Here is a 72,089-nt window from a genome sequence, read left to right on the forward strand (position 1 = left end):
AGCTGCCCTAAGAAAAATAAAAAAGAAAGAAAGAAAGACAAAAGAAAATGAATGTCACACACTTTGGGAAGGCGTGTTATAAGTTATTCTTCACCCCTGACGACTTGATGTAGAACAAGATGAACCTGCTGTTGTGGAATACGTGGAAACATTCTCCATTAACCCTTTATGTAATGACATTTTATGCTTTATTCTTACTGTATAATCGGGCAGAGGAGCCGCTTGGTTGTATCGATGCGGGCACGTGAAGGCGGCGTCCCCCTCCAGTACCACTTTGCAGGAGTAACTTAGATAAACATATATTACTGTCGGTTGTAAAGCTCAGGGTCTGAATAAGTGTTAGATAATTCAGGCGAACCAATAGCTTATAGAAAACGGGCAGGCGGACCCCAACCCACCCTCCTCACAGGGATTTTAGAGGTCATAAAACACAGCCCTAAATAACAACCCCACAATCCTTGAAGATAAGTCGGATTAACAGCCTCGTTTGACTTGTTTATGGGGATGGTTAACAAAGTGAATATTTCTCGCCATCGTCCCGGACACTGATGCTTCCCCCCCCTCATTACAATTCGGTTAACTTCGCTTTTATTGGCCGTAAAAATGGATAACTGTGAATTATTCCCCTATGACCTCACTCGGAATTGGGCTATCTCTTTTGATCAGTTAATCGAAAGTTGGTGTTTGGTGTCAGTAAGAAAAAAAATATCATCATCTTTATCATCATCATCATCATCTCCATCATCAGTAGCATCATCACCAGTTAATCAAAGTTACGTGTCTGTTGCAAATATAATAATAATAATAATAACAACAACAACAACAACAGCAACAACGGCAACCATCATCATCATCATCATCATCATCATCATCATCATCATCATCTCCCAGGGGTTTGTTTATCTCAGCTTTGACACCTTCACAGTTAGGATTTCTTTCAGCTCAAACACGTATTCTATTCTCGTTTCACTTTAACTTGGAGTAAAATTGCCATCTCTCCATCTTGAATCGCGAGTTTTGACAAGAAAATAACAAAAAAATAATGTGCGAGTCACGAAGAAGTGCTAGGGAAATGAGGAAGAGTTGTACTGTTGACTTTTTTTGCCATCAGCTACGTGAAATGAGCTGCAAAAGGACGAAAATCTGGGTCAAGTTAAGGTGAAAGGATTACAGTGTTAGCCTCAGTGAAGTACAGAGAAACTACGATTTACCCAGTTCCGTCTGAAGAAAACTGACAACTGACGAAATACAGTGAAAACCCCATCTCGACTTGTGCGTATTTCAGATGGTTTCGATTTCTTCGCTTTGTATTCGTTCAAATTTGGGGAAGATACTTATTTCTCTCTCTGTATCTATGTTTTCCGAAGCAGCGAACGATTAGTCGATATAGATTTTGACACGAAATTTCTGTATCGCGTAAACTCTGATCTGATAATAACCCTTAACGCCTCCTAGCTCAGGTTATGGCCAGGTGTAGTCAGACTGGAGGGTTGATTTGACTAGTGACCAAGGAGACTCATTCCTATTTGAATTTCATGGGACCTCGAGTCAGGATGAGGGAGTGGCCTAGTTCTGTCAGATGAAAAAAAGCTTAGTATATTTCTCAGCTAAGTAAAATCGTCTGGTATAACCCTAAGTGTAAACAGGGAAGCCCTTTGGATATTAACAATTTCATGAAGAGAGCTGTACAGTACTTGTGGCTTAAAAGCGCCGTATGGAAAAGTAGAAAGAGAGAGAGAGAGAGAGAGAGAGAGAGACCGATATTCTTTCATTCCCCAGATAACAACAGACGAATCTCATTATCCAAATATATATAAATTGAGTGTCAGAGATAAAATTGCATCATTAAGACCTACCCTTAATATTGTAAATAAAGGTCCTACCCCAGGATCATTAGGAGTGGCTTTATTGGGAGGTCAAAGGCTATAAAGTCTAATAATAAAGTTGGGACACTCCTTGCAAAATAAAGATTACAGGATATAGATAGTAAACACATATGGTAAACACATAAACGGTAAACATATAAGGTAAACACAAGTGGGTTTACATAAACAAAACAAACAGAGGTAGCCATGAGGATATTCAAAAATCGGACTACGGTAGAACTTGGACCAAAAATATTTCATCTCTTTCCATTATAGTCTTTTCTAGTGCTGCCAAGATCTATGCCCGTTTTACTTCAACTTGGCCTAAAATTACCCTCTCTATCTTGAATTCTGAGGTGTGGCAATAGATTAGCACTGGAATACGATGCTAGTCACGAAGCAGTGCTGTGGAAAGGGTGTAGAACTATAGTACTGTCCTGTTTTTGCCACTGAGCTACGTGAAATAAGTTACAAAAGGTCGAAAATCTGGGCCAAGTTAGAGTAAAAATAATGTAGTAAATAACCTTTTCATGAACGGGATAACTTTAGTGCTCTGTTCCATTTGACGCTGATTAAATTTTTTACTTATTTACTTATTCTTACTTAATTGTTAGTTTTTCTTTTACTTATTATTTATCACTTAAATTACTTACATTAAAGATGGCTGTTAAAGAAAGCAAAACCATCCTTTTGCCTAGTTAGACTCAAGGCAATAGTAGTACCATAATAATCCAACTCTTCCAATCACGTAAATATCCAATCACGGTCACTGCTGATGTTAAATGTCCTTAGCTTCTGTTTTCATTCACAAAAAATATCATAAATGGATAATGGGGAAGTAGGGCCACGTAGGTGAATTATGTATTGTAATGTTGTGGTTTTCTTCTGTTATTTTGGTTTTTATAGCATCATATTAGAGAATAGTCATACCATTTCGTCACAGCATCACAGGATCATCTCAGCATCATCACAGCATCAGCATCATCTCAGCATCATCACAGCATCAGCATCATCTCAACATCATCACAACATCAGCATCATCTCAGCATCATCACAGCATCAGCAGCATCTCAGCAGCATCACAGCATCATCATATCATCTTAGCATCATCACAGCATCACCATATCATCTCAGCATCATCACAGCATCACCATATCATCTCAGCATCATCACATCTCCTTCCTTCCTTTACTCGCACCTCTTCTACTATCCTTACCTTTCTCTCCTCTCTTTTATTTATTTCATTCATTTTCTTTACTCTCAACCTCTCCATTTTCTACGATACTGGCATTCCTTTTAACTTGGCCTAAAATTGCCATCTCTCCATTTTCATTGCTGAGTTGTAACAGTAGATTAACACTAGAATATGATGCTAGTCACGAAGAAGTGCGATGCAAAGGATGTAGTATCGTCGTAGTGGGTTTTTCTGCCACTGAGCTACGTGAAATAAGCTGCGAAGGGACGAAAATCTGGGCCAGGTTACGATTTTAAAAAAAATAGCTTTCGTTCTTCCCGTCTCTCTCTCTCTCTCTCTCTCTCTCTCTCTCTCTCTCTCTCTCTCTCTCTCTCTCTCTCATTCTACCCATTCTCCAACGTCTTTTCCTCCTTTCCTTTCCCACACACCCTCTAACCCCCCCATCTCCACCCTCACTCTCTCCTCCCTTACCCTTTCTTCCACCCTCACCCCTCTCCACCTCCCTCCTCCCTTTTCCAACTAGCTTCACCTCTCCTCTCCCCCCCCCCTTTTTTTTTCTCTCTCTCATTCCATTCTATCTACCTGGTTTCCCTCCCTCCACCCTCACCCTCACCCTCCCTACCCACACTCAGCGCCTCTCTCATACTTTCCTTATACCCGTACTTTCACCCTCATCCTAGCCTTCCTTAACCTACCCCTCTCTCCCTCTACCTTCTTTATCCCTCCTCCCTCACCCTCGCCCTCCCTGACCCTTCCCCCTCACCCTCCATCTCCCTCACCCTTCCCTTCTCTAACTGCCACCAGCCTCTCCAACCTCCACTTCTTCCTCTTTCCCTTCTCTCCTCCCACCTATCACTCTTCCTTTTTCCCTTCATCCATCCTTACCTCCCTGCCCTTTCCCCCCCCCCAGAGGAGCAGGTAGGCCCCATGAATGAATTACCAACACCACGGGGGGCAATACAACCCCCGTGGCTTGCCCCCGCCCCTCTTGCCTCTCACCCTTTCTCGCTCTTTGATTAATTTGTTCATTTTGTTTCATGTATCGTGGTGGAGGAGAAGGAAAGGGCAGAGCTGAGGCCTGGGTGAATGTGTGAGTGAGTGAGTGAGTCAGTGAGTGGGTGAGGAAGTGAGTGAGTGAGTGGACAGTGACTTGTGGTTGAGTGTGTCGCTGAGTTTTGAGTATGGATTGAGTGTCTGAGTGATAGGGTCTTTTCTGTGTGGTATGTGTGTGTGGGAGTGGATGTGTGGATGTGTATGTGGGTAAATGGTGGTGAGTGAGTGAGTGGCAGGGTGAATTCTGAGTGAGTGGTGAGTGAACGGTGGGTAGGTGACGTGTGGGTGAGTTTGCGTGAGCTGTGAATGTGTGTGATTAGATCTGTTTCTGTGTAATGTAAGTTAGTGATGATGAATGTGATGAGTGAGTGTGTGGATGAGTTTTGAGTGTGTAGTGAGTGTCTGAATATGAGTAGTGTCTGAGTAACATGTGATAGTGATGATGAATGTGTGGCTGAGTGAGTGTGTGGTGTCATGAGTGCGTGAGAGATAGAATTCTTCCAGACGTAATATATGTTAATGGTGATGTGGGTGAGTGGATGGGAGGATAGTGAGTGGCAGGTAAATGCATCGTGAATAAGTGGTGATTGGTGATTGAGTGTGTGGGCGAGGTTTGAGTGGGCAGTGAATATTTGAGGGAAAAGATCCGTCTGTTTTTTATCTGTGCTTAGTGATGATGATTGTATGTGTGAGTGGTCATGAATGTGAAGGTGAATGGTGAATGATTCGGGGAGTGATGTGTGTGTGTGTGTGTGTGTGTGTGTGTGTGTGTGTGTGTGTGTGTGTGTGTGTGTGTGTGTGTGTGTGTGTGTGTGTGTGTGTGTGTGTGTGTTAATGGAGAGGAGGGAAGGTAGGAGTGAGAAGGGAAGGGACAGCTTATACATACTAAAAATAGTGAGAGTGAATGGTTAACGGGCAGCTTTACGTGTGTGTGTGTGTGTGTGTGTGTGTGTGTGTGTGTGTGTGTGTGTGTGTGTGTGTGTGTGTGTGAGAGAGAGAGAGAGAGAGAGAGATAGAGAATCGAAGGAAGAAAATGACCAGAGGGAGAGAGGAAGTCCAGGAACGGAGGGAGGGGCGACAGGGGGCCAATAGTCGGAAATTTTTCTCATAGATATTCATCGTAATCTCGGCATGAGGTGGCGTGGCGCTCTCTCCAACATGCTCCTCTCACTTTACTCTCTCCTTCGCTCTCTCCTTCTCTCTCTAGCCTCCTTTCTTTACATTTCCTTTCAGTTTCCTCCTCCTACTCCTCCTTTCTCCCAGTGTCCTCCTGTCTACACTCCTTCTCTTTAATTTCATCTTGGGCTGCTCATCTCTACCATCCTCTCTTTACATATCCTCTCAGCCTCCTCCTCTCTAACATCCTCTCTTTACGTCTCCTCTTAATCTTCCTCTCTTCTTTCGTTCTCTGTCGCATCTTCTCACTTCACAGTACCTCATCTCAAACATCCTCGTTTCCTTTTGGTGCTTTCGTAGTGATAATGTTTGGTTGTATGGAAGTCGTGCATTTTTCTCTCGTCTGTCTGTAGTGGAATGTGCTTGATATTTAACTTTTTTTTTTTTTCATAATCGTTGGTTGGATAGAAGCTTTGGTGGCACATTTGAAAGATATATACAAATCGGACTTACGTAGGTAATTTTTTATCCCCTTCCTGTTATTAGCTATATTAGAACACCACGTCACGCCTCTACACCATCTGGAACACTGTGATGCATGGATGTTGTGACTCTACTCTAGGTTGAAATATACGACAGAATTTGTTGATGAAGTTAGAGAGAAGCATACGGATATAACAGAGTCACATTAGTATATCCCAGGACATAGTTTTGACAAAAGATAGGACAGAATATCATGCGTACCTCGAAGCTCAAATAAAATGAAGGATAGAATTACTGCACGTCACACAGCACATTCAGCTTATATAGTATGTGGCAAAATTACCTCATGGAACTTTTTTTTTTTTTTCCAATTAATTTACGCAAGACAGATGCAACGGTAAAGATTTGCATCATTCTGGCCGTGTATTCAGGGCCACTTCTTTTTTCTTTCATTTCGTATCCATACCACTTTTCCAAACTTTTCTTGATTTCTTTCCTCTATCCAACTTTCCAAAGTCATTTCCATGAAAATACCTGTAGAGTACATCCATGCAGCTTGGGTATTATTATTATTATTATTATTATTATTATTAGTGGTAGTAGTAGTAGTAGTAGTAGTAGCAGTAGTACTTGTCCTAGTTTCCTTCCCATCTTAATTTTATTCCTGCTTGTTTTCTTTAACCCCTTCAGTACTGTGAAGTGCTTTAGTTTTTATTCTCTCTCTCTCTCTCTCTCTCTCTCTCTCTCTCTCTCTCTCTCTCTCTCTCCAGACGATTTTACTCAACTTTGGAGGGACAGATAGAGCTAGGAGGATTAGAGACAGCTTCAGGAACCCCTCCAGTACGACAGGCCTCAGTTAAATACAATGGTCCCAAAGAAGTAGGAATAAATCGAATAAACTAACAGATTAAGTCACTCGATGGAAGGGATTAAGAAGCAACCAACATACACAAGCATATCCCGTCTCATACTAAGTTCCTGTTCCGTAACGTAGCATATTCAAACTCAAACATACCCTTCTGTAAATGTCCTCACTGCGATATACTCCGTCTTCCTTATTTAGCTGATGACCAGTTTCTGAACCATGAGTTTCAGTTTCTCTCCTTATCATTAATCCGGCAGTGTTTCTCGAGTGTACAGTGGTTAGCTTGTGTGTGTGTGTGTGTGTGTGTGTGTGTGTGTGTGTGTGTGTGTGTGTGTGTGTGTGTGTGTGTGTGTGTGTGTGTGTGTGTGTGTGTGTTTCAGATTCATCACTTTAACTCACTGACTGCGGTGAGTGTCTCTAGGACGGATAAAGTTGTTTTGTCTTTGTTGGAATTTGAGAGAAAGTTATCAGTTTTCATCCAAAGCTTATATCCACTCATGCCCCCTCTCTCACCCACCTATACCTGGCCATCCACACCCATTATCCCCCACCCACACCCTCCCACACCCTCTCTCATCATCCACCTACCCATCCACACACCCCCACCCTTCCTTCACACATCTGCACACTCACTCCTTACCTTTTCCTCACCCACACTCAATCATTCATCTCCTACCCACACCCTCTCCCATCACCCACCCACCTATTCACACCCACCCTCCACCCACATCCAACCCCCACTCACCCACACCCTCACCAACCAAGCAACCCACACCCTTCCCCCCATTCCTCCTTACCCATATCCTCCCATCCTTTCCCCATCTACACCCTTCCACACCTCTCCCACCCACACCTAGATACCCACCATATCTTACCCATCCACATCCACACTCACCTTTCTCATTCCATATCCATCCACCAGCTTACCAACAAATCCTCCCCTCTTCTCTCTCTCTCTCTCTCTCTCTCTCTCTCTCTCTCTCTCTCTCTCACCTTCCCCTTCCCTCCTCCACCCTTCCCCATCCTCTACACACACCCTCACCCAACCTACACCCATTCCTCCTCCTCTTTCACCCTCTCCCACCCTCTCTGTCACTCTCCCCTCCCCCCACCCTCTCTAACCCTCTCTCTCATCCTCCCCCACCCTCTCTAACCCTCTTTCTCCCCCTCCCCCACCCTCTTTCTCCCCCTCCCCCACCCTCTCTCATCACCCAATTCATTATCAAACACAAGGTAAAGGTCGTGGGCCAATTGTAACATTTGCCATCTCATTCTTGACCAATAAGAAGGATCGAACCCGTAGCCTGTCTGCTTAAGAGTTGCCAGATAACAACATAGCAAGAAAGCGCTACGTTCAGGAAAAGTCAATAAATCGCTAAAAATAAGAGTAAAATCCCTAAAATGTCGAAGGAATTTAGATAAAGGTGATAGTGGTGGTCAGAATTTTGCGCTACGTTAGTGTAAATTCCGCTAGATCTGATGTTAAAAGCGCTACATTGAAATCTTTGGTAATCTAGCGACTGTGGTAGAGAGCCAATCAGGAATGGCGGCCATCTTGGGACACGCCCACCGCCGCCAGCCGCCACCGCCACTCCATCTCGCCACTACCACCATCCCCACTCCTCCACCCCCACCACCATCCCCACTCCTCCACCCCCACCCCTCCATCTCCACTCATCCTCCACCCCCCATGCAAACTCTTGGAATCGTGTTTATCAAGGCTCCTAACTAACTTCCAAGATAAACAGACCTCCATAGCAGTTTACTCTTATCAGGAATCATTATCTTTTGTATTTTTCACGCTGATATTTTCTCAAGTTAGCTGTTGGGTGTTTGGTATCTATATCAGTAAAGGCAAAAAATAAATAAATATATAAATTAAAATGCACAAGTAGTCACATATACTGTAAACTTAAACGAAAATGGGTAAATAAATAAATCCCCAAACGCCTTATTCATAAATCTTATCAGATTTGAGATGTCTGTAAGATAGCTTGTTTTGTTACTACTTTCCTCTTCACTCATACACGACCCAAACACTTCATAACTACAATCGTAATGAATAGTGAAAAATACGACAATGAAAAATTATTCATGGTGTTTTGGACTACTACAGACACTTCTTTATCGTAAAATAATAATAATAATAATAAAAATAATAATAATAATAATGATCATGATAACAGTAACTAGAATTCTGAAATAGCTGAAGCCATGTTCAAGGAACCCCACTTTCGAGATGGAAATACCTCTGTTATCACTGTAGACCTAATATTAAGGGCCATTTGGCATGACTCAAAAATTTTTACGGATTTTGACCTGTGACCTTGAGATCAAGGTCAAGGTCATTCATACTATGCAGATCACGTTCACTCATAACCCACTACATTTCCACCGAGTGTGGTCAAAATCGGCCAAATGCTTTCCGATTTAGAACTTTCGGGCATGAGGCGGCTATTTTGATTTTCCTTAGTATCTCAGAAAGTACTTGCTGGATCTCAGTATCAACCCCCAGGTGCACCAGTATATGTTGACAACTACATTCTGCAAAATTTGCAAAGCAAGCGATTCAGTACTTTTTGCTGCGCAGGAGAGCAAATAATTGAAAAATAACATAGAGGGCGCTAGTGCGACGCTAGTAGAAAAAAAAAAAATGCGTCAAAAGAAGCCTGCAACCAAGATACATCACTCTTAAAAATTTCAAGTCTTTATCTTGAACGGACTTGGAATGCCAGCCTTCTAGACTTCCCCCCCCCAAAAAAAAAAAAGAAACAATATCTACAATATCAATAAGAACTCCAAAGAATGTGTGGACTTCTTAATGATAATATATATAACGAACGCCGTAAAACTGTTCAAGGACAATTTTGATAGAGAAAAGCTTCCGACAGCCATTGCCTACTACCAGCCGAGCTCTAAAGGGACCTTGAGGTCACTGATCTTCTGCATCAGGATCTACGAGTATAAGTGCATCATGTTTGGTGGCTCTAGCTTTTTTCTTTCATGTAAAATCAGGTGACCTCTCTGCCTTCCGGTGTAGTACAAAGTTTTGGACCACAGGTGATCTCAGAAAACAATGACCCGATCTGGACTATATTAAGCACTGCATTCTGGCCATGTCCCAGGTGTATGCCATAAAAATCTCAGCCCTCTAACTTAAGTGCATATGAGCTTTAGGGTCACTTTTTATCCTGATCCTATCCGGGTCCCGGTTGTCGGATCAGGAGGATATTATTGCTCAGATGAAGCGGCCAACGAGTAGGATAATATGGCAAAGAATGATTGCTGTAGCTCAAACGGTATGCGAATGGCAGTGATTTAGATCTTCCATAGAATAATAATATCACTGACAAAAGCAAGAGAACTTCCCACCGGGATGTGGGAAGTTTTAATAATCCGTGAATTCCTGCCCAACATTTGTTGCCGGAGAGTTGAGAATTTTGGCACAAAGTTGAATAATTGTACCTTGTTTGTTGCAGGTATTTTGTGTGTGTGTGTGTGTGTGTGTGTGTGTGTGTGTGTGTGTGTGTGTGTGTGTGTGTGTGTGTGTGTGTTCTTATATGCTTCACTCCTACAGTTCACTCCTTCTTCAGTTCTGCTAAATTAATATCCATGTCTTGCTTTCTTCCTCATTCCATTACCATATCAAGTTATATTCTTCTTGGCCTTCCACTTCTCTTCTTACCTGCAAACTAACTTACCTTTGCCCTTATCACCACCCTAGCAACATACTTACTTTCCGTAAAAACTAACTCATCTTTGCCCTTATCACCATCCCAGCAACTTATTATTATCTCTGTAAACTCTAACTCTCCTTTGCCCTTAACGCCATCCAAGCTACATATTTTCTGTCTGTAAAAACTAACCTAACATTTGCCCATATCACTTGCCCTTATAACCTCCATAGCAACATTATCTTTTTATGTGGCCATACCATACCAGCACACATTCTTCTTTCCTTTAATCAGTAGCTTTTTTTTTTCTTTTTTTAATCCACAAATTTCAGGATTCTTTATGCTTCTGAACCTGTCCAATCTACAACCAATTATATTCCTAAACAGTTCCATTTATTTATTTACTTATCAGTTTATTTGTGTGTGTGTGTGTGTGTGTGTGTGTGTGTGTGTGTGTGTGTGTGTGTGTGTGTGAGAGAGAGAGAGAAAAAAATAATAATAATAATAACTCATACAGTTCTAATCCGATTTGAACCAAACTAAGTGGAAGAGTTGAGAGTCAGACAAAGGGTTGACCTATTGTTTTTTAGTACAGTGCATCGAAGGTCAAGGTCATATGGCAAGGTAAATTTAATTATTTTTTTATTCTTTTTAGAAATTGGTGAGATGAATGACGGCAAGGTAAGAAAGAGGTAATTTGAATTTTAAGACGATCAGGCAAGGGTCAAAGTAATATAATTAGATTTAAATTTGACTCTATAATTCAAGTAGATTTATTTCGATTTGGAGCAGACTTGGTGGAGGGGATGAGGGTCAAAGAAAAATTAAATAGATTTAGTGGACTAAAAAGTTCACAGGGCAAAATTAAATGCTTGACTTTTAGACCAACGGCAAGGCATGGGTGCTGGATTCTGTGCCCCCCCTCCTCTCTCTCTCTCTCTCTCTCTCTCTCTATCTCTATCTCTATCTATCTATCTATCTATCTATCTTTTCTTTGCATTTCCATACGGTGTTTTCAACTTGAAGTACATCTCGCTTTCCATGAAGTTGTTATTATCCAAAGTTTTTCACGATGCTCATTTAGACTGACCATGAGCCGCGAGGTGGGAGATTAAGATGCTGACAGGGAGCATAAAGAGTTGTACGAGTAATACTGAAGCTCCCTATGGATGACGATGAGTGTAACAGATTTCATTATTATTAAGTCATATCACCAAATTATGGCGCTTGATGGTTTTATGAGTAATTATGGCGCTCCAGTCGGATTGAACCTGTGTAGATTTATATCCAAGGGGTGGTTGGGATTTACTGTTCACGTTATGCCATTCAGGGATGAGTGAGGCGGTCACTCTCATCTTAAAAGTCAGGACCAACTTGCCTATCGCCGGGCTCCTACGCTCCTCATATAGGGCAACGTGGGATTGGATGATGGATGGATGGATGGATTTATCTACTTCCAGGCAGTGGCGTTGCAAGGTTTTCAAAAATGCGGAGGGGTGGGGGGGACAAGGTAGGGACAATTTCAAATGGGAAGGGACCAGTGAGGAGGCATGGGTCTGACTGGAGGGGGGTCCTGGCCCCTCAGCTCTCTTGGATACGCCACTGCCACTACAAGAGTTTTATCCCCCTAGATCACCCCCATTATGCATTATTATCGAACATTAGCAGAGGAACTGTGTATGATTTATGCAGCACGTACGATCACAGAACATGCAGCCACGTGGAGAGCATGGAGAATGAGAGACTGGCTAGGAGAGTGCATGTGAGTAGGGTGGTGGAGGGGGTGAAGAGGGAGAATAAGGATGAGATGTATCGATGAGGTGGAGAGGCATATGAGTAAGGGGGTGTGAGTTGGTAGGAGAAGCCTGATGACAGAGAACAAAATGACATGGAGGTGATTCGTCTGTGGCCACCTCTTTTGAGATTAAGGCGTCTGGCGATAAACGGATGGACACAGACAGACACAGACAAACAGACAGCTAGGTAGGTAGATAAATAGATTGATTGACTGATTGATAGGTAGATAGATAGGTAGGTAGATAGGTAGGTAGGTAAATAGACAGGTAGGTGGGTAGACAGGTAGACAGACAGACAGACAGACAGACAGACAGACAGATAGATAGAGAGAGAGACAGAAAAATAGACAGGCAGATCGACAGAGCGATATATGGACAGTGAGATAGATTCATTGATACCAATCGGGGTGTAGACCTTTTCCTTAAACGTTCCCATCTCCCATAAATGACGAGGCTCCGCCAGAGGGGAAGAGGAGACCTAAATTTAACCTAATCAAACCGAACCTAACCTGACCTAATCTAACCTAACCTAAGCTAACTTGACCTAACCTGATCTGGACTAACCTAACCTAGCCTGACCTGACCTATAACCTAACTACAGGGTGACCTAAAATGGATGCAGCTCATAAATAGGAAGACGTAGTGACATCACTCGTGGGGAGCAATGGTTCCAGCAGGATGGGGCCACCCCACACATGTCAGACCAAACATTGATGTGGCTGTGGCAACGATTCGCGGATAGACTGATCAGTAGGTGTGACCCTGAGTGGGCCCCACAATCACCCAAACTGAATCCCCGAGATTTCTATCTGTGGGGTTTTCTGAAGGATCATGTTTATGAAAACTACCCCCAGACAATGAGAGACCTGAAAACAGAAATCACGGCCAACATCAGGGCCGTCCCAAGAGAGGAGTGTGTCCGCGTAGTTGACAATTTCGCATTCAGGAGTTCCTGCGACGTCGAGGTGGTCATTTGGAACACATTTTGAAAAGGTCATAAAAGAACAGATCATTTGAACTGCAGAACCCAAACTTTCAGGACTGTTTTGGTATCAACTCAGCTTTACATAAATGCAAAAATAAAGCAAATCTCTTATCAGCTGAGTAAATGACACACGCTTTTATAGGTTGGATTCATTTTTGGTCACCCTATATATATGAACCATTTTGTATAATAAGACGACAAAAATAAGAATGGGAAGGAGAGAAATAGAGAAGAGACAAAAATGAGATGTACACTGAGAAAAGGAGGTAGGTGAAGAGACAAGAGGGTAAGGAAAGAGTGGATGGGGATACTGGAAGAAATCTGAGTGTAAAATGGAAGAAATGTAAGATACTGTTTTGAAAGGCAGTCAAGAAAGTAAGACAAGTTGAGAAGGGAAATAGCAAAAGGGTAAAAGATAAACATAGCAGAATGTTGGTTTTGAGAGAGTGATGGAAACAGCATTTTAAGTAACCAATGAATGTAGAGAAAGAAAGATCACAAGTGTAAGTGGTTGAGGGCCTGTTCGGAGGAGAGAGGCCAACAGGGAGGAAGAAATAAGAAGAATGGAAGTAGTCGAAGCAATGAAGGAAATGAAAATGAGGAAAGCACCAGGAATTGATGGAGTGTGCGGCGAGGGAGAGATTGTAATTAATTGGATATGGAAGATGTGCAGATTGGTCTGGGAGGAAGGTAGAGTTCCAGAGGAGTGGAAGTTAAGTATATATAATAGTTCCCCCAGCACAAAGAAAATGGGGGAAGGAAAATAGTTTGGTTATCATGGGTATATATTTGTCTTCATAGTGTAATGGGAAAAATATATGGCTGGATATTTGTTGTCAGAGATAACTGAAGAATTAGTTGGAGAGAAACAAGGGGAGTTTTAGGGGGGAGAGGGGATGTGTAGATCAAGTATTCGTTCTGAGATGCTTAGTGGAAAGGTATTTAGACAGGGGAAAGAAGTTACATGCGGCCTTCACAGATCTAGAAAAGTATATTACAGAGTAGACAAACAAGAAATGTGGAAGGTACTGAAAATACATGGAGTAGATGGAAAACTGATGAATGTTGTTAAGAGTATGTATGAGGAGGCACGGGCTGCAGTGTATATGGAAAGTGAATTTAGTGAGTTCCATGATCTGAGTTTTGGTCTGATACAGGGATGTGCCATGTCTCCCTGGATGTTTTATATGTATGTGGATGGTGTTATAAAAGAAAAACAAGGTGGGGTAGTGGATGCTGGAATATTCTTACTGATAGAGGGTAGGGTTTGAAAACTGTATGTAATCTTGTTTGTTGATGATACTGTATTATTAACTGAAGATGAAGTTGAGCCTCAAGGTTTGGCGGATGAGTTAAGAAGTGTGTGGAAATCTAAACTTGAATGCAGCAGAGAGTAAAATCATGGTCACTGGGAGAAAATAATGATCACATGAGAGAATGGACAATGTGGCCGGGTGGTCGGGAAATTGAGAATGTCCTTGCCTTCAGATATCAGTGTAATGTGACCAGCGAAGATAAAAATTTAGAGGGTGAAGTGTATGATAATGTAGGGCAGGGTAGAAAGTTGCTGGTTCACTGAAGGCAGTAACAGAGAATAGAGTAGTGAGTGTGGAAGCAAAAAAGTCGCTGCAGGACAGAACTGTGATCCCCACTCCAACATAAGGAGGTGACGCTTGGACAGTATGTTGAATTATGTGGAGATACAGAGAATGAGGAAGTGAAAACACAGACTTGGTGTTCATGTGGATGAGCCAGAAAGCAGTAGGAGCAATACTTTGAGATGCTTTGTCCATCTGAAGAAAAAGAAGGACGAGAGAGTGAGTAGGAGAGTGCAAGTGTGCAAGGTGGAGGGGAAGGGGGAGACCAAGGATGTGTTGGAGGGATGAGGTGGAGAGGTACGAGTAGGCTATATGAGTGAGGGGAGAGTCTGATGGCAAAGGGCAGGGTGACATGGAGGCGATTCGTTTGTGGCCATCCCACAACCGATTATGGCGTCTGGCGATACTTAGCTGGCTAGCCAGGTGGGTAAAGAGATAGAGAAATGTTCCGTATATTCGAGCCGTAGCTGCCTCTTCGTTTTACACATGTCACTGGTACTAAATTCATTTTCTGTGTAAATATGGCTAGAGAAAACGAACAACAAGTAAAGTTTTGATGGACCAACTTAGTTGTATATCAACACACGAGTTGAACAAGATGCCAGTCCCACTGGGAGAATGCTTCATGTGTTTGTGCGATAAAAAATAGCAGTGTTTTTTTACTTGTTTAATCATAGGAGTACAATAATATAGGCAAGTTCCAGACCAGAAATATAGGCCGGTGCAAATACAGTAATATATTTATCGCATATATTTGGATAAAGTATAAATTCACTCATTTGCTACTCATGGGTCTGCTAAAAATAGGAGGACGTACCCTCACACCACCCACACTAAATGCGTGCTCGTTCATATTGTTTGTTGGAGTGAGGCAGGTCACTGCGGTAAATACTGCATCATGTTGGGGTATGTGGCACAACGTAATGTTGAGATATGTGGCACACTGTAGATAATATTGGGACATGTGGCATCACTGTAGATAATGATGTGACGTGATAATGTGGATTATACAGAGGTATACGGCAACAGAGTAGTAATTATTGATATGGGAATGTTGGAGCATGTGGCACACTGTGAATAATGTCGTGCTATGTGGCACACTGAATAATGTTGAGTTATGTGGCACACTGGATAATACTGAGTTATGTGGCATACTGCATAATTCTAATGTTGATGTAGATAATGCTGGAGTATGGGCCAACACTTGATTATGATGGGTATGTGGCAAATGGCACAGAATGTTGAGGTATATGGCAGTACAATTTACATACCTTGGAATCATAATTAAAAGTCATACCGTCGAAATTATGTACATCAGAGGGACATGCTATTGAAAAACACTTATAGCATACTTTAAGAGAACATAAATCAGTATACATGAGCTTAAAAGCAAAGGCTGCCAAGTAACATAAAGGTAACTGAAGGAAGGATTAAACCTCACTCATGTATTGCTCCCAGTCACGTGCTATATTTTAAATTTCACATAATAGTATTCATTCAGTAGTATTTTAACTGGTTTTAAGCTGATATGCTTTTAAAATCATTCATAGTGTTTATTTGGTTTCATTCACAGGCCCCTCTAATTTTATTCATAACGGTATGTGCTCTTTAAATTTCATTCATCTCGGTTTGCCCACGTGCTTTTATTTACTATTTTACGGGTGTTTGTTGTTGTTTAAGGTATTTAAATTCTTGGTGCCACATCCTCTAACGTATATAATACAGTGTGCCATATAAAGATTATCCATCATAGTTTTACATGCCCTCAAATTATCTACCATCTTTCGTCTTACCCCCTGGATTCCTATGTTAAATAAACCTTTGTCTTTTAGCCAAGTTAGGCGAAATAACTTTTAAATTTGGCGGACCCTTCCATTTTCTTTTAATGAATTTAGGGTACACTCCTCTTCCGTAATAAAATACTATCGCTATCGTTCTGGAATATTTGCACAGCATATACAACGCAGTTCTATTTTCAACGCAGCTTTGAAAACGATCCCAAGGCTGTTTTTAAATTATGATCTGGAATGAAGTCGAGAAAACGCGATCTTTTCTACAATCATAAAGGAATGCTCCAGAAGGAAATGTCATTTTTTCCCGTGTTTATCACATTATCGCTCATCTAGGTTATTTCAGGGATACACAGTAAAATGGACCAGCATGTAAGTGTAAATGTACACTGTATTAAAGAAGCAGGATACGTTAAAATGATAATCCTATATTGTCTCGAACGTCTGGAAGGCAGTGAAAGGACGCGTCAGCACATAGTTGCCAAAGTCTATTTCAGAAATCTTGCTATACTTGCCCTAAAAGTCACTAGAACGTTGCTAAACTCAATATACTTCAGAAAATTGTTAAGTACTGCTAAAATCTTGAGAATTTGGATGAATGTTTGTATCGATCGAATATCGCTAAGTTTTTGTTAATACTACACGTTCTCAGACTCCCATTATTCGTTCAGTTGAATAAGATTGACTAATGCAAGCTGAAATAGAATCGTAGAGCTGTTCTGACCACGAGAGGGTTAGTGATGGTCATCTCTCAAGCTTCTGTTATTCACTTAGCTAAGTGAATCTAGCAGAGTTGTTCCGAATGCGACAGGTTAACTTCATCTGTCTGAAGTGTCTTACTAGTTTTATTCTGTTGGGGGCTATAGCGTATCTTGATCTGATAAATATTTATTGCTGAGAAGTTACAGAGTGCTTATGCAACAAAAGAAGGTGGTGGATCTTGCCACACACCTTCAGCAAGTAAAATGATATGCAGTCAGTGGTTTTGTAGAGGAAGGGATATTGAGCGATTAAATACCTCCAGTCGGAAAATTTCTTCTCAGTTTGAAATATAGAAGAGCGTAGGTTTTGTTATTTTCTCTCAGCTATACAAAATCGTCTGGCATTAACCTGAGAATACTTGGGGGCTAAAAATCGACGTTAAATGGAGGCGAACATCTCTCCATCTAGATTCTAGAACGTTGAGCAGAAAAAGTGATTAACTCAATAACATAGTGTTAGTCACGAAGACCTTTGGGGAAGGATACAGGGCCTTAGTTTGGTCTTATTCTGACACGGAAATACTGAAGTGCTCTGTAAAAGGGCGCAAAATTTCCTACAAATTGCAATGAATGAACTAGAGAGCTAACGGGGAAATACGCTAACCTAGCAACGCTGCGTCTGCTTCTGTGGTTTAAGCGACGCCACTCCCTGTCTGAGCCGCTTCAGTCACAGTGTTGCCGGTCATCGTTTGGGTACGCTTCCTCCCTTTGTTTTCTCCCTTGGCTGACTAAATTTCAAGTGGAAGAATGGTTCGCTGGCTGCCACTCGAGTCTAACCCTGAGGTACGTTGTTTGATGCGTTGTTTCGGTGCATGACAAAGCTTATTACACATTTACTTGCTGTGTTAAGGGAGGGTTGCATGAGGTCTTTTGTTGAATGATTTAAATACCTTCATGTAAACAATGGCCTAGCAACATGTATATTCCTATTCGGGACATACATAACGTGGATATCAATAGGTTACAAGAAATGAATCAAATGCATTTATTACGTAGCGACTTTCAAGTGTTAAAGAGCGTATTACCGGTATTATTTTTTGCCGGTTCACGGCTAAATGACGTAAAACAGTAACGCTGAAAGTATCTTTGATTGGTTGAAACATTATTATGGCCAGTTTATCTCATCGTCCAGCATTTATCTGTGATTTTTTTTTCATATCTCCATCATTACATAATACACAAGTCATTGTATTGTGTTTTTACAGCTGCACTGTATTTTAAGGTACCAGGTATTTTTGGATATTTATTTAGTCTTGTGAAGACTAAAGACCATTTATTTATAGAGAATAAGAATCAGACAGTAGTAATCATCATCAGCACAAGACACTTCACTGTAGGATAAATGGCATTCCCATGTTTCACCACTGACATATTGGATATCAGCTTATTCATCCCTGACCAGGCAGTTTTGCAGGCTCTTGCACCATCTCTGAGTTGCCACTAGTGTATTAGTTTAACCTGATAGTCCATGTATTATATTTTTGAGATGTGACTGTGTAGCGGGTTTTATATTACATGACTGATATATTTTTCCTGTTTCCAGAAGTTGTGAGGTAGTGGTTAACTGGCTTTTACACTTGGTTTGGCTTAGTTTATAGAAAACATCATCTCCATCCATGTGAGCCTCAATATGGGGATTCTCTTAGGAGGAAGGATGGTGCAATTTGATATGATTTGATTCACTGACACACATCCATTTGAGCTCCTTTTAACACCCTCATGCTTGTATAGCTTACTCTGTGCTAAATAACCAGTACTAGGGGATACCAGAAATGTTCCAAATATTTATGGGTTTGGTGATGCTGCTGAATAAAATTGGCTTTAGCTAGAATATAGAATTGTTCCAACCATGAGAGAGTATAATTGTGGTGATTAGATCTTTCGCCACTGTCAGAATACTTGCGTAGCTCTTTTTGTTCCGTGGCATAATGCTTAACTTTTGAACCATTTCCACTCTTACTTAGCATGCCAGATCTTGTAAGGATTTGGTTAGACTTTTTGTTTTTAACCCATGTTTTTAAACTCGGTAAATTGTAGATACGTTGCCACAAAGTTTCATTGCTCTCTTTAAAGCTGACTTTCTAGTTTCCCCAATTCACAGTAACAGTTGTATAGAAACAGTTGATGTTCTGGTACATACCTGTTAAGTTTAGCTGGCTCTGGTATTCTTTTTTATGATCAGGAAAACATTGCTTGGCTTATATAAACTGAGTTTCTGCAAATGTAACTTTCATCTTAGAGACTTATAACAATATGAAAAATATTGTTTAGCGCGTATACTTAAGAGATAGGTTCTTGTTTTTCATTTTGTTTAGCCTTTATACAGTTCTTCATAGACTCGGATCTCTGTTTTTCTTGTTGTGTAGCATGTCCAATATACCTTTCTTCTGTCATTGTCATTTGCTTGGCTTTTATGCCTCTTATTGGCATATTCATTTTTTGTTTATTATAATACCATGTGAAAAAAAATTTAGGAGGCTATTTTTTGCCTGTTATTGTCTCTGAACTGTATCCAAATTATGTAATGGTATGGTTATTTTTAAATAGCAGTAGAGATTGAACATGCTTATGAAAACAAGAGAGATGTGTACATGAAGTAGAAGTGTTGCTAGGAATAAATGAGACTGTAGCTTGGCCTGTGTCTATTGTAACATTAACTATATGAAGTACCCAGGTATAAATTTTATGTTGATATTCAGGTATGGTTGTTAATTGTGGCATTGTGTGATGTTTAGGTGCTGTTGAGCATTATTTATTTGGTCTTGCATTGGGTAAAATATTCCCCACCAGTCCAGCTTTGGGACCCATGGCATTGTATTCCTACTGAACCCATGTTATAGCATGCTCATATATCAGTTATTTGATCAGTGATGTGATTATCAGCAACAGAACTTTGTCATGAAGTGAGAGATATATACCATAAGCACAGTGAAGTATGTTGTATGTACCGGTACAGGTTTATGTAGGCTATGGGTGCTGCAAAACCACTTGGATGCACAGTACTTGAGTGTGACCACTGCAGGCAGGCATCAAAACAAATAGGTTCTTGTTAGAGTCTGTTTGTTATGGAGAGGTGTTAACATTAGGGGGTAGGAGTGCAAAAGGTGGAATGAGAAAGACCTGGGATGAGGTCATAGTGTGTGACCTCAGGGATAAGGAGGTTGCCAGAGATCAAGCAGCATGGAGGGCCACCGTTAGTTGACCAAGGGCGATGCATGTTGGAGCCTTTATAAGTAAAATGAAGTGAACCTGTAATTTTATTCCCAATATAATATAGTTATTCAGTTTGGGGGAGACTTAAAACCAGAGAATGTTAAATATACGGTAGTCTTTGGCTACTCTCATGCTGTAAGACAAGTTGCCTAATTGTCTGGATGTAGCAAGGATGAAATAACAAATATTAGTGAAGTGAAAGGTATTAAATTTTTGGCTAACTGTATTCCTTATGTGCCTCAGAGAGCTTCTCATAACTCCTTGTGTGTTGGTGACATCATAAAAATCTGGTTTATTCAATGAGGCATTAAAAGTTTGCAGCACAAATGTCAGGCCAGCTGCTGTGACGTTTCATTTTCGTTTTCATTTTTGAAGACTCCAATATGTTTGCATGCGTTGGCCTTGGTCACCCAATGGCTGCTGTCCATGCTGCTCAATCTCTGGCAGCTTCCCTATTTAGTCCCTAAGATCACACTCAGTGACCTCCTCCCAGGTCTTTTTCGGTTTTTCTCTTGCTACCCTACCCCTAACATTAATGCTTCTCACTTTCTGCTCCCAATTATTATTCTCCATCCTCTCCACATGCCCAAACCATCTTAATCTACCCCCCCTCATCACAACACCAATACACTCCAGTCCCATCCTACTGTTCACCACTACAATCTACCCCCCCTCATCACAACACCAATACACTCCAGTCCCATCCTACTGTTCACCACTACCATTCCCTCATCATTCTTCACACATTGCTCACCTATGATATCCCTATTCTCCCACTTTATCTGATTTGCCACTTTAAATATCATATATTTCTTTTCTCCACTATTTAGGTTATCAGGTAAAAGTCTGACATCATTCTCAATTTTATTTCATGCCAGTTTGTCTCTTTTGTTCTCATTAGTACTGCTGCAAAGTATAGCCCAGATAAGCCAAGTTTCATTCCATGTGTAAAACACCAGTTCTCTGTTTCCCATACAGTATAGTACATTACTGTATATTGTTAATGTAGTAAAATGTTTCACTACCCTATCACTCATCCAGCATTTCTCATCGACAGGGATATTGGTGGGAATTTTATTTTATCCACATGCATCTAATGACATTTTTTGTTATTTAGCAGGAGATGTGTTTTAGAAGATCATTAGTGATTTTCTAACCTCACCTCTGTAGAATCTCTCCATCCATCCATCCATCCATCATCCAATCCTACATTGCCCTATGAGGAGCGTAGGAGCCCGTCAAAAGCTGAGTACAGTATAATCATTATGGAACAGCAGAAATAAAGGAAAAAGGTCAGGCAAAAGGAGTGTAACCATGGGTTTTAGTCGGAGCTGGCCGTGCATAACACTGCCACAGAGTATATAGTACAGTACCTTGTCTTCTCATAATCAGTATTCTTGATAAGTGTGGATTTATAAAATCTCTCCATTACACTGTTTCATCATGCAAATTGAAGTTCACAGGTGTTTCATTCAGGTTTCCAATGTTTTACTGCGAAAAGTCCGCCCTAGTTTAATATGAAAATTTGTACAGATTGGTGTAATTCTTAATATTCTGGCATAATACCAGACATTTTCTTGTCATAAACCTGCTGCAAAATCTGGTTGTTGCTTAAAATCTAATATTCTATCAATGTTTGTTCTTACCCACTGTACTGTATGCTTGTAGCCATCCCTTATCTTGTGACAGCATAACTTGTCTGCCTACTTTACTCATTCAGGGACGTGATTTTCTGAATGTGGCCTCTTTTTTAAGTGGGGAAGAAGAAGGAACCAAAGGCCAGGAGCCTGCAGATTATTCTCTCCAAGAAAAAACAAACACAAGATAACAGAGAGCCAAATTCAAGATCTGTTCATTTCAAGATGCCTGGACACATTGCGTTTGAAAGACTGGAGATCATTGGCAATAGGAAATACAGACAGGGGGAGACAGTTCCAGAGTGTGGAGCATCTACGGTGCTTTTTTAATATTTTGATTTTAGCTCTTCCGCTGACCTGCATCATATTTTCTCTAATCTCTCACAAGCTTTTCAGTAACATAAATTTCCTAGTAGCAGCACAATGATTTGCTCAGTGTTTTGGCTCAAGTTTGCATCATAATTTCTTTGTTTACGTGGTGTCTGCATGACAAAAACATGTGCTTATGTGATATTTTTACATGTATATGAGGGAGAAGACAGATACATACTGTACAGTACTTCACTTCTTTTGACGTTCTGTGGGATTTGCTTGTGTCTGAAGTTTTCGATAAAATGTAAAGGACATGTGCACCAATGATTGTTTTAGTTTTATAGTCTTCTGTACTACAAGTGCTACTGTAACCAAGAACCACAAGTTTGAAATTCAGTCATCTTTTGTACCATTATACTCGTATGTACTGTAACAAGACTTTATACTGTAGGGAGTGTGTATGCTGGTATTGGATATGTCATGTCATGATACTCTCTCTTTCCAGGTTATGAACAAGGTAAGGAGGGAATGGAGACATGACACTCAGTTCTGGCAATTGAGGTAAGTTCAGTTTGATGATGTAGCTAATTGGTTAGAGGATGTGTGAGTCATTGTCAGAAAGTGGGTGTAAGTTGTTGTTACTTCATTATGCTCTATCAGGTTGAGCAGACCCAAACAATATGCACATCGTGTAGAGATGCAGCATTTCCTTTTGGTAGACAGTATCTCACCAGGGTCAGACAAGGGTCTTTCCCTTGATAAGGTGTAGGGAGTGTATGTCAGGAAGAGCAAATGGTGTAGGGAAATTTAACATATTGTGATGTACTGGTATATGGTGTAGAAAGTCAGTAAAAGATTGTTGAGGGATGATGTGATTTGCAGAATACAGTACTATCCTTCTGGCTGTGATTTACGTACTTCACAATTTATTTGGGCGCATACCGGTGTCAAATTTTATTTTGCTAATATAAGTAGACTGCCAAAAATATTAAAATGTATTTTATATAAAGGTTCAAACTGAGAGTAAAGGACTTTGTATTTTATTAAAACAGATGACAGCCATTTCATTTAGCTCAGACTCTTTGCACCCATAGGGCTAAAAGTTTTTACATACTGTCAGGGAACCCAGTCTTGGTCTTGTATTCTTGTGAGTGTAGGAGGGTTTGTAGCACCTTACTGATTAATCTTTCATGTTGTACTTCACATGAGTTTTTGATAAGTTTATTTATGCACAGTAATATGTTGAGAAGTTCCTAGAGATGGTTTGGCCATGTGAAGAGAATGGAAAGTGAGATTGACTGAGAGCGTGAGTGAGTGAGGTGGGAAACCAAGGATAAGATGGAGGCCTTGGGGTGGAGAGGTAAATACGAGAGGGGGGGGGGTGAGAGAGAGAGGACAAGTTTATATTGAAGGACGGGGTGACGTGGAAGAAATTCATTTTAACCACCCCTTCTGAGATTAAGGCACAATGACTACAGGTGCCTAGATAGAGATTGCACAAGTATAATATCATAGACTCTGGTAATCAGTATGCAACATGGAGAAATATTCCAGTAAGGAAGAGATGCGAGAGCCTTTCCCAAGCCTAAGATAATACGAATTATTGGCATATTTCTTCCATCACCTCCTCAGTCAGGCTATCCTTTCTCAAATTTTGCTTTGCCCAAGTAGTATTGTTGTGTGTAAGAGATCTAGGCAATGATAGATGAGTGGGGGAGTTAAGTAAAATAAAGGTCGTGGGTGTCTCAGTTCAGGTAAGTATTTGGTTTAAGGGAGGCTTTGATATGGAACATATTTGCGTTCATAGATTTCAAGAGATTGATGCCCTGATAGATGAGAATAAATGTGCAAAAAAACTTAATGGCTCTATCAAGGAATGTACCTGTAAGTGGTTGGGTTAAATTACTGTCGTAGAGGCCCAAGGAAGGTAAGTGATTTAATGGAGGCTTTGGTTTGGAACAAAATTGAGTACAAATGTCCTAGGAGAACCGCATAAAGGAGTGTTTAATACAATACCTTACCAACGTTATTATAGGAATGGCAGAAATTAAATACCGTGAGAGGAAAAGTGGAAAGATCAGTGGAACTCAGGTCTCTTAAATAGCAGATGTTGGTTATATATACTTTATAGTGCCAGTGCATGAGTGTTAATGGTAGTTGTTTGTTTTCCCTGTTTGGTGATCCTAGTCACTAGTTTATCATATGAATTTTGATATAAGGTGACATTGTTGACATGGTTCCACATTTTTTAATAGACACCATGACTATAGTTATTATTGTAGTGCAGGAGACGAATGTACGGTGTATTATTAAAACCATAGTACTGTATACTGCACAAAGTACACCCAGTATTATTATTATTGGAATTATTTGCCTTTATATTTGTATGAGGGAGGGGGGAGTGAGTTGGGGGAGGGTAGTCAAATGGTGGGGGACAGCGACTTGGAGGCGTTTTGTCTGCGGCCACCCCTTGCGGGATTAGGGCGATGGGTTATAGATACTGTATAGATCCCATCCTCTCTCTCTCTCTCTCTCTCTCTCTCTCACACACACACACACACACACACCACTCAGTGACTTCGTGCTAGTCTGTTGATGGCCTCAGTTCTCACAAACCTACATAAATAGTGGAATATAAATTGTCTGTGCCCTGGAAAACTTCATACACATACCGTGACCTCTTTGGTTTGTGGATCTCAAAGTTATCATATATATATATCGTATTTGCCATTTAGCTTGCCATTCTTTAGTTGTGGAGAACTTTGGAATGGAAAGATTGTGTTGTATAATGTACCGTATTTACAGGTACTCTTCCCGTTCTTTTATTTGTGGAAAAAAATTGGAATTGAAAACTAAATGGTATAGATATGCTGTATTTTCCGTTATCCCACCGTTCAGTAGTTATGGGAAGCACTGAAATATTTAGAAGACTATAATTATATGCATTTTTCTAACACGTTTTATGTCAGTTTTGAAATACTTTGCCACGATATATTATTAACACGAATGGTGAATTGCGAAGTAGATGTTAACACACGGGCCGCTCTGAACTCGCTTTTAGCTCAAGAAAATCGTCTGGCGTTAGCTGGAATAAAATACGAGAGTTGTGCTGACCGTGATAGGGTTGATGGTATCATTATAATCCGCTCAGACTCTTCATTCAGCTCAACAAAATCGTCTGGCCTTAACTGGAATTAATTACTTCAGTCCCTACCGTGAGAGATGATGGGGCCACTATTTACACTCAGGCTCCATTGACTCACTTTGAATAAAATCATTGTGCGTTAGCTCGACCAAAATTAGTTTCCCGACCACGAGAGAGATAATAAAGCCGAAACTATTAAATTCCTGATTCTTAGTTATCCCTTGTTAGTGTTTGGATTCGTGCTTTCAGTTTTTGACAAAATCCTTTTGAGCATAGATGTTAATACTGTAGTGATGTTGCAGTGAAAGGTAAATCTCGTATTCCTGTAGTTCTTCCACCTTAACTTGGCCCAGATTTTAGCCTTTTTACTATTCTTTCACATAGGTCAGTTCCAGAATAAAATGCTGCAGCTGTTTTACAAGTCCTTTCTGTAGCACCTCGTGACTAACATCGTATGCGTTTTTCTCGTATTATCACAGCTGAATATATCCTTTCCATAGTACATCTTCGTGACTAGCACCATACGTTTTTAACCTGTGAGAACTGAGTATTCAAGATGATGGCAGTTTTAGGCCAAGTTGAAATGAAAGGAGTATAGCTGGCAGTACATCTACGTGTCCAGTGAAGTCTTACAAGGTTTCAAGACTAACGTTTTGTGTTTTTCTTTTCAAGGGTTTCTGGGCGTGTATGTTACTTCTGTTACTTTGTTCCCCAGTCATAAGAGGATGTGGACATAGATTATTTCGTGTGTAACCATTCATTACGATGTTGTTCTTTTCATTTTATTCATGTTGTCCTTAGATCCTTAGATGATTGCAGTGTAGGAGGTACTTGACTGGAGAGGTTAGATGTAGGCTGATGAGGAGAGATTTCCTAACTGGAGAGGTTAGATGTCGAGACCAATTAGGAGAGACTTAAAACCGGAGAGGGTAGATGTACTGTAGAGACTGACTGGGAGATACCTGGAACTGGTGAGGTTGGATATAGCGTTCATTACTTCCTTCAGTACGAAGTCTTTCTTAAACTGAGTAAAGTCGTCTGGAGATAGCAATAAGCAAGAAGGATTTCTGGTTTCAAATGTTGCTTCCGTGACCGTGGATGTAGCAGGAAATGGACACATGATTACAGCAGAATATCCAGCTAAATCAGGGAAAATTAACTGTTGAAATCTTGTAAATTACGGAATGTGACTAGCATGATACCAGGAAAATCAGGATCAGGGTTGGTCTGTAAAGTTTCAAGACATGGTGCACGCTTACATACATACATACGTTGTCCTTGAACCTAAAAGTTGGTGGCATTATCAGACGTGGCTCAGGGTGTGTGCCAAAGTCATCACGTATTCTTCCCACTCTACCTCGACCTCTTCCAAATGTCAGTGTTACGTGGCTGGGCAGAGTAGTCAGCCAGGGTCTACCTTTAGTCGGATCTTGCGTACAGCCTCATGTTATGCTTGTTTTTTATACCTGTGAGAACTGTGTGGGCTAGATTTGTTTTTAAGATGGTTCTGAGGGGTCATAGCAGTCCTGAGACGAGTATGTTAGATTCATGTTTCAAGGTTCATACCCCTGATTCATATAAGTCCATCAGCATACAACCATGCACATTTTTACGAATCACTAAATCGTAATTTTTACCTTGGATGTGATATATATATTTCTCCCAGGCGCCATATGCTTCCATAAAAGTATATGTATGCATGCATACATTCACATGTACACCAGTATGTGGAGGGGAGGGGGAGAATGAAGAGTGGTTCTCTAAAAATACTGTAATTTATCGTAGGTTATCGCGATCAGCCGACGGTTGCCACTACCAGCTGCTTATTGATTTTAATATGAAAAACTGCTCTCTGGAACTATTGCATGGTATCCCGACACCATTTCCGGCTTTGGTGGCACATACCAGTCACGGACTGTGGCCTCCCCCGCTGGTCAAATATTTAGAGGAATCGAAGCCTGGCTGCCGGCTGGCGCGACCAATGATGATAAATTACACGCCACTCCATTCACTCTGTCACCTTCTACAATAGAGGCAGAAGAATGCGATAATTCCTGGTATGTGAGTGCATAGTTTGATATTTATCCTGTTTTCCTGATACGAGAAACTTTTCAAAATCGATGATAGTTATGTTTCCTGGACCAGTGATGTTAATGTATACGCCACACCTCTGACTGCGACCTTCTTTTGTACAGGTAGGAGAATGCTAGAACTCCATAGTGTGACGCATTGTTTGAATTCCATCTTCCTGTATTAATGATTGCGAGAAGCTGATAAAATCGATGATAAGCTTTCGTGACCAGTGATAATCCGCACCTCAGATTCTAGTGCCGTCTATAGCAGAGGTAGAAGAATGCGACAACTCGATAATTCAGTACATAGTTTGAATTCCATCCTGTCATCGTCATTGCGGGAGGCTTGTACAATCGATAATAAAGTTCAGCTTCCGTAAAAACATTAAATATTTATACCCAATTTGGAGCACAGTCGATCTTTTTCTTGTGTTTACCGTACCTTATTTCAATTTCCAAGCCTTTCATTTCACTGAATAATATAGCCTAAAATGCGGCAAATATCAGCCACCTTGGTAAGGATTTGTATCATTAGCCTAACTGGGATTCTATGTTTTCAATGGTTTTGAAGTAATTATTTTTTTTATTATATTGTTTCAGGGTTTTAGTGCTCTCTCTCTCTCTCTCTCTCTCTCTCTCTCTCTCTCTCTCTCTCTCTCTCTCTCTCTCTGTGTGTGTGTGTGTGTGTGCGTAGGAGGCTAATTATATCCACCATCTGAACAGGTATGTATTGCGGTGTGAGGATGAGTTGTAAGTACCAGGTATGCATATTCCAGGTGAGTCACAGGTATACGTAGGTGGAGTGTGAGGGATATTTGAGTGGCGCCGGCTTGTCCCCGTCTCCACCGCAATATTGATTAGTTTACCTGAAGCACGAGTAGTATTCTGTATTGGACTGGTCTCTAAATCACTTCGCCTCTGTGGTGTGGGTGAGCCAGATGCGCATCGATGTTGTGTGCGTCAATCACCAAGCTCTTTCTACTCTAACTTGGCCTTAAATTGCCATCTCTCCATCTTGAATGATGAGAGTTAACAGTAGATTAGCGAAGAAGGTAGTCACGAAGAAGTGCAATGGGAAGGTTTGAATGACGAGATGCGCCAGTATATTAGCCATAGAAGATGGTAGTCACGAAGAAGTGTTGTGGGAAGGATATAGAGCCGTAGTATTGAGGTTTGTGAAATAAGGTGCTGATAGACGAAACTCTGAACCAAGTTAAGGTAAAAAGTCTATAGCGACCAGAACTGTATGTACCCCAGGGCTTGCTTACTTGGTGTGAGTGGTTGAGGAGGGTGGTTGCGAAGCCCTGTAAGTGTTTTTAGCGTGCGTGGTGTCCAGTTTAGGTAGTGCACGCTGCTTGTCCCAGGACACAACGTTGTATTTGGCTGAGACACGCAGAGAGGTCTTGGCTGTACACAGTTTACCGTTGTGTGTGTGTGTGTGTGAGGGAGAGAGAGTATTATTGCGTAAGATTGGATGATGGATAGATGGTGATTTAAAATATAATACGTGTGTAGAGCGGCGTTTGGTGGGTCTTTTATTCTGACCGCTACCTGAAGAGTTTTATTAAGCATAGGGACACACCTGGCCAACAAAGGATCAGAAACTCTCTCGACCCTTTGTAATGGAAGGCCTGTTTTAATTATTGTTCGTTTTTAAGTTTGCTACGGCAGGACGATATTCGACAAAAGGACACTCCAGGCCGTGAGGGTTCAATCGAATTACCCTCTCTTTTAATACAGGTACCGTAATAAACAGATAAGAGGTTTGGACGCAGTGCAGGTATTAGTGTCACATGACGGACATTACGCTGGTGCCATTTGATCTCGTGTCAGGATCCCAGGCTGATCGTTATGCAAGACCAGCTCAGTTAATTAGACTGTATCTGATGCATGACACGCACCGGAATTTCCTGAGGGACATGGGCGTTAGCAGTCACGTTCAGATAGTTGCATCATAGAGGTTATATTCTGCACTGAGGTAGTGTATAAAATGTAGAATATAAAATAGCCATATATATCATGGATTATAAAATAGGCATATATAGCGTAGAATAGAAAATGGGTACCGGTATATATAGCACAGAATGTCACATAGAATACAAAATATAGCTTAGAAAATAAAATACATCATGGTTGAAGGAATTGAAAAGTATAAAAAGGCATAATGTCCTGCAGAGAATATCCATGTATTCGTGTAAGGTTTTGTAGACAGAGGGGAAAGTATTGTTGAAAGTATCTCTGTTCCCATGTTATCTAAGTGCTTATCAGTGTGCTCTTCACTGGAGTGGTGCCTAACCCCTTCACTACGAGATGTTCACTGGTAACTGAACAAATCCATGTGGCGGTAGCAGGATTGTGGTAGTAGCAGTTGTTGTTGTTGTTATCCTAGCCTCAGTTAAATGTGAACCCAGTGGACTGCAGGCCGAAGTTATCTTTCTCATGCAGTCCACCAACTTCCATTTGGGTTACGGGGATAGGGAGGAAACTGAGGGATGTTTGTATGACCAGGCACTGGAGTCACTCGGTCATGTCGGTGCCACCACTTGAAGGCGTTCCTCTCCAGCACCAGAAATGAGGTACTCGTCTTCGTATGCAAGAGTTCAACAAATTCACTACAATTACATCTTTAGCTATGTCCAGACGTCTTGAAGAAGCTTAGGAAAGACTTATCGAACCGGAAAGGTTAAATGTAGCCTTCTTCGACCCTCTTCCCACCAGATTTTCTCCTCGTCTAAATAAAATCGTCTGTAAATGCCAAGAAGAATATGAACAAGACATCCACGGTCTTTTTTTTTTTTTTTTTCCTGCACCTTCAGCCTTATGACTCACCCTCAGCTAAGAAAACTGCTGACGTTATGTGAGCTAGAGTAATCGATTTGTTCCGTCCACGATTTTTTTTTTTTTTATACCACTTTTAACACTGAAAATCTTGCCACTAACTCTCAGGTGCATGAAGCAGTCTGGTGTGAGATAAAATTCTAAAATCCCTTCATTGTCTGGCCGTGAGAGAGACATGTAGTTCTGTCTGGGTCAGGACATCAGGGTCATGTCGGACCTTGACCCTCGTGCCATAGTTCTTCCTCCTTTTAGCACCCACGCAATGCTTCCTGCGAGAAAAAGAAAAAATACCTGTGACTGGATGCTCTTTTTGGTGCCGCCTACGTGTGCTGTTGGCTTTTATTTAACATTTGTTCCTGGAGTGTAGGTTTTGTGATCCTTATGAATTCTCGTAACAGTTATATTCTTCGCATAGCCTTTATCACATAAAAGCTATGTATAGCAGTGTTAATGAGTAATATCAAGATAGATGAAATTGTAATCCTTTTTTTTTTTTTGTATGTTTTCGGTGTTGTTGAAAGGAAAAATAAAACAGATTCCAAGATGTCGTGCAGTCAGCAAGATTAAGGTTGTTTGTAGGTTTATCTTGCGTCTGATGAGGAAGTGGATACCAATGCTTCCCAAACATACAGTGATTTTTTCGTGTCTAGGATCAAATTTGCTGTACCGTATGACTTGTAATCACTGTCATTTGCAACACTTATTATTACGGCACTGCGACCAAAGCGAGACCTTGTAGAGTGGCAGTTTTGTGTGTGTGTGTGTGTGTGTGTGCGCGTGCGCGTGCGTGCGTGCACCCCAGACTTCTTGAAGTATGTAGGTTTGTCTGTACGTGACTTATTTTTACGTTTGTGGTTTTGTTGCCATTATTCACATTTTACGTACCGGTGTGTGGTTTTGTGTCAGTGTGATTTTGTTGGACGTGTGTGGTTGTCTGCGTGGTACCGTACCGATTTTTTTGCAGTTGTGTTTTTGTGTTGGTATGACAGAGGTACGTAGTGGTATGTGGTTTTGTCGCCTTGTGTTTGACTGCCTTTTAACTTGGTTCGATCTAGTTGTCCTCTGTTTTTGTGGTTTTGGTGTGACTGGGCTTTTACGTAGCGGTGTGTGGTTTTGTGTTCGTGTATTGGATTTCCTGTTTTTTTTTATTACATTGTGGTATTTGGGTGTGTGTGGGTGGGTGTTTTTTTTTTTTTCTCCGTGTGTACGTGACTGGCTTTTTACATGATACCTCTGACTGTGGAACGTGTGTGTGTGTGTGTGTGTGTGTGTGTGTGTGTGTGTGTGTGTGTGTGTGTGTGTACCACCTATTTACTTGAATCTGTAAAGTTGTTTGATGCTGCGATATGTGTCTAGACGCCTGTGGTCAGTGACTCATGGCCGTAGAATCTTCGAGGCAAGCAGACATTGATCTCCCACCTGCTGCCTCCGCCCCACGCCTCCATCTTACTTCCGTCGCCAGGAGTTAGCTTAAGACTTATAGATCTCCTTTTATCCCCGTCTTTACACGGTCGTCGTTGGTGGTAGATTATAAAGTTGATAGAGTTTTTTAGTATCTCCTCCGTCTGCAGCTTCTCAACACCTCCGCCACCCACCTCCTCATTCACGTTTCCGTCGTTCGGGGTTAAGACTTAAGGCTAATGTATTTCGTAATTGTAAAACTTCCTCCTAGGTGTTTATATTGTAGATTATAGAAGGTGATTGAGAATTTTATCATGTTTCGAACCTCTACAACCCTTCTGTTTTACTCAATCCCGTTTCCCACCACATTCACGTTTCCGACGCCTGGGTTAAGACTTTAGGCTATTCTGTTTTGTAATCTTAAACATTGTCTTCGTAGATGTTAGGTGATAGGAGCTGGTTAACTTTTCTACGGCGCTTCTGTTCACACAGTTTTCCAACTCTGCGTTTCCGTTGCCCCGGGTAATGACTTAGTACTGATCTATTTCGCAATCTTAAACTGTCTTCAAACTGTTTTCGTAGGTGGTAGATTGCAGAAGTTATTTTTAAGTATTCCACTTACAACTGCTCCTTTATTCTTTTCGTAACACTGTCGTTGTGGGTGTTAGGTTGTAGAAGATCATTCGTTCTCTACTCTTATTGCTTCCCACCTCCATGGTACACTTCCGTCTTCCGGTTTAAGACATGGGTAAGGTCCTGTTCTTAACATTGTCGTTGAGAATGGTAGATTGTCGAAGCAAATTAAGTTCTCTTCATGCATAGCTTCTTTTGCAATTATAGACGTCTGTGGTTTCTTTCTCGTTGGTTTTACGTATACTTATGCCTGGTCTGTGGTTTGTTTTACGCGGGCTTCAAGTGTTGGCCAGTCAGAAGGTGACAGCTGCGTAGACGTCACGACAAAAGGACACCGTGGGGGATCTGAGTAACCAATTAACTCCCTGAATTCGGTCTTTTTCACTGTTTCTTTTTTTATTTGTATTTTATTTTTATGTTTACGTATACGATTTTTTTTTTCGACTTCCATGCTTATAGAACTTGGGAATGACTGCGCATGGAAGCTACATCCCCCCCCCCCTTTTTTTTTTTACTATTTTAAGCAAGAAAGCGTATTTCTTACTGAAGTTCATGAAAGCAATATTTAACCTTCAGTTCGAAAATCCAGGAACCCTTCTCATTTCAATACGATTTTATTCTACTTTGGAAAGGCCTGTCGGGTTGAAGGGGTTAACGAAGCCACTGCTACTACTACTACTACTACTACTAATCATCATCATCATCATCATCATCATCATCATCATAATAGTCCGGTCTTTTGTTTCACTAGCGCTTGGCACATTTACGCTTTCACAAATACAAGACTTTTCACCCACATACAATATAGACTCCAAGCATAAAGTATAGCAAGGGTTCCCAGTGTAAACAGATTAAGCCTCAGTAACCTAATCTGCCGTCTCGTACTTATCTGATCTATTATAATGCATCATATCTCTTGCAAGTTTTAAGGACTAGGGAATACATGAATCTATTTATGTACCGGTATTTATTTATTTATTTGCCCTGAGATTGTCAAAATTTAAGTCTGGGTTACTTGAAATGAGGCCGTTAAACTTAATAATCTCTCTGTCATTAGTAAATTGAGAATACTGCTTTATTTTTATTTTCTACAGGGTCATGAAACCAGTCCTTAATAAATATATAAAACTGCTCGTGCGTGACTAGATTTGGTCGTTGCGTGTCACCTAAAATGATTTTTACATAACTTTGTCCTATAATATCTACCACAGAGTCTGTCAAATTGGATTACACACACACACACACACACACACACACACACACACACACACACACACACACACACACACACACACACACACACACACTTCCCCGCAGTGTGTGTGTGTGTGTGTGTGTGTGTGTGTGTGTGTGTGAACAGTCATCGAAGCGAGCCTTCCTCTGATTTGACACGCACGTCCCGGTAGGCTTATGTGGCCTGACATTATCGGAGTGAATCTGTATATTTATATAAATAAAAGAAGTGATAACTGGATAAATAAAGAGGTAATTTGTGCCTTTAAACAACAGGTAGCCGCTGTAAGTCGCTTGTTCCATCCTACCTGCCTTACCTCCTTCCATTGGAGGGGGTCCTTTATTCCTTTACCATCTCCAGACGATTTTATTCAGCTGTCACTTTGAAGACCCCTGGCTTCATCGATGCTTATTTTATTAGATGGGTAGGGTTTTGTAGTTTAGCCGAGATGCACAGTCAACGAAACAACCCTCCTCCCAGTTCCGATTGAAGAAAATGTACACGTGACGAAATACAGTGAAAACCTAATCTATACTAAAACGTGTTCCAAAGGGTTCGATATTTCCGTTATGTATGCGCCAGACTTTGGGAAGGTACTTGCTGTCTGTCTGTATAATCTGTATCTCTTCATTTTGTCATGTGCAGGCAGGTGGTGCAATACATACCACACACAGATACGTACCCTGCTTGCTTACACGCCCACCCCGTACATACCTCACATACATTAGCCTTGCAAGTTCGCTTCCAGTTACGACACGTGTATCCGCAGCAGTGTCGGGCTACACGGAGGTGAAATATTGGTACTGGAGCCTATGTTTAATAGTTAATAGTATCTGTAGATCCAGGGACGTAATCACAAGTAGACCTAGATTTATATTTTTTCCAGTATATAACACTGTCTCCCATAGGCTATGCTACACGCAATAAGGCAGGGGGTCGAGAACATACCTGTGTTTCTCAGGACAGGAATTAGTAGGAGAAAATGGGGTTCGGATATTCATTTCTTTGTCAGTCATCACGATACAGCAAACAGCAAGTAATAGGCGATGAGGTTAACACACAACTAGCCAGTACGTAGAGGACCAATTCAGCCCCCATTTTATCCCCGTTAGTTCCTTTATTGACTGGACACACTGGGAATGCCTGGGTAGAGATATTTGGGTACCAGGAAGTTTCATTTGTCCTGCGGCGGTATAAGATTAAATGCATGAATGGATAGATTTTGTAGAGAGTTATGTTGGAAATCTGAGAAGCAGAGAAAATGGCCTGATTTTTTTATTCATTCTTTTTTTATTTAATTTATGGTTTTTCAGGACTTTCCGGCGTTTTGTCTCGAGATTTTTTCATACGGTGTGGACCTTCGTTCTCTGCCTAATAATAGATACCATATGTCTTGAGTGCCCATACTGAAATAGGTTAAAACTTAGACACAAGGTCATGTAATTCTACGTGTAATAATAGCTTCGTTTCAGCAATTTGTACTTGTCATGTTTTTTACGGGTATAGTATCCAGACCCGTATAATTACAGTAATGGTACTTCAGTGTACCTTACAGATACTAATGTGCAAAAGTCAGTGGAATGATTGCATGGGGGTGGGGCTATAGTAGCATTACTGTAGTAGTAATAGTTGTAGTAGTAGTAGCTGTAGGTGTAGTGTTGGTGGTGGTGGTGGTGGCGGCGGCGGTGGCAACCGCCGGGGACCACCCCTTCAGTGTGGGGACGGGCTGGGGCGGTGGCAGGGCTGACTCATCCAGTTGTTGCCACCTCTACATCCTTGCATTTCCAGTTCTCGCCAGTTATACACTATCGGATATGGGACACCTGCTACTAAATGACGTCCTTAAGAGACGTATCTGGTTGGAAGCAGTTTTAGTAAGCAGTTGTAAGGAAAAGTCCGTTCTTATCTTTTTTAAACATCTATTTTTTTTTTTTTTTTCCTTAGATGGTACTCGTCGATTTTGTCTGTATAGTGGGAAGACATCCTTCGTAAAATTTCCTTCTTATACGTATTTCCTTAGCTAGTGTAGCAGAAGTTCAGTGGATTCCGAATATATCTGAATAATGTAAGGAACCCAGTCGATAATTCTATTTTTGTGCATTCCCTTTCCCCAACCATCCAGTCTAGTAATAGTAAGGATATATTTTGTAGTTGAAATGAAAAGCCTAATACACCACAGGTACCTTTTTGTGTTCACAGATTGGTATACTGTATAGCTTGTGTGCGAGATAGTGACCAGGGTAATCATATTTTAGGCCTACACCCATATATACAGCGGTACCCCCTCACGGTATTGACCATTACTACGAATACCAGCGCTAACCTCACACTCCACCTTCAACCTAAGCCTTCACGTCCTCACTACCGTATTAAACGTCCCTACAGTGTCTTTACACATTTTCACCTCCTTCCCACATCCTCACCCTTTCCACACGCTCGCCTGGTCGTTCCTCCACATTTACCCCCCCCAACCCACACATTCATACCACACCCTCACCCCCACACCACCCTTCCACACCCTAATCCCCCCACCACCCTTCCACACCCTAACCCCCCCACCACCCTTCCACACCCTAACCCCCCCACCTCCCTTCCACACCCTCATCCCCACACCGCCCTTCCACATCCTCACCCCCACATCACCCTGCCACACCCTCACCGCCCACCACCACCTTTCCACACCCTTACCCCCGCACCACCCTTCCACACCCTCACCCCCACACCACCCTTCCACACCCTCACCCCCACCACCCTTCCACACCCTCACCCCCACCACCCTTCCACACCCTCACCCCCCTTCCACACCCTCACCCCCTCACCACCCTTCCACACTCTAACCCCCCCACCACCCTTCCACACCCTCACCCCCGCACCACCCTTCCACACCCTCACCCCCGCACCACCCTTCCACACCCTCACCCCCGCACCACCCTTCCACACCCTCACCCCCTCACCACCCTTCCACACCCTCATCCCCACACCACCCATCTGCACCCTAACCCCCCCAGTGCTTCTCCACACCTTCACTCTCACACCCACACCATCATCCTCACCCTCGCCCCGACATTTTTCATCCACACCCTTCCCCCTCCACACAGCCCCACATCTCTCTTTCATACCCTTATTGATTCTCCACACTCATGTTCCTCGTTGTACACACCCTCACTGTGACACCTCACAAACCACTGTCCACAGTATGTCATTGTGGGAGATGTGGTGGTCATGTGGTTAAGGAAGTGGTCTCTTGCCCAAATGAATGCTAGTTCTGTCAGAGCCTTGGCAGGGAACAGCTTGAGGATTTGAATTTATTAAAATAGACTTTGCTGATTTTCCACAAAAATGGCCAACATTTCATAAAAACACCCAATCAGTATCATATCAGCCGTAAATAAGACAACCCTATCACGTATTTAAAATGGATGGTGGGTATTAGTGCCAAAGTGGTGACATGTGAAGGTGTGCAGAACAAGAAGGAAGGGCTTTGCCCCAGGGAGTGGACTGAGATCTTTGCCTCGTGTATAAAGTAGTCTGATCATAGCAAGACTGATAATAAAATTACATGCATGAGAATTTCCATAATGTTAGTCTCAGAGTTCCCACAGATACAGTAGACACATTCCTTTCCCTTGGTGTACACCTACTCTGCACCGTAAACAGTACTTCATCATCATCATCATCAGCCGTTGAGTGTCCACTTCAGGACTGGCCTATCCCTGCCGAAGCAGGGACAATACAGCTAATGCATCTCTACCCAGTGGCATAGGCTGTCTGGTAGAGACTATGTAGGGTGAGAAGTGCTTGTGAGTGTGATTGTAATGTTGGAGTGGCTTTGGATGTGTGTGTAGTCTGTGAACCAAGTGTAATTGGCCTGCCTTAAGCCGACTGAGTGCAAGCCTACTGTAGTCGTATGCAACACTGGTTCAACTACAGCACCCCTTATGCCCACCAAAGCAGTAAGTGGCTCGGTGAACGTTTCCCAAAGTTTTTACAAGTCTGGCGGGAGGCGAACCCGCATCCACCAGCGTGTGAGACGCACACTCTACCACTGTACCACAAAACAGTTATTAAGAATATAGTTCACTGTAGTTACTTTATTTTACTGTAAATTTTTGCTGTGTATGCTAATAAGATGATCAAATAAATGTATGGCACAGTATATTGTTTCACGTGTGTAGGTATAGCATAGTATGTATGGGAAAGATTTTCCTTTGTTTGCATTATGATTTTATTTGTATATGAAATTAACTGAAGTTCTCGATGTACTGGTGAATTTTATTTGTACATTGCTAATGTTCAGCAGTGTGAGGATTAATTGGTAATATACTGGGAAATTAGTTGTACAGTTTTGTTTGTGTTAATATTTGTTGATCTCATCATACAGTGGAATTTTAGACAGTGCAAAATTTTAGCAGTGTATGTGTGGTTGGTGACCTGTATATTGGTAAGCAAACTGTACATTTTAGTTGTAGATTGTTAAAATTCAGCAGTGTAGGAATGATTGTTTGGATACCATGGTTCTTTTACTTTAACACGGCCTAGATTTTCGTCCATGTGCAGTGACTTTCACATAATTCAGTGGCAGAGAGAAGAACACAGCTCTGCATCCTTTCCATATCACATCTTCATGACTGGTATCACATTCTATTGTTAATCTCATATTACACTTCATCATTCAAAATAAAGATGGCGGATTTAGGTCATGCTAGAGTGAAAAGGGTATAGTAAACTAACTGTACGTTTTCCTGTGTTATATTAGTTTTGTTGGTGTTTTCAGTTCCTGGGTGGACTTGGAGTGCCAGGATCTTGGACCATTCATGATGTTTATGGCCTGGAGCATGAGATGCTGGCTATGGTACCCCGGCCAGTTGGTGCTGTCATCCTCCTCTACCCCTTTACTGACAAGGTGCTTATTGTATAGTTTTATTTTGTTCTACTTCTTTACTGATGAGGTGCATTGTAGTATGTCTTACTCCTTTATTGGCAAGGCCCATGAAGTTTGTCCTGTTTTCTTGTACCTCTTTGCTGACAAAGTGCATATTAAGTTCATTCAGTACTTTGTTCTACCAGTTACTGATAAAGTGCTTGTTGTATTAGTCACTGTACATTATTTTGTTCTACTGTATTCCTTTACTGACAAGGTGCATCTGTTGTTCACTTAACTGTTTTTTATTTTTTGTTTTATTTAGTAGCATGTTTCCCATATATCAGTGGCAGAGTAAGACAACATTACTACTGCTCTACTGCAATACATACTTTCCATTGCACTTCTTTGTGACTAGTGCCATATTCCAATGTTAATCTTTTTATTGACCAGCTGTTTATCATATTGTTAACCATAATTTATCCACCTTATTTCAGCAGATTATCATCCTTTTGCAGGTTATAAATACTGTGGCTCAGCATCCTTACCGTAGCATTTCTTCATGACAGGTACTATATCCTAGTGTTAATTTTTGTTACAGCTGAGCGTTCTAGGAGAGAGAGTGCTTCTAGACCAAGTTAAGGTGGACAGTGTCTAGTAATTTTCTTTGGGAAGAGAATAATTTTGCACAAGTGTTCCATTTTAAACTGTACAGTGTATTGTGCCATATGCTTTTACAGTGTACTATGAAATGGAGCTATGAGTACTGTATGTCCATGGTTAGCACTTTGGGGTTAACATGCTGGACCTTGGTTTAACCCAATTATGGTGGACTGTGAGTACTGGTCAAATGTATACCTGTGCATGTTTCAGCATTAAACACCTGGATACAGATTTGAATAACGGAGAGTGAGACGTGACATTGAAGCAGCAGCCACGGAATAATTTGTGTGGTAACCTTGTTTTTGGTGAATGGGTGGGAAAGTATGGGAGAGGGGGTAGGAGAGGGTGTGTAGGTGCGGAAATGGTCTGGTTATTAGACATCCTTCCCTAGTGTTGGTCAGCTTTATCCCTTATGGAGGTACCAAAATATATAAGATATTAGTACAGTATATATTAAAGCATTGTGCTTCCAAACTTTACAGAGCGAAGATTTTAAGAAGAAACAAGAGGCAGACCTAGAGGTGGAAGGTCATGGAGTTCCTGATGGGGTGTACTTCATGAAGCAAATTGTAGGCAATGCATGTGGCACTGTGGCTCTCATTCATGCCATTGCAAATAACAGAGACAAGTAGGTACTCATGCCGTTAATCTTTTTGATCTCATAATGTATTTTTGTATATTCTTGCTACCTCCAGACAATATTTCAATTTTGAAGAAACCACTTTAATTGGCTGGGTCAGTCTTCATTCATCTCTCCACAACCTAATTTCTTTCCCTGCACTAAATATAATTGTATGATATCAAAAATAAAATGAAAAGTTATTGAAGAGGTTACCATAATTTGTATCTAGGAAAATGTTATGTTTAAAATAATGCATCAGTCATGCATTTTTTCATTTATTCTTTCTATATTCAGACAGTTTTATTATCTTGTGAAAGAACTCCTCTAATTGCAGGGGTCAGATATAGCTTTCACTAGACCCTTCACTATTACTGTTCTACATTTATCAAAATTTATTGTGTGTAAACAGTTCAGTATATTGAGATGTGGTAGCATTCCTTGGTATGGCATTTTTCTTTTGTCGCTCATTAATGATTCTAGGATGATAGTTGCTTCACTCCTGTAAACTTTAACAACTTCAGCAAAGCAACATCACATTACACACAGTCACCCACCCACACCACAGAACACTATAGGCATTACTTGAAGGACACCGAAGCTCAGGCTTCTAGTACTTTTGTATTTGTTTCCATATGAACGAGTAACTTAATGAAGTGTGTTAGTGTGACTCATAGTACTGTATCTCAGTGTGTTAAACTGTTTACATGAAATAAATTCAGCCCAACAGAAGTTTGTGAACACCATATATGGTATTCTTGATAAGCCTTTTTTGTCAAGCATGTAGAGTGTTTTAGGTTAAGATAATGCATGTTGTTGTTGGTAAAATATATTTTTCCCATGGTCAGGAGATCACTAGGCCTGAAGCACTGAAATGAAGAAGGCACAGCAACTGGAATCATGTGCCACAAACAGGCTTAGTGTTTATGGGGAAACAACAGATCAAACTTTCTGTCCAACCATGTTATGTTCATTGAAAACCAATTGGATGACGATTGATCGTATGTAAAACATAAAAATCATGGTGATTGTATAAAAAAATTGGTGACCATTTATCAAAAAATTATGCTTTATAGGGTGCCAAAATTGGTGACCATTCATCAAAAAATTATGCTTCATAGGGTGCCATAACAGTCACGTAAATGAAAAAATGGTAATAGTATATTGAAAAAAAAAAGGATTCTAAAATGTTTGAAGACTAAGTGAACAATTGCATATTGATTGATAGTTAAAATAAGGATGACAGTCCTGAGTCAAAGTAAGAAGTACTTTAACAGCACTTGTTGTAAATTGTTTTAAATATTATCCATAAAGTTCAGCAAAGTCTAGCATTGATGAGCTCTGTATAAGAAGCAGAACATTGGTTTTCCACTTGGGTAGGAGTAGGAAAACAAGTTAAGCTATACAGTTATGGTGCATGAGTAGGAAAACCATTTATGCTGTTCAGTTGATATAATTATTTTTCAGAATTGATTTGGGTGATGGAGCCTTGAAAGAGTTCTTAGAAAAGACTAGTTCCTTGAGCCCTGAAGAGCGAGGACAGGCTTTGGAAAGTGATGAGGGTATTTCGAAAGCCCATGAAGAATCTGCACAGGAGGGCCAAACGGAGGTATAGTAGAAACATATTAAGGCCTTTTTAGAAGCACTCATTTTTTGGACATTACTTTGCTGTAAAGTTAGCTGTAACATCTTGGAAGTCATGTGGCTTGCGAAGCTTCCAGTTGGCTTAAATTTTTAGTGGTCAGTGCTTTGTGCATTGTTTTGAGACTAAAATGTACAGTAAGAATTTCAAGCAGATTGATCGAACAGTGATCCAGCTTTTGCAAGCATCCACATAGGCATTTTGTTTATCAGTGTATTTCCCTGCTTTTTAAAAACACATATGCATTTGCATCTCTCAGTGAATTAATATCTTGGGTTGCCTACTAAGCTCTACTGCTTCCTCTGATGTTGGATGCCAGTTTCCTCCCCTTACATAAAAAAAAAAAAAAAAAAAAAAAATCTAATGCACCCCTTATGACAAGGGTTGCCTTTACAATACAGTGCTGTTCCCAGAACTCAGATCCTTACTTCTTGGTAATAACAGTTTTCCTGAACAGTTCTAAGTAAATACCCCTCCCCCCAAAAAAAATAAATAAAATTGTCTACTTTCCAGTCACTACAGTGTTTACAAAGCACTACGGTAATGTAGTCACCCAAGCTGTCCTCACGTGACCCATGTCTTTGATATCATCATAATCAAATAATTCAGGAGAACTATGCTTTGTTGTATTTAAACTATGATTGATGGGTGGTAACATGATTGATGGATAATTAGCAATGGCATGGGTGTCGTAGGTGGGGGCACTGACTATCGTTTCACTCAGTGTAGATCTGCTCACAGGTGATTGCCCTTTCCTCTCTTCCTCCCTTCTATCCTTCCTTCCTCTTCTATCTTTCCTTCACTCTTTCCTCTTCCTTCTGTCTATGGATGGCTCTACACTGGGTAACAGTCCAAATGGTTTCAAGCTATAACAATGGGTAGTAACCATATGTCTAAATTATGGCACCTGGTGATTTTGTGGGTAATTAATGTGCTTCAGTCGGATTGAGCCTATGTCGGTTTTTATCCAAGGTGTGGTTGGGGTAAAGCTTTTGTAGTGACACTCAGGGATAAGTGAGGCTGGTCACTCTCATCTTAAATGTCAGGACCAGCTTGCCTAGCCCTGGGTTCCTATGCTCTTCATGGGGCAACAGGGTATTAGAGGATGATTAGTGGTAGGTGGGGGCACTTACCATCCACTCACTCGATGTAGTGCTGCTGTCGGGTGTCTGCCCTTTCCTCTCCTCCATCCTTCTTTCCTTCCATCCTCTTCAGTATTTTTCCTTCATTCTTTCCTTGTCCTTCAGCCTATGGGTGACTTTACACTCCCTATTGTGTCTTTCTTTCCTTCATTCTTTCCTCTTCCTTCTGCCTGTGGGTGACTCTACACTGAGTGACAAGCCAAATGGTTTCCTGAACACCAGGAAACCAGTTACTATGCTGGGTGGTAACCATATAACCAAATTTTGGCGCCTGGTAGTTTAGTGGGTAATTATTGCACTCCAATCAGATTGAGCTGGTGAAGGTTTATATCCAAGGGGTGGTTGGGGTTGATTGCTCATGTAATGCCACTCAGGGATGAGTGAAGCTGGTCGCTCTCATCTTAAATGTCGGGACCAACTGCCTAGCCCTGGGCTCCAATGCTTCTCATGGGGCAATGTAGGATTGGATGATGGATGGATGATAGTGATGCAGTGATTACTAAATTGAGTGGCCAAGCACAGGTTTATGTATGTATATGTAAATGTTTAAAAAATTACTGTGTAAGTAGAAGCTCAAATTGTCAGTTAAACCTTTTGACCCTGGTCTTTTGGAGAATTTTACTGTAGACTACCCTGCTACTTTTGCTGTTGGTGTCTTGTGTTGTTATTTAAGTTCACCATAAATCTTCATTTCCTCAGTTGGGTTTATATCTCTAATGCAGTTATTTGTGATTTAAACATAAAATCAGGCTAAATAGATTTGATCATTCTAGTAGAACTTGGAAACTGACAGGTACTGATATTTTAATTTTCTTTTTCAGGCTCCAGATCGTGAAGCTCATGTGAATGAACATTTTGTAGCATTTGCGCATGTAGATGGTAACCTTTATGAATTTGGTAAGTTTTCAAAGTATTTAGAATTAATAAAAATGGGAAATAAAGGTCAGGATGATGATGAACAGCAATAGAAGCAGAAGCTTAAGATGCAGTTTACATGTGTTGTTGACCATGCTAGGCTGAAACTCAGTGCTCAAATCTGCCATTGATGCAAGTGGTTGGTAGGGTTCTGGTACTTCAAAAAATTGCAAAAAATATGTGTTATCATATGAGTGATGGGTGGCAAGTCTGGGACACTGATTAAAGAGAAGTGCAATATTAGATTAGTGTGATTGGCAACAATAAAAGCACAATCATATGAATGTAAGGGACAATGAAGCACATTTTCTGTGCTGATTTGAGCTTAAAGGTAGAGAAGCATGTTGTGCTTGGAGTTCCTGTCATCTTTGTAGTTATTCTGTTGTTCATATTCTCACATCTGTCATGTTTCTAGTTGTATAATGCTGTATATTTGTTCACAGATGGTCGTAGGAAGTTCCCAATCAATCATGGCTCCACTTCTGCAGAGTCACTGTTAGAGGTGAGTTATAAATTTTCGTATGTAATCTTGTATCTGAAAGAGCCAAGCATCTTTAACAGATTTTTATAGCTAACAGTAGATAAAGAAGTAAGTAAACTTGCTAATGGAAGCACTTTGGGGTGATGTACAGTCAGGGACAAAGTTCACTTATTATTCCACAGCATCAGCTTCACCCCTAGAGCCCATCAGTTGCTTTCCTTATAGATGTCTCATATCAGAAAGAATCATTTATAACCAGAGAAACATACCAAATCTCTCTCAGCTGAGGAATATTAGCCAGTGGAGGAAAACGAGAAGTACACGAGGTGATTTAAAAGATGAAGTTTTGTCCTTGGCTGGTAGTCCCAGTTATTTGAATAAGGAACAGGAGGAAGACAAGGGTCACTTACACAGAAAATTGTGTTTGGAGATGGGGTCATTGTCACCTCCAGTTTTCTTGCTTAACCCCTTGAATTGGGGTGTTATCCTGACTGGTCTACTCTTGCTGCTGCTAAACGATTTTATTCACCTTAAGAAAGGCATCTCATACCAGAGGGTTTTATAATAGTGTCCAGGTCCTCTTGTTCGTAAAGCTAATCCTAAGTGTAATAAAAGTATCAGGATACGGCAGAAATAAAGACAAAATCATGTCCCTGGTCTGAGAGGTGTAATGTGCATGTTGGATGTCTTACTCCTCCAGGGAACCCCCTGTTAGGGAATGACTGTGACATCATGATCTCCAGACTACTTGTTTCTTAGACATTACTTACCTTGTTGTGTTTTGCCTCTTTCTTTTCTTTTTCTTACATACCAGTCCACTTTGCTCAAACTACATGAAACTCTCATTTTCAGATATCTTTTTTGCCTGGTAACTTAGGTGCAGTCATTTTATATATTTTTTATCATTGCAGCTTTTCTGTATCCACACACCAATGCCATATTTTGCCCCTTTCTTCCATATCCATTTTTAAAGTTTGTATTACTGTACTTAAGCCACTTATTCTGCTTATACCTGCTGTTTGAAGAGTAGTAATTTCTGCATCCTGTCCTAGAAAATCTAGTAATTCACTGCACAAGTTGCATATCCATTTGTGAATGTTAAAAACAGTTCTCTTTCTGGGTTCTCATTACCTCCAAGCTAATTACTGTACCAGCTTCACCAAGTGCTATTCCTTGAAGTGATCTTAAGCCCCACATCCCATTTTGCACTGCATACATGACAATGATTACATATTAGGAAGGGATCCACCAGGTATTAGAATTCAAGAGATGGTACTTTAAAGATATTCTTTAAAGATAAAGGCTGGGATTATGATAAGGATGAGGATGAAAATCATTTTACTTTTTAGAGCATTATAAGGCTTAATTTTTATAGCATATCTAATGTAATACTTGTACTTTCAGGATGCTGCCAAAGTGTGCCGTGGGTTCATGGACCGCGACCCTGAAGAATCACGTTTTGCAGTTGTTGCCCTTGCTGGCTCAGAGTAGAGTACCACCTCACACAGTGCAACCTTGGGAGCAATGTTCTTATTAGTTGTGTTTGGTGTTGAGTATGGCTACAGTTTGTCTTTACTTTGGGTGAATGGATATATTAAGTTACTTTATGGATATTTTAAGTTACTTTTGTTCATAACCAAAGGCCTACTCCTACCTTCCTAGTCGTATTTAATTTTTGGAGACCAAGCTTTAATTCTACAGAGATGTTAAAGGTATGCTTTGAAAATGGCACATCATGAACTTTTTTTGTTTTCCTCACATAAACAGGCAAAAAAACAATGACTGCTTTGTGGTGGGTATTGCTGTATATTCCTGGAAATTTTCCTAGTGTATACTTTTGTCTTGAATGTGATAGCCATATTTCTGATGCATAATTTGGTAAAGAAATAAATTTTATGTATGTGTGCCTTGATTGTTGTGCTTTTGTTGGTGAACATAACTGTAGGTTAAGATAAACAGTATGAATTTAGTCTGTGAATGGTTAAAAGAATCTCACTCTGCAATTGAGGTCGGAGATTCATTTATTGCAGGAGACTGTAGGTTTATTTGTTGCTGCTGCTGCTGTTGATGAAGTAGCTGTGTGAGTTTAAGTACTGTACTTATAACCATTAGTAATTCATTTATTTATGTCTGATATGGAATGCTGAGCCATGTACTATTCTTTGTCTGCCCCATGTGAATGTGGGAAATTTGGTTTCAGCAGTGCAGTGATTCAGAATGTTCATTTGGAGTTCAGTATCTTTTTACAACTTTAATTGCGATTCCATTTTGTTAATTATCCAAGAGCTTGTAGTGACATTAAAGTATTTATATATACCAAAATTTAATACCGTAACTGAACTTGGAGTCCTTATACTTGAGATAAAGAAATGTATAGCTGTGAATTATGAATGTTATTATCTCCTTAAAATCAGACATTATCAACCTTCCAGTGCCTGAATCCGGTGTATACATTACCTAAGGTTATCAGTTAACTTCAAAATGCTTTGTTTGGTTTAAATATGGAATAAGTTTTGTAACAGTTTAATAGTTTTTTTCAACAGCTCCTAGGTTAGCTCTGTATTTACCATACTGTATTTTCAAGTTGGGAAGCTGTAATTGCCAGGTGTCTAATTATTCCTGAAATTCCTTCACATTTCACATTCTTGCATTCTCAACCTGAATCACTATGTGTTAAGTGGTGTTTAGCAGCATGCAACTAGTGATGCCTTGTGATAAGCATATAGTTTTAAGTGTCCACATATTCCTTAGATGTGGGACTTGGGCATTCTTGCTAAACTAGCACAGTTTGGCACATTTGGTGTGACATATCAGATTTTCTTGAACATAGCTTATCTAAAGCTTAACTGTTCACGCAGTGTTTGTTGACCATTGTGCTACTATAATTCTTTGTAGGCCAGTGTGAAGTTGACCTTAAAAAATCATTGTCAGCTTGGTTCTTCTCCACTGATATCCTGGTACATGGACAGAAATTAAAGTTGATGGAGGTGCAGGATCAGGACATAATTATACTTTAGAATTTCATTTTAGGAATGTGAAAATTGCCTAAAATCAAATGTTGTGGAATTGGCAGTTTTTCTGTAATTGGAATTGTTAATTTTGATATCAGTATGTTAGCTTGTGCTAGCATTGAGTGTTGGTAATTTTGGCTTTTCAGAAGATATTTTAAATCTGTTGGTAATTCACTGAACCTTTAAGAAACACAGACCTAATACTTAAAGAAGTTATCAAGTTGCAATGGCAAGTGATGTACTTTGCTTCAAAATTTCAAATAAATTTCAGATTTAATTGTGGGTTTTGACATACATCCTGCAGTGTGTATGCATTTTCACATAAATCAAGGCACTCCCACCCAGTAAATAGATATATCCATCCATCCATCCATCCATCCATCATCCAATCCTGTAACGCCCCATGAGGAGCGTAGGAGCCTGGGGCTGGGCAAGTTGGTCCTGACATTTAAGATGAGAGTGACCAGCCTCACTCATCCCTGAGTGGCATTATGTGAACAATAAACCCTAATCACTCCTTGGATATAAACCTACACAGGCTCAAGCTGACTGGAGCACCTTAATTACCCACTAAACCACGAGGTGCCATAATCAGGTTACTGTATATGGTTGCCACACAGCATAGTAAATGGTTTCCTGGCGTATAGGAAACCATTTGGCTTGTCACTCGGTGTAAAATCACCCATAGGCAGAAGGAAGAGGAAAGACAGAAGAGGGAGTGTGAAGACACCAGTAGGCAGAAGGAAGAGGAAAGGAAACGAAAAAGGCACAGGCGCCCAAAACAGCACTATATCGAGTGAGTGGATGGTAAGCACTTTTAATGGTATATATTTATACTTAAAGGCTATATATTTATTATATATTTATATACCATTAAATGTGTGGTGTATCAGATAGAGCCAGGATTCCAGGGGCTTGAATGGTGAGTGAATGGAAGTGTGGCCTATTGGATTGGGCAAATTTGGGCTCACTGGACGTTGCTACTCCTCATTCTGCCCTAGGGTGGGAAAGGAGGTCAGGACGATGATGATGATGGAAAGTGTGTTACTTCTGCAAGGGGACACTTTTGACCACTCTCGTTGTCTTGACCAGGAAGTAGTGGAAAGATTAGCTTCAAGGGAGGTGGCTTCTGTTTTCATAAATGCAGAAAAGTAAGCAGGGGCACACCCAGGGGGGTGCCCACTGGGCCCAGGCCTCCCCCTTAGCTCTCTGGGTCCTTTAAAAATTTATATATATTTATTTAGATAACAGCAATACATGAAAAATTGGCAAGTACAAACAAAGAGTAACACATGAGCCAGCAACTCCCTGACTCTAAACCTGCATGTGACCTCCCCATAATTATTGGATTACCTGACCTCACCTCACTACAGGCCCCCCCCTTAGAAAATTCCTGGGTGCCCCCCTGAAAGTAAGTGCTTTATGTGATGTCCTTGGCGCAGCAGGGGTTAGTTATCCTGTATCTTTCCTAAGTGAGACTTTCAGGTTTCTGATGGGCCTTTTCAAGATAAAGGCAACTGAAGGGGTTTTGCTAAATCCTGGGCTATATCCAGCATGCACACGTCAAGGTACTGGAGAAGCATGCCTTCTGCACTGGCACAGTAACCAGGTGGCTCAGATGTCAGGTTTAACAAACACCTCAAAGTTTCCTCCTCATCCCCTAAAAGAGGATGGTGAACTCCAGAAGGGCAGCTTCAGCCTGCAGTTCACTAGTTTCACATTCTGGTGAGCCTCGTGCTGCAAAAGCACCACCATCAGTCACACCTTTGTAATTATCTGATGGTTGGTGTAAGGGAGAGGGAAAGATGAGCTTGGGAGTATGGATAGGGGTCAAGGGCTGAGCAGGTTAGGATGAGTGAAGCTATGCCAAGGGCAAAGAGAGGAAAGCTGAAATTAATAATAGGTGTGGGTGATGAGGCTAATGGAACCAGGTCTCCAGGGTTCTATTTTTTGTCCAGTCAGTCAGCTGAAGTTGATGAAAGAAGGTAGGGGGTTGGCAGAAGGTTATTCAAATGCAAAAAGCAGGAACCAGAAACAAAAAGTCGCAAAATTTGCCTTGAATAAAGTCTAATGAGAGAGCCAGAATTGATATTAAAAAGATGTTGTATTGAACTGGTTTATGACATGCAGGACGAGTGAATAGATCACTATAAAGAACATTGCAGAAGGGTTATTGATGAATGGAACTAGACACTCATAAGAAAAGAGACAAAACTGACAGAGGAAATAACAGGCCCGTCATTCTTATTTGCCATAGGCAGAGTAAAAGAAAGCTCAGGCTGTATATTCCATTTTCATATTGCTTACTCAGAAAAATAAAAGACATGCATGATCAAATCAATTGAACCTTCTCATATGACCTAATTCTGTAAGACCTAGACTCCAGATGTAGCTTATGTCCACTTACACCATACAAAATGAAAGTGTTATACAGAACAAAACTGATTCCATTTGTCAATAAATAATCCTATTATGAGAGTTTGAAGGAAATGTTTATTAACACTGGACTAATTCTGAGCCAAAGTTTCTCCTCAGATGTTTAAGAAAAATAATCATCAGTATACAGGGAATTGTACAATCGAAACAAAGAAATAAACTGCTCAGATATGTGTAAGCACAGTTGTACTGAAATGAATTACTGATCGTTACTTGAAATAAGTTACCTGAGGGTATTGATTCATTGTTTTCAGGCCTTTTAAATCAAGATACAGTAAGCTTATTTCAGGAAGTCTTACATAGTTTTGTTGCATATGGAATAGACATATGCAAGTAGATAATTGTTACTTTTTGACTTGCGTCAAACCAGCAAGTCAATCTCCGGTGCACATTCAGCAGAAAAAGTCATGTAAAATGTGAGGATTATGGTCAGTTTTTAGCTTCCACATATAGCAACAATGACGGTAAATTACGGTATCAGATTAATCTCACAAATATTTTTGAGTGAGATTATCGATGAATGAATGACTAAGGAAATCGATATTTGCTTCGAATTTTTATGCGAGATATTTAAGTTACCCTTCTTTTTAAAGGTCCGAAGTAACGTTTTCTCTCACAGTTAAAGAACTCCCATTCACTTTACCTGCATAGTAAGCGACGGAGTTTTAATAGTGGTTGTGACGTGCGAGTAAACATCTGCGAGGGATATCATGTATTAAAAGGTATGTGGAGTGATCGTTCATGCATGTTTGAAGGCAGACTTATGACATAAAGTGCATACCACCACATATGTATTGTAATTGCGCCGAGGAAGAGGTTAGTTAGTCCAGCACATAGTGGCAAAGGACTTGCATCCTATGCTCAGTGGGTCAGTCGCCGGGGTTAGGTCCGTCAAGGAGACTTGGGGACTCAGGTGCGATACCACCTGCAATTGCACACTGATTTCCACACAGGCTGAATGGTGTTCGATAATTGTGTTGATTTAATTGTATGCTGTTCGATATGTTGATTTAATTAATTGCGTATCAAACACGGGTAAATATGCATTTGTGGTCAAGGTTATTCTGATCTTAACTAAGCCAACCTGACTGATCGAAGCCACTTTTAATGGGTTTTGGGGACTGAAACTGTTAACATTCCCACACGTGTAGTCTGTTTATCTCCACCTTGATGTGTGAATGAATAATGGAGAAATTTAAAGGGCCAGTCTTTATGGTATACCCATTTTACTCTAACTTGGCCAAAAATTGCCATTTTTCCATCTTGAATATTGAGTTGTGGCCAGGTATTAACATCAGAATATGGTGTAAGTCATGAAGAAGTGTTATGGACAGGAGGTAGAACAGTAGTAGCTATTGACTTGTTTTACCACATGAAGCTGGAAACAAGCTAACAGGACAAAATTCTGGGCCAAGTTAAGTTAAAAGAGTTATAGTTTTCTGTAATGTATTAAACTTTCACCAGATTATTTATTGTGGTCTCATGTGATATGTATTGGTGTGCCATGTGCCATTTTTTTTTTTTTTTTTACATTATTTTAGAAATGGAATCCCGTCCGATCAACGAAGTTAAGCAACGTTGGGTCTGGTTAGTACTTGGATGGGTGACCGCCTGGGAACACCAGATGCTGTTGGCATCCCTACGTGTCAAGTGGGGTTGGTGGAGGTTTAGTGCCCCTACCTGTAAAACAATTAACTCTAAGCCCTTGGCCACCCTGTCTGGGATACATGGCGTCTGGCAATGAATGAATGAATTTAGGCTAGGTGCATTCTGTTGGTTAGTTTATAGGTTCATACAAAGTTACTAAAAAAAAATATATATATATATATTTTGATAGTAGCTTACTGTGTGACTTATTTAGTTTTAATAATGTGGACAAGATCGTAGAGTGCGACCTCAGGGATGAGGGACTGAACAGGGAGGCTGCCAGAAAGCAGCTTGGAGAGCCGCCATTAGGTGACCATGGCTGATGCAAGCATGTTAGAAACTTTACAAACAATACTATCGCAGTTGTCTGATTTTTTAAAGTTAGTGTGGCCTAAAATTAACTTACCCTCATCCAGCCTAACTTAACCCAGTTTGCATGGGTCAACCTTCCTGCCATAACTAATGCCTTTAACAGTCTAACAGTGGCCTTGTAAAGCGACACTGATGTGTCAAAAACAGTCATGAGAGGATGTTACTGGTATTATCAGTAGGCACAAATATTATAAGGGAATTAGAATTGAATTGCAAGAGATATGGGTAGAGGAAAAAGTCGTTTCCTTATTAGACAAAAACATTTCATAATATAAAATGACAGTATCCCTGTTTGTGTGAAACTTCATTTTAACTGTACTTTTCGGTTTTAAAAATAATGATATTGTTAGTTAAAAAAAAAAAAAAAATCCTTTTTACCACCAAATCTTACAAGTACAGTACATATCCACAATTTGTTAAGCTAAGGGTTGGGTGAACAGAGGTGAACAAAACTTAACTCAGTCAAACAGCCTCAGATTCTTGTTCATCCTTAGACCCTCCAGCACCACAGGCAGCTAATACTTGCATAAATGATTGGAACTATGTGAAATCATGTCAAGGCTTATTCCAAATGCCAACTGTATGTCACAATCCCACCACAGCAGATGGCACTGCAGTACATGAAGGCTTCATGATAAGAATGTGTCATTCAGTGAGAAACTTGTGCCTTTTACTAGACTATACAAGATATGTACTGGATTTTGTCATAGAATGATAAGTCATTGAGCAATAACATGCAATTATGGTGATTGATTTTTTGATACGTTACCCCTCTCGCTGAACAAACTTGTTATCATGAGAGTTTCGCAGAAAAAATAAAAAAGGTAAACTGTACGGTACATACTGTACTGTAATATGCATTGAGAACCTCAACTGTCCACCCATTATGGTTGCCAAAAGGCCCTCTCTCATTCTCATTGCTGTAATGTCAGCATCGCTCACCTTGCTTGTCATATTGTGAGCTGTGTACATAGTGTGTTGTTCTGCATCTTTGTGCAATATATATACATATATATATATATATCTGTGTACGTTGGTGTATAGTGGCAGTATTTGTTTTATGAACTTTATGTAGGCTGCTTTTGTATTCGGGTTAGGTACAGATATCCCCCCAAAGGGTCTACTTTAGGATGTCTGATAAAAGGTTTTTTGCAATGCATCCCCATCATTAAGTGAGGGAGACCTATACAATATTGTCAACAGTTTACATATGGTAATCAAGTAAATATGACAATGTTCAAGCACCTTGCAAATTTCCGGTAATAGATTTAATTCAAGCTGCATGTGACAAGGTAGCTAGCTCTAACTGCAAGTACCAGTAGTAATTAAATGTTGCTTTGAGTTGGGAAAGCTTATTGCTGGTATTGATATCACTTTAAATGTTAGTTTAGAGTTTTTCAAAGTTTTCATGAGGTGGAATGTTCTCTTCAAGTAGTTTTATTGATTTATTGAAATGCTATAAAAAGGTACGGTAAATGTTTACTTGACCTACACCTATGGAATTTCTTGAAATGACTCCAGTAAAGCTGACATTTGTATGGCCATCACTGAATCTACACTCAGACCTAATATGCTCAGTCATGAAGTAGCTACCATAAACCATTCCCTGGCAGCAAGTTCTTTGTAGTGTCTGGTTACTTTTTGAAGGACATTCCACTTGTGTTTTCATACAGATAGTAAAATTTGATTTAGTTTCATTTCTTTTATAACCTAAACACGCTTGCATGCGTTGGCCTTGGTCACTTAATGGCAGCTCTTCACGCAGCTCGATCTCTGACAGCCTCCCTGTTCAGTCCCTTATCCCTGAGGTCACATTCTATTACCTCGTCTTAGGTCTTTTTCAGTCTGCCTTTAACAGCTCGATCCCCGACGTCCACACATCTCACTTTCCACACCCATTTGTCATCCTCCACCCTCTCCACATGCCCAACCCATCTGTCTACCCCTCCTTATCACAACACCAATACACTCAAGTTCCATCCTTCCTCTCAAATCTTCAATCGTAAACCTAGACTCCCCAAGCCTTACATTCAAGAATATACTACACTACCTTCTAATCATTGTTGTTTCTGTACACTTGAGCCTACGAATATCTTTTTCCTTTTCTGTCCAGGTCTCACTACAGTGCAGCATTACTCTTCTAACACATGCCACATACAAAGATCTCTTAGCACATAGGGAGAGCCCTTTCAATGTCAGGAGAGGTGACAGTTCCCTGAATTTCCTCTAACCACTCCTTACCTTAACCACAGAGCTACCCAGCCCCACCTCCAGCACATAACACGTCCCCCAAATAACAAAACTCTTTTACACATTCAAGAGACTCACCAACAAGATCAGTCCTTTAATGCCTGGCAATCTGTATATGCTCTCCCCAACACACCAAACACACAAAATGAGCACCATCTCTGGCACTTTAATTAGCAATGGTCCTGCATTCCCATACTCTGAATCCTAGTCTGTTTCCAGTCCATTGAAAGACTTCTCTTGTTCTGATCACTTTGATGGAATTAGGCCATTTATGCCAAAACAGCAACTTAGCTATCATACGACTGGATAATGATGCTAGCTCAGTGACATTGTTATTGATTGTAAACTAAAAAGACAGAATAAACAGCTGTAGCCCTTCTGAATGCCTTATCTGCTTAGATTGTTTGCTTCTTCACACTTTATCCATTGTCAGTTCTTTGTGTCACCCAAGCACATCACTTCTTTTTCTCACAGCTGCACTGTACAAAGATTGTGGGATGAACAGTAATAATTACAGATTTATTTTTGGTATCCTCCATCTGTGTAACATAGGAGAGTTTAAAGGTTTTTGCTGCACACAAATTATTTCATGGGATGACACCAAGCATTACATACAAGTGTCATTTGTGCATCCATTTTGTATTTTTGGGCAGTGACATTTATGGCATAGTCAGGATTCAGAGATAAATGAATGATCCCTTGTAACAGCCATGGCTGCCCACGTGGTCTGCCTAAATGAATGCCCCTCACTCTTGTTAACGCTCTCACAGCAATAATCACTCAGTCTTTTTTCTTTTAATATTTTCTTTGTGAATTTTGCTTATTTTACATGGACGTCATTGTTTACAGTATACAGTACACCATGACATCATTACGACACTGTACCTGTAAGACACTTAAAATCTGTCTGTCTATCTATCGATAGCCAGACGCCCAAATCCCGCAAAGGGTGGCCGCAGACAAAACACCTCCAAGTTGCTCTGTCACCCACCATTTGACTACCCTCCCGTCAAGCACTCCCCCCTCCCTCATATACCTCTCAACTCCATCCCTCCACCTCATCCTCAGTCTTCCCCTCCCTCTCCCTCCCTCCACCTCACTTAAAATAATTATCTTAAATAAATCGCTGTTGTACTGTACTGTACTGTGCCAGAAAAGGAAATGTTCTTTCTTTTGTTTGGAAGAAGAAATTGGATCTCAAGTAAATCTTTGGGGAGATACTGTAGGAGGAATATTCCAAGGAATGTAGGTAGTGTGTGAAAAGCACTACTCATGTATAAAAGCGACACCAAACCTTTGGAAAGATTGTATGTCAGATTTAGACATTGAACTGCCACCAATGTACCATAAATTTCTTTAGGGGATAGCTGTTTAAAGTTTGGGTAACCTTGGTGAAGATTTATGGAGTGGAATTTTACAAATAACTTGAGGGGCAAAGTTATAGGTCTGACCCACTGTACATTTAGCTTCTCTCTGACAAGACAGGAGGGTTGGAAGGTCTGAATAAGCAATTCTTCACATGTATGAATACATGCTGGAGGTTTTGGTGACATGAATACTTAAGATATTCAGACTTGTATATGAATTCAGGGATATTGCAACATACCTGTAGATGAGTATATACTTAATAGCTAGCTAAGTGACATACCGGTAAAGTAATAAGTGGTTTTAATGGTGCTTTTGTGCCTAAATCCATTTGTAATTTTAGCCATTCAGGTAGAAGAGTAGGTGCTGTATGTTGTAACTTAAGTTTGTCTTTTCTGCTCATTTTTATTTAATACTGTACAGCACTTGAAGTTATTTTGCCTGAATGAACTTGCATTCTGTTAGTTCTGTACTTACATGTCGGTGCATTGTTTAGGTACCGGTATATCTTTGAAGCCTTGCAATTGTATTGCAGTAGCCTATCTGTCATATCGGTGGTGCTGGAGAGGAACACCTCCATGTGGTGGCACCCATGTAACTGGGTGGTGGAGCTGTGCAGTTATACAAATGTCCCATAACTCCTTCCCTGTCCCTCTGCAAGTAGGATGATGGGCTTTAGGAGAGAGACAACTTCAGCCATCAGTCCACTGAGTTTACATGGAGATGAACCTGGGATTGCAGCAGGTACTACTACTACAGTACTACTACTGTATTGGTACTGCACTACCACCGTACTTTTTCATGGTCCTGGAAAGTTGCTCATGTTCCGATTGGATGGTTGATGAGCTAGTAATAAAACATTTCCTAAGTAGGTACAGTACCTGTACTAGTTTATGAGTTCTACTAGCATACTTTATGATGGTGTAACCCATATTGATATTGTGTGTCGGTTACTTTTGTGCTTTTATTATTTCCATTGCAAGATGCCAAGCATTTGTGAGAGTTTATGTCTTGTTTTTATGGTTTTACTAGATGAACTTTACTTACATGGAGTGCACTGGGAAAGGCAGAGGGGCACATCATCCACCACAAATTTAATAGTACAGTACCGTACTGTGCTAAAAGTCATAGTTGGGAGTGAAGTGGTAAATGAGTGAAGGTAGATGAGGGTGCTAACCATTCACTTGCTTGATGTGGTGCTGCCAAAGTGACTGTGCACTGCGTGACAAGCCAAATAGTTTCTTGCAGCACAAAAGCCCTGCACTGCCCTGGGTGGTAATTATATAATCAGATGAATGCCTGGTTGTCTAGTAGGGTGGAGCACTCCAACTTGATGTTTCATGGTTTAAATCCAAGGGGTGGCAGGGGTTTGTAGTTCAAATAATGCCATTCATGGGTTAGCACACAGTCACCCTTGACTTAGATGTCAACACTAAGTAGCCTAGACCTAGTCCCCTATGTTTGTTATAGGACAGTAAAGGACTGAATGATGAAATATATAGGTAGACGTACTTTTACTGATAGTTTCTTTATCTTACATTCCCTCTATTAAATGTGCATTGTAAGTTTACCTGAAGGTATAGTACAGTATTTTGAAAAGGAATTCAATAATTATGGTGTTTGCGGTGGGTGTAAAGACCGAGTGGGTTGCAAGTTATGTTGGAGGTTGAATTGAGTGACTGTTAGTGGAGCTTAGTTTGCATGGACAGGACTTGGCAGCAGCTGTAGCCTACCTCCATAGTTATTTTGGTCTCAGGCGAACAGGGTAATATTCTCATTACTTCACAGGTCTCAAACAATTGGTATATTTCCCTTAACTATCTTGGTCTAAGTTGTAGTATTAGTTGTTGTAGCCCCAGGTTCATTAGAAATATGAACTAGGCAGACTGCAAGCTTCTTGGCTAGTCTACCATCCCCCTCAGGTAGGACAGGGAGAGAGTTGAGCGACATTTGTGGGGTTGGGCAGTAGAGCTGCCTGGCTTTATTAATGCCACCATATGAAGGCATCCTACTCCATCACCTTGGTCTGAGATGAAGGGGATAATGCTCTTTTCATGAGTCTGGTCTACAGTCTTAGGTTGCTGTTATATTTCTTAAGGTATCTGGGTCTGAGGTGAAGGGCAGCTGATATAACTGCATGAAAAGTGATTATACAGCACAGCAGTGCTACACCCGAACTTTGACTTTGGCTTTTGTTTGATCTACACCAAAATTGACTCACTTCCACCTCTTGCCGCACACACTGTATGTACTAGTTTTGATCTAAATCCAGTCAGGCATTAATGAGATATTTTGTTAACTGATACCTACACAGCAATGGCCTCAGCACTGCATTTATTGTAATTTGTGTACTTATGTTTGATCTCAGCTGGAGAGGGAAAAGTTTCGTATCATTGTCAGTCATAGGCACTTGTGTGTGTGTGTGTGCACGCGCATGCACATTTTCAACCATGAATTCCTTATTAGTCGTCCTCGTCAGTGCCTTAATCATGTGTAGCCGAAGTTGTCGGTATTCCCAGGAAGTCTGGGATCTGATTATTTTTATCCCTTATATTCATCCTTCCTAGTATTTTTATCATTTCCACTGACAGAGTACGGTACCAGTAACTACAGCTTCGGGGACTGAATGTGCGAGAATGAGTTGCAGTCAGTAGTTCCTTTACATTATCCCATCTGAGCCAAAGAACAGGGCCTGCTAAACTAATCACCACTGTACTGCAAGGAGACGAAAGTTTGGGTCAGGTTAAGGTGAAAAGAATATAGTGGAGGCTAGTTAGAGGTACTGTGACAGCTGTTGAAGGTTACTGTGACCAAGACTAGATGGTACTGTGCCAAAGCTGGTAGGGACTGTGATAGGATTGGATGGGACGGTGACAAAGATAGGTAGAGACTATGATAAAGATACGATGGGACTGTGACAAAGTTTGGTAGGGGCTGTGATGGGATTGGTAGGGATTGTGATAGGATTGGTAGGTATTGTAAGGGGATTGGTAGGGACTGTGAAAAAGATCGGTAGGAGCTGCGACAAAGATTGGTAGGGACTGTGAAATGATTGGTAGGAACTGTGACAGGATTACTAGGGACTGTGAAAAAATTGGTAGGGCACATCGGATTTCCTTCAACTTTGTATTTAATTTGTGGAGGTGACCCAGTTCCGTCAGGTGAAAACAGACTGACAATAGCAAAAACCAAGGCTGGGATAGAAAGAACTCCTTGAGATTAGTAGGAAGCATGGCAGGGGTAGTAGGGATCGTGGCAGGGGTAGTAGGGATCGTGGCAGGGTAGTAGGGATCGTGGCATGGTAGTAGGGATCGTGGCAGGGTAGTAGGGATCGTGGCAGGGTAGTAGGGATCGTGGCAGGGGTAGTAGGGGTCGTGGCAGGGGTAGTAGGGGTCGTGGCAGGGGTAGTAGGGATCGTGGCAGGGTAGTAGGGATCGTGGCAGGGTAGTAGGGGTCTTGGCAGGGTAGTAGGGTCCATGATAGGGGTAGTAGGAACCATGGCAGGGTAGTAGGAACCATGGTAAGGTAGTAGGGACCATGATGGGGGTAGAAGGGACCATGGTAGGGGTAGTAGGGACCATGATAGGGATAGTAGGGACCATGGTAGGGGTAGTAGGGACCATGACAGGGTTGTAGGGACCATGGCAGGGTAGTAGGGACCATGATAGGGGTAGTAGGGACAATGGTAGTAGTAGTAGGGACCATGGCAGGGTAGTAGGGACATGGCAGGGTAGTAGGGGTCATGGCAGGGTAGTAGGGGTCATGGCAGGGTAGTAGGGACCATGGTAGGGGTAGTAGGGACAGATGGAGGTAGTAGGGACTGTGGCAGGGATAGTAGGGATCTTGACAGGGTAGTAGGGACCATGGCAGGGTAGTAGGAGCCATAGTAGGAGTAACAAGGTTTTTGGTAGGGTATTAGGAACCATAGCAGGGCTAGTAGGGACCATGCCAGAGGTAGTAGGGACAGTGGCAGGAGTAGTAGGGGCCATGGCAGGGTAGCAGAGAACATGACAGGATAGGAGGGACCGTGGCAGGGTGGTACGGGCTATGGTGGGGTTAAAATGGACCATGGTAGGGTATTAGAGACCATGGCAGGGGTAGTAGGGACTATAGTAGGGATAGTAGAGGATAGTAGGATCATGGCAATGTAGTAAAGCTATGACAAGAATACCAAGGACCATGGCAGGGTAGTAGAGATGTGGCAGGGTTAGAATGGACCGTGGCAGGGTTAGAATAGACCATGGCAGGGGTAGTAGGATCGGTGGTAGGAGGTAAGAGAGAGAGAGTAAAGACACGCAGGCCCAGGCTAGCTATGTGAGAGGAAGGATGGCAGGGCAGACGGGAGAGAGGGGCAAACAGTGGCGCTTCTAGGCCGGTCTTGCTCACACACACACCCCGCTGCGTTCCCGGCTAGGTGTCCCCTCCACTGCCTCACACCCACACCCCCATATCACTTCGTCACTCACCTATCTCCATGGGCGTCAGTGTGGGTTAAGTGTGTATCCGGTCACCTCGTCTGTGTGCACGGTGGCGTGGTGTGTGGATGCTTTGGGAAATTGGGTCGTGAGCCCGTTCACTCACACCGTCTCACTTGCCTAAGGAGTGTTGTTGTTGACACACTCCAAACTCTCCGCATTGCCTTTGGGAGCCTTGTACCTCGCTGATGTGTTTCCCCTTGTATTCGGAAGTATATATACATGTTAAGCACAAAGGCCAAAAAGCGTTGCAGTAAGTTATGGACGATTTTTTTTTTTTTTTTTTTTTTTACGTCCACAGCGCGTTGTGGTAATATTTGCCAGTCAGTCAAAGGGAAAACTCGAACGTACCGTAGTCAGACCTGACCTAGCCTAATTTAACCCAAACTAACTTGATTCTAATCTAACCTAACAATTTACGTTAAGGTACGCTATCCTAGTCTACCAGGTAAGATTAGGTTATATTCAGTTCGGTCAGATTAGGTCAGGTTAGGTTTGAGTCCTAATTTTGATTGATAAGTATACGTACCTACATGACGGTGTCACACTTGACCATTGGGCATATGACCACTAACATACCAAATAACTTTACATATTTATTTGTGTAACAGGGCTGTGAAGACCTAGTCAGACCGTTTTCTAGCACCCACACATCAAATTTTAAGATAGCGACGTTGAGAGATATAGCGGGCAGTGTGAGGATGGTTTTGGCAGTGCACCAGCTGATAAGAACACACTCACTCACTCTCGCTTTCAGCACTGCTTTCAACTCTTGCCGAGAATAATGACGTATGACTTTGCTGAGGATATTTGCGTATGGCTCTACAGAGATTACTTGCCTTTTGCTAAATGAACCGTTGATCTTTGTATGAACTGGTGAGGGGTTAGACAGGTTCGTGTGGCATTGCAGGGAATATTGGCGTTTTGATTGGTTGAGAAAACGTGCATCTGGCTGTGCTGGGAGTATCTAGGAGTGGTATACTGAACTAGTGACCTTTGTATGAACTGGGAAGAGGTCAGCGCGACTGCATGTACAGACGTATTTCCGTGTGGCTTGCGTGTTGAGAATATTTTACGTGTGCTTCTACCTGGAATATGTTGCATGTTTGACCGTGCTGAGATTTACGTGATGAATTGGTGACTTCTGTATAAACTGGAGAAAGGGGGTGATGATAATGTCTTGCATTTAAGATATGAGTATCCAGCGAAATTGTGCCTGTGACCTTGTTAAGAATATTCCCGTTTGACTGTATGGATAATATTTACAAGTGGCTGGGCTGAGAATACGTCCTCTTGGCCACTGTGCTCTTGTCTGGATGAACTTGCGACCTTTGCATGAAGTGAGGCAACAGGTCAGTGTCTGTACTCTTTTCACTTTAACTTGGCCCCAAATTGACCCCCCTCCATATTAAATGCCGAGCTGTAACGAGATATTAACAAGTTATGACGCTAGTCACGAAGAAATGCAATGAGGAGAGGACATAGAGCCGTAACATCGTCTTCTTTACCATCACACTGTGGGAAGTAAGCTGCAAAAGGACGAAAATCAACGCCAAGTTAAGATGAAAGGACTATAGTTATGTAACGCCTGATGCTGACAGTGTGTACATACTAAGTGACATAGTGTGTACATGCTACCTGTGTACACGACTTAAATTAGTGTGATATCCTAGTGTGATCTCACCCCACCAGAAATTAGTGTGATATCCTAGTGTGATCTCACCCCACCAGAGAGACAGGTATGTTTGTGTTCCCCCCCCCCTTCCTTCATACTAGCACACTGTGAGTCATGTTCCTAGGCGGCTCTTGTACCGTAACACCTCTGACTTAGCGATTTATTTTGCATATTACACTTTAACTTTCTCTCAGATGCTGTTTATTTCGTTTTAATAACATAATTTGCATCTGTAACCTGCAAGTGGTTTACTGAGGCTTAATGCCGAGAATAAATCGCCAAGAAAGAGGTACTACGAACCTTACATGTCATTTAAGATACGGTCCTTAGCCTGTCCGTTGCTTGTTTTTCATTCTTGCAAATGTTCTTGAATCGAAAACTTTCCCGATTTTAAAAAGTTCTTGAGTTATAAACGTTCTTAAGTTCAAAACATTCCTCTGTTAAAAAACGTTCCTGTGTTATAAACGTTCTTAAATGTAGGCGGTTTACATAATTAGTTGAACCTGCTTATTATCCTACACGATCAGAAACGAAAGATGATGATGATGATAATTATTATTATTAGTATCATTTAGCACCGTGCCTCAGAACTGATCGTGTAAACTAGCATTTAGTGTAGTGCATCTCTATTTTTTTTATTTTTTTTTATTTTTAACATTCAGCACAGTAGAATGTTGTTTTTTATGAGCTTAATTATCTTAAAGTGTGTTCTATAATTATTTACCTTTTTTTTCATTCATTTTTACTTAATTCAGTGTGATGTGTTAAAAAAATGTTTGGTATTTGCCGATTAGCATAATTTTTTGACTGTACAGGATAAACACATTTTATTATATATATGTATTAAAAAAAAAAAACTATGCATGAAGTTGAATAGGTATAGTAAACACACCCACACACACACACACACACACACACACACACACACACACACACACACACACACACACACACACACACACACACACACACACAGAACATCAGCAGAATGAAGGGACCATAACACTTAACCCTTTCGCTGTGTGTATTCCTCTTCATTATTATTTTCTTGCTAATTTTAGAAGATTTTGATGGGCTGAAGCAAATCTATACTCTGTTCACTCTAAATAGGCGTAAAAATAGCATCTCTCCCTCTTGAATGTTGAGCTATGGCCTTGTGATGCTATATTCCTCTCATGCTAACTTGGCCCAAAATTGCCTTTCCATCTTGAACACCGAGTTGTAACAAGAGATTAGCACTAGAATATGATGCTAGTCACAAAGAAGTGCTATGGACAGGATGTAGAGCCATAGCATTGTCTTTTTCTGTCATTGAGCTGCTTGAAATATCCAGTACAAGGACGATATAATGGGCCAAGTTAAGGTAAAAGGAGTATAATTGAAGGCTGAACTGTAAATGGAGTTGTAGGAGGTTTATCAGTGAAGGTGGTGGTGGTGGTGTTATTAAGCTGGTGTGGTAGCAATTTGGTAGTGGTGGTGTTAAGGCGGTGTGATAGCAATTTCACGCATAGTTAATGTGAACAGAGTATAGTTACAGTGAATTAGCCATAAATGGATAGGGTTGTGGAGGGTTTTAGCAGTGGAGACAGTGCCTTGTGCCGTATTCTAGTGTTAGTTTGTAGTTACACTTAGCAGTGAAGAAGGTGTGATGACAGTTTTACGCCAAGTTAAAATGAGCAGAGTAAAGTGAATGAACAATTAATGGATGAAGGTGTGGAGGGATTTTGCAGTGAAGGAGGGTTGGAAGCTGTGGTAGAATTTTGCAGTGAAGGAGTGTTAGAAGTTGTGATAAAATTTTGCAGTGAAGGTGATGGTGGTGGTGTGAAGGAGTGTTAGGAGGTGTGATAAAATTTTGCAGTGAAGGTGGTGGTGGGAAGGTGTGTTAAGAGTTGTGGTGGGGTTTTCCGGTGGTGTTGGTGCAGTGAAGGAGTGTTAGGAGAGGGTGTGAGTGCGGTGGGACGGGAGAGAAGCCAAGTGGTAATGGAACAAGGCTATTACATGTACAGGTAGGGTAGACCCTTAACTGCCCCCTGGTTTTAAGCGCGGCTGCCCGTTTTAAGAAGTGCTGGAACTTGTAGTTTCTCTCTCTCTCTCTCTCTCTGTTTGTACTGATTTACACGTACGGACAAAAGAAAAGGAGACGGTGCTTCAGACTGGTCGCACAAGAACTGGGTCGTTTCTGGCTGACTAGTTACATTTGGGAGACTGGGGGAATTGTATCAAGCGGGGGTATGTGAAGGGAAGGTGCTACCACTGTGCCCACCCTATTGTAACTCGTCATCCAGAAAGGACGTCTGTTAAGGAAGCTACCTAACACATCTTCCCTAGCAATTTATTTTTGGGTATGGGTGGGTAATATCCTCTTGTACATTATCTATGCGAAGTGTGGCGATATTGAAAGGATTTATGTAAAACAGAAGGGAACAGTAAGGTGTATAGGATAAATCACTTAGGTAATCCTGTTAGGGAGCTTCCGAGAATATGCGTCTTAATCCTGTGTGTCTGGGTTAAACCGGTGTCTGTTCCCTTTGTCCACACCTTTACATAGGCAAAGTACTGGATTGTAGGTAACGCTGGATTTTCATGCGTAGGGGAAATCTGTATCTCATTTACCACTTCATCACCACGAGCACATTGACAAGGGGCCATTTTAAGGTGTGGGAAATCTCTGGGTAGGCTTAAGGTTACCCAGTGCCGATGTCCTTGGTGTTGTAGAGGGCTCCTTCAGTTTACCAAAAGATTACAGAGGGACTCAAAGTAGATGGGTATTGTCACAGTGAATAATAGGTATGCAAGTTAGGGGTTTATTAACATGGCCTTAGAGGTGCAAGGTGCTTCCGGTTAATAACTTGCTTGTAACTTGTACACGTTCATGGTCTGGTATTGCCGCCTGCCTTGCCTCTCAACTACCTGCTTAACCCCACGCCGAGCGGTTATTGCTGTCGCCCTGTCCTAATACATTGCCCCAATCTTTTGTCCACGAGGTACAGTCGACAGAAGAAATTCGTTCCAGCCTTCCCAAGTTTGATATGAGTCTTTGTGATCTGGTAACGCTGTCTGTGATCTGGTAACGCTGTAGCAGAGACTTGATGGATGTGCTTTAAATAACTAGGTATCGTTATTATTTACTGACCAACTTGAAATGGATTTCTGGCACACAACAGAGGGATGCTTGAAACGAAATCCTGCTGTCGATGGTAACAATCATCCCCACCGCCTCACAGTGAAGGGGTTAATGAGGGTTATTTATAATCTCTCAGGTTCAGAAAGTACCTCTTCAGTAATATCAGTCATCACGTGGTAACAAGAACGTGATAATAAAAGTTGTCAATTAACAGAGGTGCGTAATTTAAATGGGAGGGGGTTTCTTGTAAGCCAAATAAAATCGTCTGAAGACATCAAGATTGACATGAAATAGGCGGATTCAATAGCTTTTGATCCTCATTTCTGTCATAACTAACTCGTGACCTAACCTAACCTAACCTAACCTCATCTCACCTACCTTTACCTCACTTCACCTAACCTGACCTAACCAAACCTACCCTACCCTACCCTACCCTAACCTAACCTAACCTAACCTAACCCAACCCAACCCAACCCAACCGTACCCAACCCGATTAAGTTAACCTAACAACCCAGTCTGACCTAACTTACCTTCTGGCCCTAATCTAATTCTGTAAGGACCGGATTAATCTATGCATTCTCATGTATTTACGGCTACTTATGATTCTTATTATTATATACGGCGAACTTCAATCATACGGCGTCAGAGAATTGTGCTTATCATGGCGAGAGGCGATACGTATTTCCTTCCAACCTCTCACTTATCTTTCCAACACCTGCACTACTCGCGGTGTCTCTAGGGCCCGTTCACTCCCTAACACCTTTTCCCTACCAGTTTATTTTTCTGCATGTGCCATTGTGATTTTTTTTTCTTATCGCGGATGGTATATGTGTCGATGATGAATAAATATAAGAGAGTAGCGAGGGGTAACATGCAAAATAAATCGCAAAGGAAGAGGTGTTAGTATGCTTCCCCACCGAACGATAATACGGAGCTAGGTGAATGATATCGTCTGCTGGAAGCAAGAATAAGTAAATGAATAAATTAAAGAAAGACGTCATGGTATTGAAAGGGTTAATATATTGGACCTTATCGGCGTGAGGGATGCTATGCCTTTCTCTCCATCCCGTACGTCCGTATTCTCCCTAGCACCTCCTCTTCAGCGACTTATTTTTAGATACGAGTAGTTAATATCAGTTTGTGTGGCATTTATGTTGAGTGTTGTGGTATTAGGGTGATTTAAGTGACACGAGAACAGCAAGAACGTATTTTCACTACAATGACTTCTTTTTCATGTAGTTCGCGAGATTTTTTTTTTTTTTTTTGAACTGGAAGGGTTAGTTACAGCTCTAAGTAACCCTTCACTGCATAGGATGCCCTGAGGAGGTAAATAAAATCAAATAGCAGCAAGAATTACGTATAAATTTTGTCGTCGTCGTCGTCGTAGTAGTGGTGGTGGTAGTAGTAGTAGTAATAGTAGTAGTAGTACTAGTAGTAGTAGTAGTAGTAGTTGCAACCCCAGGCTTCTCTGAACGTGAACCCTGTCGACTCAAGGTCAGATTTGCCTTTCTTCTGTCCACTCTTCACCTGGTGGGGGACATGAAGGGGATTAGGAGACGTTTGTTTGATCGGGCAGCTCCACCGCCGTCATATCGGTGCCACCACACGAAGGCGTCCCTCCCTAGCAGCTGCAGCGTCGTGGTACTGAAGGGGGGTTAATGGGACCCGGACTTTGACAGTTTGTGGCGGAGTGCACGATAGTTTGGAGAATTTCTGAGCCCACAAGTTTGCCTGGAAAGTGTGTGTGGGTGTGGGTGTGGGTGTGCGTGTGCGTGTGCCTGCTGCTGTAGGAAATCCGAATTTTGGAGGCTGCTGGCGTTGCATGTACCTAGGGTGGCAGAAAATGAGGAAATATGATAGGTAAATATCTAATTGGTGTGAGGCAAATATGTGAGAAAAATATAGCAAGTAAAATCGACTTTGGTGTGAAGGGCATGGGCATAAGTGTGGGTGTTTGCCTGTTAAATAAGGATTCCGGTAGCTTGAATGGTGAGTGAGTGGGAGTGTGGCTTATTCAGTTGGGCAGACTTATATTATATTCTCCTATCATCATCATCATCATCATCATCTCCTCCTCCTCCTCATCATCATCATCATCATCATCATCATCATCATCATCATCATCATCATCATCATCATCATCATCATCATCATCATCATCATCATTATCATCATCCCTTGTGGCGCCAAAGACCCTACTTCGTCCCGTCCTAGGGAGGGAAAAGAGGTCTGGATGATGATGATGATGATGGTGATGATAATGATGATGATGATGATGATGATGGTGATAAAACGAAATTGCAATATCACGTCGGAAATGGAAGCTGGGTTTGGGTGTCTACGTTAGTTTTGCCAAATAATTTTATTGTGATTAGACATTTGCATAATTGATTCATTTGTGTAAATACTTCGTGCGTCAGTCTTCCAGCCAAACAGAATTTCAAGCCAGACTTCTTCATTTCTTTGAGGTGGAAAGTATTATACTCTTTTTACTCTAACTTGGCCTAAAATTGCCGTGTCTCCTTCGTCAGTGCCGAGTTTTAATAACAAGTTAGAATATGATGCTAGTCACAAAGAAGTGCTGTCTTCAGTGTTGAGTTGTAATAGTTGAATAACAATACAGTATGATGCTTGTCACAAAGAAGTGCTGTCTTCAGTGTTGAGTTGTAATAATAGAATAACCCTAGAATATGATGCTTGTCACATCGAATAGGATGCTAGTCACAGAGAAATGCTGTGGAAATGATGCAGACAGTTCTTCCATTTACATTTTTCAAAATATCCGAGACAGAGTAAAAATTTAAGAATATGTCTAAAGTTTGCATTCGATTAATTTACACACATACATACGACAACAATACTCATTTACCTTAATGTGGCCGAGATTTTCGTCCTTTTTGCATTGTTAACGAAGCTCAGTGGCAGAAGAAAGATAATACTGTGGCTCTACATCATTTCTGTTGCACTTCTTCGTGACTAGCATCATTTCAGTGCTAATCTCTTGTTACAACTCGGTATTCAAAGTGGGTACGCCATCTTAGTGTGAAAGGCCTACAGTTGAAGTGAACAGCGGCAATTACAAAAAGTTTGAGCATAGTAGTAGTAGTAGTAGTACCGGTAGTAGTAGTAGTAGTAGTACCGGTAGTAGTAGTAGTAGTAGCAGTAGTAGTTCCAACCCCATCCCCACCTGAACGTGAACTCGGTGGACTATAGGCTTGAGCTGGTCCTCTCCTACAGTCTACTATCCACCTTTTGGAGGATAAGGAGGGGGTTGAAGAACGTTTGTACAATCGGGCAGTGGAGCAGCTCGGTGATATCGGTGCCACCACATGAAGGCCTCCCTCTCAAACACCAAAATAAGGCGTCATCCTACGGAAAGGGATAAGGGGAGAGCTCTTGAAGTGGAGAGGATTAAAGAGGAGTATTCAGAGTAGGAAGTAAGTGATGAATGAAGTGTTGCGTCTTAGGGTGGAAATCCCCTTCAGGCGTTGGGTAATTTGGCTCGTATAACACTGTATTCGGTTACTAGAGGAGGTCTGCAAGTAATTGAGAAACATAAGAAAAATAATGTACTGAATTACCAGAGAAACAGGATGAGGACTTGTGTTTTATTCTTTCCGACAAGGAGAGTATGTTTTCACCCCTGTTTGTTTGTTTGTTAGCAGCATTACTCAAAAACTAAGAGAGATTTGGACTAAATTTGGTGGGTAGATAGTCCATGTCTCAGGGAACAATCGATTAACTTTTGGGACCGATCCGGATCGTATTAAAGCTTCTGGATCCGGAAAACATTTTTTGTGAAACCCTAATCAGCGATGAGAAATCCTAACCCATTATGAAGAGTGGTTTGGAAATTACGCTGCCCTTGTTGGAGAGAGGCGCTTCACTGAGTGCCCCTCGAGTTTAATATAGAATTTAAGCAAAAAATTAGTTTACTCTTTCCGTACTTTTTTTTTTTTTTTTTTAACTATTGGGCAGGTAAGACGACACACTATTTTACTAATAATCCGGAAAATTAGAGCGTCATAATTCTAGTTTCCGTGATTTTTTTTCTCTGTCCAGCAAGTGTTTTCCATTAGCAGTAAATTGGTTAAGAAATTATGATGGTGGTGATGATGATGATGATCGTATATTGGTACATTAGGCGAGCAAGACGGGGACTAAGTTTTCTTGGATAATTTATAGACAAAAAAAGAACCATATTTTTTCCTCCTTCATGGTTTTCTTTAACATCCTTTTTTTTCTTTTTTCTTTTTGACAGGTAAGACAAGATCTGGTTTTTCCTGGATAGCCAAAAAATACTAGTCTGAGAAAAGTCAAAGATCATCCTTATTAGTTTCTCGATAATGTTATTCTTGCTTTGATTAAGAAAAATAGCCAAAATAAGGATGATAATGGTGTCTTTATTTTGATGTCTTTATTTATCGCAGCTGCAAGGAGATTTTTTTTTTTTTTACGGATGTTTGTGAAAAAAAAAAAAAAAAACTCAATATAAGTCATGATTCTGGCTTTCGATTTTTTTATGACAGGTAAGGGGATCATTTTTTTTTTTGGATCATAAAAAAAGTCACTATTTTACCTTTCCTTTTATATCTTTTTTTTTATCTTTTTTCCTTCTCATCTTTTTATTTTTTCTTGTTTTTTCTTTTTTTCTCCTTTTCCTTTTTGTTTTTTTTTTTCCTTTCATTTTCAGTTTTTTCATATCCTTTTCTTTTTTTCTTTTTTTTGTTTTTTTTTCTTGTCCGTTTCTTGTTTCTTTTTCGCATCCTTTTTTTTTTCTTTTTCTTTTTTCTTCCCCCCCGCCTCCCTTCCCATGCCTTGCTGTTCTGTCCTTGTGTTACTTCCTTTGCTCTCTATAGACAGATCCGGTGCTTGCCTCCTATAAAGATCCCTGCGTGTGTTTTTTATTCCTTCACGAAGATATTGCGTGTTGTAGCTTCATCTCCAGCGTCTTATATTTCTCTAAGTATATCTCTAAGTAGGTGCGTATAATTCTTTTGTCATGTATATAGGATTTTATTTTTTTTTAAGGCACAGACGTGAGCAAAAAGTTCGTGGACAGTAATTCTTAAACCATTTTTAGGGAAGGGGGTTTCTCTGAGGTACAGTTGTCAGCGAAAGTTTGTGGACTCACCCCCGTCAACATTGTGTCCTGCCTTCTGTATTTCTCATTCCCACCCAGACGCCTGTGTATCCTTGCTTCTCATATTCTTTTGGTGTGTGCTTCATAGTGCCGTCTTAAAAGTAATCTCTCTCTCTCTCTCTCTCTCTCTCTCTCTCTCTCTCTCTCTCTCTCTCTCTCTCTCTCTCTCTCTCTCTCTCTCTCTCTCTCTCTCTCGCTTTATGTTGTGGTTGGGCTGCTTCGATGCTATACAATGAAATGATACTGATTTGGCTGCTTCTACGAGAGGGTACTGACGCGGTTGGTTTTTGTTATTGTTCCGATTCACGTTTCTTCTGCACACACTCGTCTTTGCAGTGGGGACTTTTCTTCCAAATAAAACTTATGACTGATGTTCGGAATAGTAGTAGTGGTAGCAGTAGTAGTAATAGTGTTAGTAGTAGTAGCATTAGTAGTAGTTGTAGTAGTAGTAGTAATAATAGGTTACTGTAATCGTGATGGGGTAAAGGGATGGGTTTGAGTGTAACCTCCATTCTCTTTCTCGTATGCATTATGAAAAGTACTAGTAGTAGTATAGTAGTAGTAATAGTGTTGGTAGTGGTAGTGTTTGTGATGTTGGTAGTTGTTTAACCCCGGGCCTCCCCCTCCCTCCCCCTAGCGTACGGTACATGTATGACACAAGGTAGAGAGGGATCCCTGCACTACCCTCCTCCACCCGCCCCGCCCCTCCCCCCGCCCGCACGCCCGCACGCCCACTCCCCTGCGGTTAAGGTAAGCGCGTGATGGCCGCAGGCGGTCGTCTGCGGTGCGGCGGGCGTGACTCGACTGCGGTACTGCCTTGTTTGTCAGGTAATTTTTTGGATTCACAAAGGCTGCTGCTGATGCTTGTAGGCTGAATTTATAGGCACCCCCCCCCCCCCAAGGCCCGCTCTCACTCCTTCCCTGGCTTTAATTTAGTGATACATTGTGCTGAATCTGCCCTCCATTCCCCCCCCCACCCCCTTTTCCCATATACTTTGCGTTCTCATTTTTCTCCCCATGTTCCTCATCTCATGGTTTTATTATGCCTTTCTTCTTTTCCTTACATTATACCTCACCTTCTTTCCCATCTTCCTAACTCTTCTCTCCCATACTGTGTTCTCACCTCATCTTCGTCTTTATCCCTGACTCCCTTTTCTTTTCATACTTCTCATCATTTTTCTTCCATATTCCCCATCTCTGTATCTCTCCTTTTTCCATACCTCCTGTTTTCCAATATTCCCTGCCTTCCCTTTCTGTGTTTCCTCCCGCTTGGCTGTTCTTGTCTTTGTAACTTATAGAATAGTTACGTTAGTTATAGCCTTCTCTGCTGCAGCTTCCCTTTGAACTCCTTTATACTCACTTCCTTTGCCCTCCATAACCCTTGCGTCTTCACAACCCCAGGCATACCCTTCCACCCCCTCGCTCTGCTCCTTCTCCCCACACACACACACCACGTTCCTCCTGCTTCCTGTCTGAACCCCCCCCCCCTCTTACTTCTCTCCCCTCCCTATTTCTTCCCTTCCTCCCCTCTCATCTCACTCCCCTAATTTCTGTCTCAAGCATCTCACTTCCAACCCCTCCAGCCGCATCCCTACCTGTCTAGCCCCTCTCCCTCTTCCAGAACTTCCTCCCTCTACCCTCTCGTCCTCCATCCCCTTCCCCTCCCCTCACCCTTCCCTTACCCCCTCCCCTCCCCTCCCCTCCCCTCCCCGCTTGGCTGTGTCTGGGCTTCAGTCAGTGACCCTCCTTACGTAGAATCAAGGTATAGAGAAGCAAATTTTTTTTACTTCAGTCTCGTGACGCATTGTTTCTTTTAGTTTTCCATCTTCCAGACGATTTTATTCAGCTAAGGAAAGATCTTTTGTAATGGAGGGGTTGGTGAAGCCTGTGTCCAGCCTCTCTTGTTCAGATAGTCTCCCGTAAGCTGAGGAAAATCATCTGAATGTAGTAAGAAACAGTAAAAATATATATAAATGGATTGAAAGGGGTTAACTCCGTGTATGATTTATTATTATTATTATTATTATTATTATTATTTTATTATTATTACTATTATTATTATTATTATTATTATTATTATTATTATTATTATTATTATTATTATTATCGCTACTTCAGACGATTGTGTTCACCATAGGAACGTGAATATTTCTCACCTCCAGCTCAAGAGGGTTTCATTTACGCTGACTAAAATCGTCTGGAAATAGCAATAAATAGATAAATAAAAATGAAATGCAATAATACGTCTATGGTACTGAATGGGTAACTTCTCTATACCTTGCATAATTATATATATCTGCACCAGCGCCATAATGGGGAAAAATTATTGGATTAAACCACTTTCACCTCTTTGATGGATGTTTCTCAGTGTTGCGTGCATGAAAAACTTGAAAGAGTAGTGACAAAATTTCGTTGGCTATTTATTTTAGGGTAGTGACAAAATTTCGTTGGCTATTTATTTTAGGGTAGTGACAAAATTTCGTTGGCTATTTATTTTAGGGTAGTGACAAAATTTCGTTGGCTATTTATTTTCGTTATATAAATTTCGTTACCACTTGTTTTGGTTACCCTTTATTTCATAGTCTTTGTATAATATGCATAT

At 41.0% G+C, this 72,089-nt stretch overlaps 2 protein-coding genes across 3 annotated transcripts in view; both read left to right on the forward strand.

The window, feature by feature from the left end:
- The first annotated feature begins 17,841 nt into the window (after window positions 1-17,841).
- Uch (Ubiquitin carboxyl-terminal hydrolase) lies at window positions 17,842-47,277 on the forward strand. 2 transcript variants are annotated; one of them, XM_080268828.1, is made up of 8 exons: window positions 17,842-17,964; window positions 22,849-22,860; window positions 38,441-38,569; window positions 39,673-39,818; window positions 41,277-41,418; window positions 43,415-43,490; window positions 43,952-44,010; window positions 45,394-47,277. In XM_080268828.1, exons 1-8 carry the CDS (start codon window positions 17,929-17,931, stop codon window positions 45,478-45,480), a joined length of 687 nt encoding a protein of 228 aa, XP_080124954.1. In that variant the 5' UTR covers window positions 17,842-17,928; the 3' UTR covers window positions 45,481-47,277. The 2 variants fall into 2 exon arrangements, with proteins under 2 accessions (XP_080124954.1, XP_080124955.1); XM_080268829.1 differs by lacking the exon at window positions 22,849-22,860.
- Window positions 47,278-70,248: 22,971 nt separating this feature from the next.
- The window catches only part of LOC145394962 (inositol polyphosphate-4-phosphatase type I A), a 170,685-nt gene continuing 168,844 nt past the window's right edge, over window positions 70,249-72,089 (forward strand). The window contains exon 1 of the mRNA XM_080268711.1: window positions 70,249-70,315. Coding sequence (XP_080124837.1) covers window positions 70,249-70,315 — 67 coding nt within the window. The remainder of the gene's footprint in view (window positions 70,316-72,089) is intronic.

Source organism: Coenobita brevimanus, chromosome 29 (assembly GCF_032717465.1).
Source record: "Coenobita brevimanus isolate Jiangsu-jjx chromosome 29, ASM3271746v2, whole genome shotgun sequence".
NCBI lineage: Eukaryota > Metazoa > Arthropoda > Malacostraca > Decapoda > Coenobitidae > Coenobita > Coenobita brevimanus.

Coding starts and splice junctions, on each gene's coding strand:
- Uch (XM_080268828.1), top strand. CDS start 17,929: ATGGTTCGCTGGCTGCCACTCGAGTCTAACCCTGAG. Junction 39,819..41,276: donor ATTGCAAATAACAGAGACAA/GTAGGTACTCAT, acceptor ATTATTTTTCAG/AATTGATTTGGGTGATGGAG. Junction 43,491..43,951: donor TGGTAACCTTTATGAATTTG/GTAAGTTTTCAA, acceptor ATTTGTTCACAG/ATGGTCGTAGGAAGTTCCCA.